Below are 72,089 nucleotides of genomic sequence, written 5' to 3'. Positions count from 1 at the left end.
TGGGTGGCAACTTTGAGGGATCTATGTACTTGCACACCCAGATCCCTCTGTTCCTCCACAATGCCATGAATCCTGTCTTTAATCCTATATTCAGCATTCAAACTCAACCTTCCAAAATGCATCACTTCACATTTATCCATCTGCCATTTCTCAGCCCAGCTCTGCATCCTGCCTATACCGCACTGCAGCCTGCAATAGCCCTTGATACTATCAACAGCACCTCCAACCTTTGTGTCATCGGCAAATTTACTATATCAACCCTCAACCTCCTCATCCAAGTCATTTTTTAAAACTGCAAAGAGCAGAGGCCCAAGAACAGAACCCTGCGGGACCCCACTCAACACTGACCTCCGGACAGAATACTTTCCATCTACAACCATTCTCTGCCTTCTGTCAGCCAACCAATTCTGAATCCAGATAGCCAAATCTCCCTGTATCCCATACTTCCTGACTTCATGAATAAGCCTACCGTGTGGAACCCTATCAAATACCTTGCTGAAATCCATATAAACGACATCCACTGCTCGACCCTTGTCAACCTGTCTTGTCACCTCCTCATAAAATTCAATAAGTTTTGTGAGGCATGACCTGCCCTTCCCAAAGCCATGCTGACTGCCTTTAACCACGTTAAAAATCACACACCAACAGGTTTAATTGGAAACACTAGCTTTCGGAGCACTGCTCCTTCATCAGGTGATTGTGGAGGACACAATTGTAAGACACAGAATTTATCGCAAAAGTTTACAGTGTAATGTAACTGAAATTATACATTGAAAAATATCTTGATTGTTGAGTCTTTCATCTATTAGAATACCATGATAGTTTCAAGTCTTTCATCTGTAAATTACAAAACATTTTTTAAAAGCTACATTCTCAGGTTAACTGTAACAATTGGTATCAGCTAGATAATATGTTGAAGGTGTTAGCCCCATGTTCCCTGTCTGTGCCATAATGTTTAGACTGATTCTAATCTAAAAAGTGAGTTAACAGTCTTACTTGGATTCATGCAGTTTTTGAGCAAAGTACAATGTAACTCTGCAAGTACAAATTCACCCCACAAACGTCTATGTGTATGTGTGCATGTGGGGTTTTTGTGTGTGTCTGCCTGGGGTGGGGGATTGTGAGTGTGAGAGAGAGTGTATATGTGTGTGTATGTGACTGTAAAGTGTCTAAGTCTGTGAGAGGATGCATGTATGTGTGTGTCTGTAGGAGCGTGTGTGTGTGTGTGGGGTGGGGGATTGTGAGTGTCTGTGAGAGAGATTGTATATGTGTGTGTGAGTGTAAAGTGGTCTAAGTCTGTGAGAGGGTGCATGTGTGAGTGTGGGAGTGTGTTCATGTCCACACTCTGACACGTCTTGCAGTGCCTACCGCAACAAGGTTACGGTACCATGTACCATGCCACCATGTACATTGTCTATCTTGTACGCTGTGAGTGCTTGTGTGCATATCTGTGTACACATGTATCCGTGTGTGTGTGTGTAGGAGTATCTGTGTGTGTGTATAGTGCAATGGTGATCACCTGTAATGTGACATGACCCCAAGGTCCCGTTGAGGACCTCCCTATGGGTACCGAACTTAGCTATCAGTCTCTGCTCGGCCACTTTTTGCTGCTGCCTGTCCCGAAGTCTGCCTTGGAGGATGGTCAACCGAAGGTCCGAGGTCGAATGTCCTGAACCACTGAAGTGTTCCCCAATTGGAAGGGAACCCTCCTGTCCGTTGATTGTTGTGCAGTGCCCATTCATCCGTTGTCGTAGCCTTTGCTTGGTTTCCCCAATGTACCATGCCTCCGGGCATCCCTGCCTGCTGCGTATAAGATAGATAACGTTGGCTGAGTCACACGACTACCTGCCACGTACATGGTGGGAGGTGTCCCCACGTGTAATGGTGGTATCCGTGTCCACACTCTGACACGTCTTGCAGCACCTACCATGACAGGGTTATGGTACCATGTACCATGCCACCATGTACTTGGTGGGTACTCATGTGACAGGCAGCATCGAAAAGTGGGGCTCCGAAAGCTAGTGCTTCCAATTAAACCTATTGGACTATAACCTGGTGTTGTGTGATTTTTAACTTTGTACACCCCAGTCCAACACCGGCTTCTCCAAATCATGCCTTTAATCACGCTATGCTTTGTCAAATAGTCATAAATCCTAGCCCTCAGACTTCTTTCCAAAACTTTGCTGACCACAGACTTAAGACTGACTGGTCTGTAATTGCCAGCGATTTCCCTATTCCCCTTCTTGAAAAGAGGAACAACATTCGCCTCCTTCCAATCCCCCGGTACGACTCCCGTGGAGAGTGAAGAAGTAAAGGTTCTCGCCAGCAGCTTAGCAACCTATTTTGTCACTTCCCGGAGCAGCCTACTTCCTAGTTTATTTCCACATATCTCCCCATGTGATAGTAATAACTCTTTTGGGTCATTTCGATTTTCATTGGGAAGGCAACTCAATACTTTATCCCAATTTTTGACAACCTCCTCATTGTCCAATTTGATTTAAGGAATGTCCAGTTCAGAACCCTCTGAACTTGGTCCTTCCTTCTGTGCTGTAATCAGTAACACCTTCTCCTCTTGCTTTCCTTCCCGATCAAAATACCTTTTGAGCAGATTCACGTGACACACTCTGTAAGGTTTCTTCCTGTCTGGAGTCCCTATAAAGTAGTTCACCTCACTCAATCTCTTCTCGATGTGATACGGTCCACTAAACCTTGCTTTTAAAGGCTCACCTCTTACCGTAAGAAACACCAATAACTTCTCCCCAATTGCAAAATTGTGAATTTGTGATTTCTTATCTGCTTCCTGTTTCGTTGTACGCTGTGATACTTTTAAATACTGTCTGGCCAACACTCCACCTCTAGTTAATCATTCTCTAAACTTTGACACATGGTCCAATGGGTGGTCTCTGAATTCTGAATATTAACTTCTCCTGAATCAGTTTTAACGGCCCTCTTACTTCATGGCCCAATTACAAAAAAACAAATGGAACTCCCTTACCCCAGTCAGCTGGATAATCCTGACCATACGCCATTAACGTGGTCTTCACTGTTTGATGCCATCTCTCTTGTGCTCCCTGCGATTCTGGATGGTACGCAGTAGATTTGAATTGCTTTATTCCCAAGTTATCCATAACCTCCTTAAATAGTTTGGATGTGAAGTTTAATCCTTGATCTGACTGGATCTATATTGGCAATCTGTATCAAGTCAACATTTAAGTAATTCTTTTACAACCCTTTATCTGTTATGTTGTGTAATGCGTTTGCCTCTGGAAATCTAGTTGACACATCCATTATTGTTAATAAATATTTATTCCCACCTTTTGTTTGAGTTAGAGGACTTATGCAATCAATCAAGACTCTTGTGAAAGGTTTCTCATATGCTGGAATAGGTATTAAAGGTACAGGTTTTATTACTGACTGTGGTTTTCAGATTAACTGACATGTGTGATACATACAACAGAGAACATAGAACAGTACAGCACAGAACAGGCCCTTCAGCCCACGATGTTGTGCTGACTACTGATCCTCATGTATGCGCCCTCAAATGTCTGTGACCATATGAATGTCCAGTAGTCTCTTAAATGTCTCCAATGACCTTGCTTCCACAACTGCTGCTGGCAACGCATTCCATGCTCTCACAACTCTCTGTGTAAAGAACCCGCCTCTGACATCCTCTCTATACTTTCCTCCAACCAGCTTAAAACTATGACCGGTCGTGTTAGTCATTTCTGCCCTGGGAAATAGTCTCTGGCTATCGACTCTATCTATGCCTCTCATTACCTTGTATACCTCAATTAGGTCCCCTCTTCTCCTCCTTTTCTCCAATGAAAAAGTCCGAGCTCAGTCAACCTCTCTTCATAAGATAAGCCTTCCAGTCCAGGCAGCATCCTGGTAAACCTCCTCTGAACCCAAAACACCATATGCTTTCTTAACAACCCTGTCCACTTGGGTGGCCATTTTAAGGGATCTATGTACCTGCACACCAAGATCCCTCTGTTCCTCCACACTGCCAAGAATCATATCCTTAATCCTGTACTCAGCTTTCAAATTCGACCTTCCAAAATGCATCACCTCGCATTTATCCAGGTTGAACTCCATCTGCCACCTCTCAGCCCATCACTGCATCCTGTCAATGTCCCACTGCAGCCTACAACAGCCCTCTGTACTGTCAATGATACTTCCAACCTTTATGTCGTCTGCAAACTTGCTGACCCATCCTTCAATCCCCTCATCTAAGTCATTAATAAAAATTACAAACAATAGAGGCCCAAGGACAGAGCCGTGTGGAACACCACTCACCACTCACTTCCAGGCAGAATATTTTCCTTCTACTACCACTCGCTGTCTTCTGTTGGCCAGCCAATTCTGTATCCAGACAGCTAAATTCCCCTGTATCCCATGCCTCCTGATCTTCTGAATGAGCCTATCATGGGGAACCTTATCAAATGCCTTGCTGAAGTCCATATACATCACATCCACAACTTGATCCTCATCAACGTTTCTAGTCACATCCTCAAAGAACTCGATCAGGTTTGTGAGGCATGACCTGCCCCTCACAAAGCCGTGTTGACTGCCTTTAATCAAGCCATGCTCTTCCAGATGGTTATAAATCCCATCCCTCAGAATCCTTTCTAACATCTTGCAGACGACAGAGTGAGACTTACTGGTCTGTAATTGACGGGGATTTCCCTATTTCCTTTCTTGAAGAGAGGAATTACATTTGCCTCTCTCCAGTCCTCAGGTACGACTCCAGTGGAGAGCGAGGATGCAAAGATCTTCGCAAGTGGCGAAGCAATTGCATTTCTCATTTCCCAAAGCAGCTGAGGACAAATCTGGTCAGGGCCTGGCGACTTGTCAATCTTAATGTTTGACAAAACTTTCAGCATGGTAAAAACAATGACTGCAGATGCTGGAAACCAGATTCTAGATTAGTGGTGCTGGAAGAGCACAACAATTCAGGCAAAATCCGAGGACAGGCAAAATCGAAGTTTCGGGCAAAAGCCCTTCATCAGGAATAAAGGCAGAGAGCCTGAAGCATGAAGAGATAAGCTAGAGGAGGGTGGGGGTGGGGAGAGAGTAGCATAGAGTACAATAGGTCAGTGGGGGAGGAAATGAAGGTGATAGGTCAGGGAAGAGAGGGTGGAGTGGATAGGTGGAAAAGGAGCTGGGCAGGTTGCAAAGTCCGGACAAGACAAGGGGACAGTGTTGAGCTGGAGGTTAGAAACTAGGATGAGGTGGGGGAAGGGGAAATGAGGAAACTGTTGAAGTCCACATTGATGCCCTGGGGTTGAAGTGTTCCGAGGCAGAAGATGAGGCGTTCTTCCTCCAGGCGTCTGGTGGTGAGGGAGCGGCGGTGAAGGAGGTCCAGCACCTCCATATCCTCAGCAGAGTGGGAGGGGGAGTTGAAATGTTGGGCCACGGGGGACATCAGCTTCCTCTATCTCTATCCATTCCAGCATGCACACCTGCTCGTCAAAGGTTTCATTCACTACAAAGTTTGTTTCTTTCGTAAAGACAGAAGCAAAAAACTCATTTAGGGCTTCCCCTCCCTCCTCAGACTCCACACACAAGTTCCCTATGCTATCCCTGATCGGCCATACTCTTTCCTTGACCATTCTCTTATTCCTCACATAAGTGTAAAATGCCTTTGTCAATTCTGCCAAGCCTTTCTCGTGCCCCCTCCTGGTTCTCCTTAGACCATTTTTGAGCTCCTTCCCCGCCTGCCTGTAATCCTCTAGAGCTGAGCTGGACCCTAGCTTCCTCCACCTTATGTAAGCTACCTTCTTCCTTTTGACAAGAAGCTCCACTGCTCTCGTCATCCAAGGTTCCTTTGTCTTACCCCTTCTTGCCGGTCTCAGAGGGACATATTTATTCATCACTTGCAACAACTGTTCCTTAAACAGTCTCCACATGTCTGTAGTCTGACAAAATTCAACTACATCTTTGTGTAATACAGGCAAGTAAAAATGCCTTTGTATTTTTACCTGTGCTTTTCTCACCCCTAAATGACCTCCAAATGGTAGCACATGCACCACTCGCTGTACCTCCTTTCTGTACCTTACTGGCAAAACAGTTTGATGAATCTCTGCTTATTTTTCATCTGATTGATTGTGTGATATTCTCCATTTCCTCATTAAGACATCATTTGCTAAATAACATGCAGGAGTGCATTCAATTTCTTTCTTTGTAAATGTCTTTTGAAATAACTGTTTTAACTCCTCATCATTCTGCTGTAATTCAATCAGTTTAATAGAGCTAAAGATGCTGGCAAGTTTACCTATTTGCTCCTTCTCTGTCCCACTTATCTGGTCAAAAAAGGTTTCGGATAACACTTCCTTATCTGTGCCTTTTGATCTCTCCTGCTTCAACTTGTGCCTCAGATCTTGTGATCACACAATCTGGGAAAATTCCTGGATAAATATACTACATGTCTTCAGTTGCCTGCGTCTCCACTGGCTTTTCAACTAGAGTAGGCAGCACACCTACCAGTGAATTAGCTATATTATTTACAAGGACAAATTGTATTCCTAGAGCTGAGAGTTTGTGCAGTACTCCAGTTTTCCACTCCTCTCTGGACTCTCTAGCCTCGCTTTAGATAACTGAGCACTTCGTCTCTCACCATGAATTCCTGTTACCTGTACCTTTTCTGGTAATAGTCCCTCAAGAGTACATAGTTCCTCATCATATTTATTGACAATAATGGATGTGTCGACTAGATTTCCAGAGGCATTCTCTCAGACTGAGAGGATCCTGTGTCCCTTAATATTGTAACTTTCTTACCTATTACTCCTGGCCTATGTGAATAAACTTTACTCTTGCATGTACATTTTTTAAGCAGATCTGGCACTTCCTCCTTAACCAACCTCTGATCATCTTGTACACTCTGAGGCAGTTGTCTAACTTCCCTTGTGCTTTTTGTTACTAGTCCAACAAAACTCCCAGGCATGTCTGGTTTTCCTACACCTGGCTTTCTCCTAGCCCACCAACACTGTGATTTCCTGTGGCCCACTTTATTACAATGAAAACACCGGAGCCTTTTAATTTCTTTGTCTCCCTCAAGAGTTTCTTTTTTATCCTGTGGTAAATTATCCTTATGATCTTCACTGAGATCTACCATTCCCTTTCCACGTGGGGATTTGTCTTTGCCCCAATTTCTCTCCCTCATGGACTGACATTGATTCTGGAAGCCAAAATGAGTTTTATGGACCAGCTCATAATCATCAGCCCCTTCAGCTGCTAACCTTGCTGTTTTAACTCCCTGCTCTTCCACATGAGTTTGCACTGCTTCAGGCAGTGAATTGTTGAATTTGTCCAAAATAATTACCTCTCTAAGGGCATCACAGGTTGCTCGATTTTTAAAGCTCTTATCCATCTATTGAAATTACTCTGTTTGATCTTTTCAAACTCAATATAGGTTTGACCAGGGCCCCTCCTTAGATTCCTGAAACGTTGTCTCTATGCTTCTGGTACAAGCTCATATGCACTTAAAATGGCTTTTCTCACCTCCTCATACTCCGCAGATATCTCCTCTGATAAGGATGCAAATACCTCAGTAGCCCTACCTGCAAGTTTCGTTTGGATCAACAAAACCCACATTGCCACTGGCCACTGCGTTTGTTTAGCCACCTTTTCAAATGAGATGAAAAAGACTGCCACATCCTTCTCATCAAATTTAGGCAATGCTTGAACATACTTAATCAGTTTCTCACTCGGCTTCTGATTACCAGGGGCTTGCTCATCCTCACTCTCTTCCTCACTAAGCCTACCCTCAGTCTTTATCTCCAGCCTTTTAAGCTGACATTCCTTTTTAAGTGTCAGTTTTTGAAGTCCAAAAACTCTCTTTTTTTCCCCTCTCTTCTGCTTCTAATCATAACTCAAACTGTTTCATTTCTGCTGCCCCTTTATAGAACATAGAACATAGAACATAGAAGAATACAGCGCAGTACAGGCCCTTGGGCCCTCGATGTTGCGCCGATCCAAGCCCACCTAAACTACACTAACCCACTATCCTCCATATACCTATCCAATGCCCTCTTAAATGCCCATAAAGAGGGAGAGTCCACCACTGTTACTGGCAGGGCATTCCATGAACTAACGACTCGCTGAGTGAAGAACCTTTCCTTATCTCTCACCTCTAACTCAAGCTGCTTCATTTACAATTGAATTCTTGCCTTCTCTATAGATTCTGATGATTTCTCCAGCAAGTGTAAATGCTGAGCTACTGCTGTAATCATCTCTCCTTTCCTCACAGAAGCAGGCAGTTCCAATTCCAGCTTCTCTGCTAATTCCTGCAATTTGGTCTTTGTCACTTTTGGCAAAACTTCCAAAGTCACTGCATCCACATCCAGAAAACTCTTGGTGACTGAAAGAGCCCATTCCTATCCCAAACTTTGTCTCCCCAACCAAACCAACACCTGAAATAAATACACGAGCACCTATCACTCCCTGTTTAAAATCTCGCAAAGAGCCCCCGATCTGTTATGGACCATTCCAGACCACTCAAAATATTCTTGAGCAGGCAGCCCTAGACCTAACTTTGCAATTTGCTTCAGTAAGTGTGCAGTGAAAATTATCCAGAGTAAGATAGCTAGGTTGACTACTATATTTTAAAACAGACAAATAATTTATTCACAAAATACAAAGAACAGAATAAAGAACACAACCGGTCCAAGTAGACTCAATAATGCTGTTCCGAATACACACAACAGCCCCAATAAGCAAACTCCCTTTAAAACCCAGTAGAAATGGAACACATCCAAACAGGTTGAAGTTGAAGAGCAGAAAAGAGAGAGTTTTCACACAGCTCCCTGTTGAACTTCCCAGTTCAAGACTCAACTAAAAACAGCTCAGCTCAGCTAGAGAGCTGACCACTCCCCTTTCATTATACAGGTCACTTCTAAAGCATGATCACTTTGGCCTGAAGTCTCATCTTGATTAGATTAGAATCCCTGCAGAGTGGAAATAGGCCCTTCGGCCGAACAAGTCCACACCGACCCTCCGTAGAGCAACCCACCCAGACCCAATCCCCTAACTAATGCTCCTAACACTATGGGGCAATTTAGCATGGCCAGTTCACCTAACCTGTACATCTTTGGACTGTGGGAGGTAGCCGGAGCACACGGAGGAAACCCACACAGACATGTGGAGAATGTGCAAACTCCACACAGACAGTCACCTGAGGCAGGAATAGAACCCGGGTCCCTGGCGCAGTGAGGCAGCAGTGCTAACCACTGAGCCATTGTGCCACCCTATATAAAGAAAAACCTCTCAAAATACTTTTCATCTCTGTACCAAACCAAACTGTTTGGAGCCCGGCCTGGTTTATTGCCCCTCTGAGAAAAATCATGGACAGAGTCTCCTTGAGCCAAGGAACAGCTTTTAGAAAAAAAGGGACCAGCTCTGTGACACCAGTAGAGTGCCACAAAGATCGATGCTGGGCCCACAACTTTTTGTCATTTATATTAATGCTTTGGATGTGAGCATAAGAGTACAGATGGTAAGTTTGCAGATGACACCAAAATTGGAGGTGGAGTGGATAGTGAAGAAGGTTACCTCAGATTACAACAGGATCTGGACCAGATAGGCCAATGGGCTGAGAAGTGGCAGATGGAGTTTAATTTAGATAAATGCGAGATGCTGCATTTTGGGAAAGTAAATCTTAGCAGGACTTACACACTTAATGGTAAGGTCCTAGGGAGTGTTGCTGAACAAGAAGACCTTGGAGTGCTGGTTCATAGCTCCTTGAAAGTGGAGTTGCAGGTAGATAGGATAGTGAAGAAGGCGTTTGGTATGCTTTCCTCTATTGGTCAGGGTATTGAGTAGAGGAGTTGGGAGGTCATGTTGGGCTGTACAGTACATTTGTTAGGTCACTGTTGGAATATTGCGTGCAATTCTGGTCTCCTTCCTATCTGAAAGATGTTGTGAAACTTGAAAGGGTTCAGAAAAGATTTACAAGGATGTTGCCAGGTTTGGAGGATCTGAGCTACAGGGAGAGGCTGAACAGGCTGGGGCTGTTTTCCCTGGAGCGCTAGAATCTGAAGGGTGACCTTATAGAGGTTTATAAAATCATGAGGGGCATGGATAGGGTAAATAGATAAAGTCTTTTCCCTGGGGTCGGGGAGTCCAGAACTAGAGAGCATCGGTTTAGGGTGAGAGGGGAAAGATATAAAAGAGACCTACGGGGCAATTTTTTCACGCAGAAGGTTGGACATGTATGGAATGAGCTGCCAGAGGATGTGGTGGAGGCTGGTAAAATTGCAACATTTAAAAGGCATCTGGATGGGTATATGAATAGGAAGGGTTTGGAGGGATATGGGCTGTGTGTTGGCAGGTGGGACTAGATTGGGATATCTGGGTTGGGATATCTGGTCGGCATGGACGGGTTGGACTAAAGGGTCTGTTTCCATGCTGTACATCTCTATGACTGTACATTATCATATCACTAGAGTGGATTGTGAGCAGGTAAATAAGCAGTTAAAAGGCTGCCTTGTCGCTGTCAGAGCAACAAAATGTGCTGTTGATTGAGACGGCTAAAACAGTGCAGCAAAGATCTTGAGAGAGCGGAACAAATCCCAGCTCAACTTGCCCGTCGCTTGACAGCAGTGCAACATAAAAATGAAAGTCAGGTGCAACAATGGCAGGTTGATTGCATGGAAGTGTTTGGGTTATCAACATTAGATTAAAACAAAAATTATTGGAATTGCACATATGGTATTCAGCGGACTGTGAAGATGAGTGGATTGAGGGGGAAGGACAGGGTGATGAGCTGGGCAAAGAATTAGCATCCAGCTCGTAATAAATAACAAAGCAAATCATCAGGGAAATCCTCCTGCACAGTACACACGTACTGTGTGAGACTATTCAATGATCAAGTTACACAACATGGGCAATAGAGATAGACAGCAGCTCAGCCAATCGTTAGTAACATGGGTATGTCATTGTGGGATCATGGAGCCGCTAACATCCAGATAACTGCAGAGAAATTGAAAAATATGAGGCAGCTGAGTACAGATCCTCAAATTAACAATGTCACTCAGAACACTCACAGTAGTGCAAATTTGTTATGAAATGTGCAGTGGCAATTCAATATCAGCATCAATCAAACATGGATTGGGAAAAGAGCTCTTTTTCCTGGATCGCTACACAGGAGAGTATAACTAAATTGAGGAAATTGGCTGCACAAACAGAGATATATAATCAAGACTTTCAGGGGCGCAATCAGGACGCACTTATAACAAGGATGAGAAGTTGGCTCGTAAGGTTCGGAACTCCACATTGGAACATTTCACAACGCTTTGTTGACATTGTTGCGACAGCCCAAGGTCGACTAGTGGGAGAGGTAGTTTTGTTACTTGGACAATTAGAGGATGTGGAAAAATGAAAGGTGCCTGAGGAAATGAGAAAGTTGGAACACAGAGGGGGAGAGCCCTGAGGTGGTACTGGGCTTGCAAAGTGATGAGCAGACAGGGTATGTTTCTTTTTTTCATTATTTATTCATTTGTGGGATGTGGGTGTCGCTGACTGGACAGCAGTTATTGCCTGCCCCTGTTGCCCTTGAGAATGTGATGGTGAGCTGCTTTCTTGAGCTGCTGCATTCCAACTCCTGTGCATTGACCCACAATTCCATTAGGGAGAGAATTCCAGGATTTTGACCCAGTAACAGAGAAGTAAAGTCAGGATGGTGAGTTGCTTAGCAGGGAACTAGAAGGTGGTATTCCCACATATCTGTTGCCCTTGTCTTTCTACATGGAAATGATGGTGGGTTTGGAAGGTGTTGCTTGTGGATCTTTGGTGATTTTTGCAGTGAATCTTGTAGATAATACATACTGCTGCTACTGAGTATCGGTGATGGAAGGAGTGGATTCTTGTGGATGTCATGCCAAGCAAACAGGCTGCTTTGTCCTGGATGGTGTCAAGCTTCTTGAATGTTGCTGGGGTTCCATTCATCCAGTCAAGTGGGGAGTATTCCATCACACTTTTGACTTGCGCCTTGTAGATGCTGGACAGGTTTTGGGTAGTCAGGAGGCATGTCATTCACCACAGTATTCCAGTGTCTCCAACCTTGTCTTGATATCATGTGCAGTGAATCAAATTGGCTGAAGACTAGTACCTGTAATCCTAGGGATCACTGGAGGAGACCGAGATGGATCATCTACTGAACACTTCTGGCTGAAGAGTGGTGCAAAGCTTCAGCCTCAGTTATTGCACTGATGTACTGGGCTCTTCCACCATTGATGGGAATATTTATGGAGCCAGTAAGCTGTTTAATCGTCCACCATTCACGACGGGATGTGGCATAATTGCATTGCTTTGACTTGATCTGTTGGTTGTGAGATTCCTTAGCTCTTTCTATCACTTGCTGCTTCTGCTCTTTGACATGCAAGTCATCCTGTTGGGTTGTTTCACCAGATTGACACCTCATCTTCAGGTGTGCCTGGTGCTGCTCCTGGCATGCCCTCCGTTGAACCAGGGTTGATCCCCTGGCTTGATGATAAGGTTTGAGTAGGGGATATGACTGGGGCCATGAGATGACAGATTGTGCTGGAGTGCAATTCTGTTGCTGTTGATGGTCGACAATGCCTCATGTCTGTCCAGATTTGAGCTGCTTAATCTGTTAGAAGTCTGACCCATTTAGCATGGCGATGTGACGACACAACATGATGGATGTTATTCTCAACATGAAGGCAGGACTTAGTCCTTGAGGAGACAATATGGTGGTCACTCTTACTGATACTGCCATGGGCAGATGCATCTGCAGCTGATAGATTGGGAAGGATGAAGCCAAATATGTTTTTCCCATTCATTGGTTCACTAACCACTTGCTGCAAACCCGGTCTGGCAACAATATGCTTTAGGACTGGACCAGTTCGATCAGTTGTACTGCTACAGAACCACTCTTGGTGGTGAACACTGAAATCTTCAACTCTTGCTATCTTCAAATCTTGCTATCCTCAGTGCTTCCTCTCAGTATTGTTCAAATGGAGAAGTACCGATTCATCGCTGAGGGAGGATGGTTTTTGATAATCAGTAGGGGTTTCCTTGTACCTGTACAAGCTGAAACCATAAGACTTCATTGGATTGAGTCAATGTTGAGGACTCCCAGGACAATGATACACCACTGTGCTGCCGCCTTTGCTGGGTCTGTGTAACTGATGGACAGGACAGATCTAGAGATGGTGATCGCAGTGTCTGAAACATTGTCTGTAAGATATAATTGCTATTGTAGGCTGTTGTTTGACTAGTCTGTGAGACAGCTCTCTCTATTTGGGTTCTAGCCCCCAGATGTTATTTGAACAGCACTTTGCAGGGTTGCTTCTGCTATGGTCTTTTCCATTGCCTGCGCTAATGCCATATGATCCATTTGATTTCATTTCTGTGAGACTTTGTAGCGATTGGTGCAACTGAATCGCTTGCCAGATGAAGGGCTTTTGCCTGAAACATCGATTTTCCTGTTCCTCGGATGCTGCCTGACCTGCTGGGCTTTTCCAACACCACTCTGATCTAAAGACTATTTCAGAGGGCAATTGATAGTCAACCACATTGCTGTGGATTGGGAGTCACATGTAGGCCAGACCAGGTAAGGATGGCAGATTTCAATCCTGGAATATATATTAATATTAATGATATAGAAGATGGTATTAGTAATAACATTAGCAAATTTGCTGATTATACTAAGCTGGGTGGCAGGGCGAAATGTGAGGAGGATGGAAGGAGATTACAGGGTGACCTGGACAGGTTAGGTGAGTGGTCAGATGCATGGCAGATGCAGTTTAATGTGGACAAATGTATGGTTATCCACTTTGGTGGCAAGAACAGGAAGGCAGATTACTACGTAAATTGAATCAATTTAGGTAAAGGGGCAATACAAAGAGGTCTGGGTGTTCTTGTACACCAGTCAATGAAGGTAAGCATGCAGGTACAGCAGGTAGTGAAGAAGGCTAATAGCATGCTGGCCTTCATAACAAGAGGGATTGAGTATAGAAGCAAAGAGGTTCTTCTGCAGTTGTACAGGGCCCTGGTGAGACCACACCTGGAGTATTGTGTGCAGTTCTGGTCTCCAAATTTGAGGAAAGACATTCTGGCTATCGAGGGAGTGCAGCGTAGGTTCACGAGGTCAATTCCTGGAATGGCAGGACTACCTTACACTGAAAGACTGAAGCGACTGGGCTTGTGTAGCCTTGAGTTTAGAAGACTGAGAGGGGATCTGATTGAGACATATAAGATTATTAAAGATTGGACACTCTGGAGGCAGGAAACATGTTTCCGCGGATGGGTGAGTGCCGAACCAGAGGACACAGCTTAAAAATACGGGGTAGACCATTTAGGACAGAGATGAGGAGAAACTTCTTCACCCAGAGAGTGGTGGCTGTGTGGAATGCTCTGCCCCAGAAGGCAGTGGAGGCCCAGTCTCTGGACTCATTTAAGAAAGAGTTGGATAGAGTTCTCAAGGATTGTGGAATCAAGGGTTATGGAGATAAGGCAGGAACAGGATACTGATTAAGGATGATCAGCCATGATCATATTGAATGGTGGTGCAGGCTCGAAGGGCTGAATGGCCTACTCCTGCACCTATTGTCTATTGTCATAATGATATTAGTGAACCAGATGGAGTTTTCAGATAACTAACAATGATTACATGCTTAATTCCAGATTTTTTTGTTGAATTTAAATTCCAGCATTTGCCTCAGTGGGAATCGAATGCAGGCTCCCAAAATATTACCTGGGTCTTGGGATTAATAGTTTAGCAATAATACTAATAATATCTCGGCCATCCCCTTTTCATGGTTTTCTGTGCTTTTATGAGCTGGGGTTGACAAGACAGATTTTGATTGAACTCCATTAATCATTTATATACTCTGGAAGAAATATTGTGCTCCAAATGGAGATGAGGTGACAGGGAAATCACAAGTGAGAGAATTACAGTCGGACACTGAAAAGACTGGGGAGGTTATAAGAAGTTTAACTTGCTTCCCCTGAAGCTAAACAGTATTCCCTATGCGAGTGGAGGGAAATACATAATGGCAAGTGCGTAATCCCATTGTCTTGGGGTGGGCCGCATCTCCAGAATCTTTATGTGGAAAGTCCCAAACGTGATTCCGAGAGACCTATGGGTACTCTGATAACAGTGGACTGGATGGGCGGTAATAGACAGCCAGAAATTACATTTTTGGATATTAATGTTGAAAGATATAATGTTATGGACATCTCCTCTGATATGGAAAAATCAAAAAGTGCCCAGCAGAAATCCATCAACACACAGTAGCTAGAACAGTTATCTCGCAAGACCTTGAGAATGTAGCTGACAGCATTTTCTCTTTTCCACCCCTGTGCAGTGAGACATAGCCAGTGTGTAATGCCTCCCAGGGGTTATAAGGGTGTAAAAGGAAGTATCCCTATGCTTAATTTAGGAAGCGACCCTCTCCCACAGTGACGTAAAAGATGCCTTTGTGAAAGTTGGAATAGATTCAGAGTTCCCATTACAGTTGTAAGGAGAACATCGCTGATATTCGCCTGAACTTAGTATGAAAACAACAAGTCACGCAAAAGCACAATGATTTGAAGACTTTCATATCTGATATGATTGCAATTTTTTAATATTTCTAAAGCTGTTGTAGAAATGATGTTGTGAAAAATAGTTTAGCTTATTCCTAAAACATGGATAAACTATTTTCGAAGACATCCAATTTAAACTCCAAACTTGGAATGAGAAATACTTTGTCAATATACTGTATAGTTCTATTTGATTGCGGCCTTAAACGTAAAAGCTAGCAAAGAGCTAATTCAGACAATACAGATTTAAAATGCCATTTGAGATGACCAGGAGATTTTTTGACAGTATTTTAAACTGAAAACATGAATGTATGACATGATGGTACATGGTGACTCAGATACTGTCCCTTCTGAAATCAGCAGAGTTAATTGTTCCTGCTGCGAATTTTAAATCTTCCCACACACCTTTGGTGTGGTGAAATGTGTGATCCTGGTTATAATTAAGCCACTGTGCTTCTTGCAGTGTTTTTTTTCTGATCACGTTTCAAGAACAAGATTTCCAGCAAGGGAGTTGGATGTCTTGTAAATACAAAGTTTTGAAGACAGAAGAAACCTGAACTGATGACAAGTATTTGAATCTCCAACATAAGGACATGAGAAAAACAAAAGCTACCAATCCTGAATAGAATTGATTTTGCAATAGTGATTGAGAAATAATTGATACAAAGTGGCTACTTCAAAAATGCAATAGGAAATTCAACTGCAATTTTATTCATGGAATTCCCACAGTGTGGATACAGGACATTCAGTCCAACAAGTCCACACCGACTCTCTGAACAGCATCCCACCCTGAATCACTGCCTATTCTATCCCTATAACCCTGCAGTCCTGTTGTCTGATGCACTTACTCTGCATATCCCCGGACACTAAATGACAATTTACTATTGAGCTTAAAAATGTGTTGCTGGAAAAGCGCAGCAGGTCAGGCAGCGTCCAAGGAACAGGAGAATCGACGTTCTGGGCATAAGCCCTTTGATTCTCCTGTTCCTTGGATGCTGCCTGACCTGCTGCGCTTTTCCAGCAACACATTTTTCAGCTCTGATCTCCAGCATCTGCAGTCCTCACTTTCTCCTAGACAATTTACTATCGCCAATCAACCTAACGTCCATATATTTGGGCTGTGGAAGTAAAATGGAATTGAACTCAGTTCCTTCACGTTGTGAAACAGTAGTATAAAGCACTGATTCACCACGTAATTCCATGTCGCTGTGTCAAATGTTAAAGGGCAAATAAATTTGGATCCTTAAATTTTAATCTAAAATAACAGCTGTTAGAACAAGGCTGCATGGTTTGAAAAAAAAGGGAAAAAACATCATCAGGAAGAACTAAGAGTCCCCTAATAACTGCCAGCCCCTCAACACCACAAGGGATGGATACAAAAGAAGCTTGAGCCAACTGTTTTCAATTTCAAATTTGGAACAATTTTAAAGAAGAAAGTCAGGTATAATTTTAATAGTTACATTTCAGAAAATTGTGTTCACTTTTTTTTGTAAGAAAGACCAACAAGCAATAATTGGTAATACTTGAAACCACACAATCATAAAGCTGGTTAATATATTATAACCTAAGATAAAATGAAATAACATAATAGTGAAATGAGGGCTGTATTTAGAATAACAGAATAGTGACAGGGAAAAAGTGACACAACATCAAATAGCAATGGGAACGATTGACCTTGGGTGCAATTAAATGGAATGTATCAAATGAAATCAAAGCAGTGATACTATAGATTATCATCATAGGATTCCTATCGTGCGGAAACAGGCCCTGCGGCCCAACAAGTCCACACTGACCCTCAGAGTATCCCAGCCCATTCCCCATTACTGTACATTTACCCCTATCTAATGCACCTAACCTACACATCCCTGAACACTACGGGCAATTTAGCATGGCCAATTCACCTAATCTGCACATCTTTGGATTGTGGGAGGAAATCCACACAGACATGGGGAGAATGTGAAAACTCCACACAGCCAGTCACCCAAGGCGTGAATCGAACCTGGGTCCCAGCACTGTGAGGCAGCAGTGCTAACCACTGAGCAACTGTGCTGCCACATTAACAGTTTTCACTTGCAGATATGTATGCCTTTGCCTGACAATTATTTTTTAAAGCAAACTGAATTGGCTAGTTTGGCCACCATCTAAATGTGTAAAAGTGATCCTCACATCTGAAGTAATTAACATGTAAGCCGGCATGGATCTTGGACATGTATACCTACTTGACAAAATGTTTATTTTGGCTACAAGCACACAAAAAAGTATCATCATTTGAATGATAAGGCATTCACACATAAACAGTCAGGAAATGGCTTTTAGTATGTGTGAAAAAAACATAACAAACAAAACAGAAAAAGGTGACTGGCTGTTCATTCAGGAAATTGACAATGTTGAATGGAAGTGAAGGAAGAGCTGGAGAAATCTTTTAAGTTCATGCAAACCCTGTGACCGATGAAGCATGAGCTAATGTTAAATACTATCGTATGCATAATCACCTTGCAACTATTGAACAACATGTATGTGCTTTCTCAAGGCTTTAATTAACTGTCATTTATTGCATCTGTTGCTCCCGATGCAATCTCCTCTACATTGGGGAGACTGGACGCCTTCTTGCAGAGTGCTTCAGAGAACATCTCCGGGACACCCACACCAATCAACCCCACCGCCTCGTGGCCCAACATTTCAACTCCCCCTCCCACTCTACCGAGGACAGGCAGGTTCTGGGCCTCCTCCACCGCCATTCCCTCACCACCTGACGCCTGGAGGAAGAACGCCTCATCTTCTGTCTCGGGACCCTTCAACCCCAGGGCATCAATGTGGACTTCACCAGTTTGCTCATTTCCCCTCCCCCATCTTACCCCAGATCCAACCTTCCAGCTCAGCACTGTCCCCATGACCTGTCCTACCTGCCTATCTCCCTTTCCACCTATCCGCTCCACCCTCCTCTCTGACCTATCACCTTCACCCCCACCTCCATCCACCAATTGCACTCTCAGCTACCTTCCTCACCCCCGTCTCATTTATCTCTCCACCCCCAAGGCTCTCAGCCTCATTCCTGATGAAGGGACCCTACCCGAAACATCGATCTTCCTGCTGCTCGGATGCTGCCTGACCTGCTGTACATTTCCCACACCACACTCTCGACTCTGATCTCCAGAATTTGCAGCCCTCCCTGTTATTTGGACATGTCTATAACCAATTGGAGGCAAGTGGAAATTTATTGATGCAAAACAGTTGATTGGGCTGCCTGGGAATCACGTGACACGTGGTGCATGGTTTTCCGGCCATTGGAATATCTACCAAAGTAGTGAAAGCAGCCAGAGCAGTGTAAATATCAGGAGCTGTGCAACACTTGCTGGATTCCACCTCGGACTGAGATCATGACTGGTGTGAGGAAACCCGAGTTCTCCAGACCAGCCATCGTGAAGTGTGATTCTGGTTGGTCAGAACGCAGTGAGACTCATTGTTCAATGTTTTGACTATGTCTAAAGTTTGTATATGTTTCCAAAATATCGAAACTAGAATATAGATTCTTACCAAATATATTGTTTATGCTGTTTATGTACATATGTATATTTATCTTCTGCTCTGCATGAATACTTCTCAATGTGTTAATTTATATATAATGAATTACTAAAAAAAACTTAAATAGAATAATTTGACTCATTGAGTGTCTTTTTACATCCAAAGGAATCCATTATTTAACCATAAAACCTACTGCTTTGTTTCTCGTTTATTATTGGATTAATCAGAAATAATAAAATGAAGAAACAGGTCTGGCTGGAACACGGCAGGGAGCAAGGAATGCCTGTTGGATTAACTTGCAGCTACTTCAATTCAAGAGGGCTGACAGGTAAGGCCGATGAACTCAGGACATGGATAGGTCGATGAGACTGCAATATAATCGCCATTACAGAAACAGTTGAGGGAGGGAGGGACAAGACCAGCAGTTTAATGCACCAGGGTACAGGTACTTTAGGCAGGACAGAGGTGATAGAAGGAGGGGAGGGGGAGTTGCACTTTTCGATGAAAGCAAGGATCGCCACAATAATCAGAGATGAAATAACTGGAGAAACATCCAGTTAGGCTTTGTGGGAGGGGTGAAGAAATAAGAAGGGGATGGTGATGTTATTCGGGCTATACTATATGCTCCAAATAGTCAATGGCAATTTGACCAATAAATATGCAGAGAGATTGAGGAGACTCGAAGGAGCAATAGAACACAGAACACAACAGCGCAGTACAGGCGCTTCGGCCCTCGATGTTGCGCCAACCCGTCATATCAATCTGAAGCCCATCTAACCTACACTATTCCATGTACGTCCATATGCTTGTCCAATGACACCTTAAATGTACTTGAAGTTGGCGAATCTACTACTATTGCAGGCAAAGCATTCCATACCCTTACTACTCTCTGAGTAAAGAAACTACCCCTGACATCTGTTCTATATCTATCACCCCTCAATTTAAAGTTATGCCCTCTTGTGCTCACCGTCACCATTCTTGGAAAAAGGCTCTCCCTGTCCACCCTATCTAACCCTCTGAAGATCTTATAGGTCTCGATGAAGTCCCCTCTCAACCTTCTTCTCTCTAGCGAAAACAGCCTCAAATCCCTCAGCCTTTCCTTGTAAGACCTTCCCTCCATACCAGGCAACATCCTAGTAAATCTCCTCTGCACCCTTTCCAAAGCTTCCACATCCTTCTTATAATGTAGTGACCAAAACTGTACACAGTACTCCAAATGCGGCCGTGCTAGAGTTTTGTACAGCTGTAGCATAACCTCATGGTTCTGGAACTCAATCCCTCTATTAACAAAAGCTAAAACATTGTATGTCTTCTTAACAACCCTGTCAACCTGGATGGCAACTTTCAAGGAGCTGTATACCTGGACACCGAGATCTCCCTGCTCATCTACACTACCAAGAATCTTACCATTAGCCCAGTACTTTGCATTCTGGTTACTCCGACCAAAGTGAATCACCTCACACTTGTCCACATTAAACTCCATTTGCCACCTCTCAGCCCAGCTCTGCAGCTTATCTAGGTCTCTCTATGACCTACAACATCCTTCATCACTATCCACAACTCCACCGACCTTTGTGTTATCTGCAAATTTACTAACCCATCTTTCTACAACCTCATCCAGGTCGTTTATAAAAATGACGAACGGCAGTGGACCCAACACCGACCCTTGCGGTACACCACTGGTATCTGGACTCCAGGATGAACATTTCCCATAAACCACCAACCTCTGTTTTCTTTCAGCAAGCCAATTACTGATCCAAACTGCTATATCTCCCACAATCCCATTCCTCCGCATTTTGTACAATAGCCTACTGTGGGGAACCTTATCGAATGCCTTGCTGAAATCCATATACACAACATCAACCGGTTTACCCTCATCTACCTGTTTGGTCACCTTCTCAAAGAATTCAATAAGGTTTGTGAGGCACAACCTACCCTTCACAAAATCGTGCTGACTATCCCTAATCAAATAATTCTTTTCTAGAAGATTATAAATCCTATCTCATAGCCTTTTCCAACACTTTACCAACAACTGAAGTAAGGCTCACTGGTCTATAATTACCAGGGTTGTCTCTACTCCCCTTCTTGAACATTTTTATAAATAACCTGGAGGAGGGGCTAGAAGATTGGGTGAGCAAGTTTGCGGATGATACGAAAGTCGGTGGAGTTGTTGACAGTGAGGAAGGATGTGGCAGGTTACAGTGGGATATAGATAAGCTGCAGAGCTGGGCAGAAAGGTGGCAAATAGAGTTCAATGTAGGTAAGTGTGAGGTGATTCACTTTGGTAAGAGTAACAAGAAGATGGGGTACTGGGCTAATGGTCGAATACTTGGTAGTGTGGATGAGCAGAGGGATCTTGGTGTCCATGTACACAGATCTCTGAAAGTTGCCACCCAGGTAAATAGTGCGGTGAAGAAGGCATATGACGTACTGGCTTTTATTGGTAGAAGAATTGAGTTCCGGAGCCCTGAGGTCATGTTGCAGTTGTATAAGACTCTGGTGCGGCCACATCTGTAGTATTGTGTGCAGTTTTGGTCGGCATACTATAGGAAGGATGTGGAGGCACTGGAACGGGTGCAGAAGAGGTTTACCAGGATGTTGCCTGGTATGGTAGGAAGATCGTATGAGGAAAGGCTGAGGCACTTGGGGTTGTTTTCATTGGAGAAAAGAACGTTTAGGGGTGGCTTGATAGAGGTGTACAAGATGATTAGGGGTTTAGATAGGGTTGACCGTGAGAACCTTTTTCCACGTATGGAGTCAGCTATTACGAGGGGGCATAGCTTTAAATTAAGGGGTGGTAGGTATAGAACAGATGTTAGGGGTAGGTTCTTTACTCAGCGAGTCGTGAGTTCATGGAATGCCCTGCCAGTAGCAGTGGTGGACTCTCCATCTTTATGGGCATTTAAACGGCATTGGATAGGCATATGGAGGATAGTGGGCTAGTGTAGGTTATGTGGGTTTGGATCGGTGCAACATTGAGGGCCAAAGGGCCTGTACTGCGCTGTATTTTTCTATGTTCTATGTTCTATGTTCTATGTTCTAATAGGGCAACCAGAACTGGACGCAGTATTTCAAGTGCGGTCTAACCAAAGTTTTATAGAGCTGCAACAAGGTCTTCTGAGCTCTCTCTTTAGGTCTTTCCTGGCTATCTTGTAATCCTCAAGCGCCCTAACTGAGCCTTCACACCTCATCCTAACATAAGCCTTCTTCTTCCTCTTGACCAGAGATTCCACTTCCTTCATAAACCAGGGCTCCTGCGCTCCACAGCTTCCTCCCTGTCTGACAGGTACATGCTTATTTAGGACACACAGGAGCTTTTCCTTGAATAAGCTCCACATTTCTAATGCGCCCATCCCCTGCTGTTTCCTTCCCCTTCTTATGCTTCCTAAATCTTGCCTAATTGCATCGTAATTGCTTTTCCCCAGTTGTAACTCTTGCCCAGTGGTATACATCTATCCCTATCACTAGAGTAAACATAACAGAATTGTGATCGCTATCACCAAAGTGCTCACCGACTTCCAAGTCTAACGCCTGGCCAGGTTCATTACCCAATACCAAATCTAATGTGGCTTCGTGGAGGAAGTGAGGACTGCAGATGCTGGAGATCAGAGCTGAAAAATGTGTTGCTGGAAAAGTGCAGCAGGTCAGGCAGCATCCAAGGAGCAGGAAAATCGACATTTCGGGCATAAGCCCTTTTTCTGGAATGAGGAAGGTGTGCCAAGCAGGCTAAGATAAAAGGTAGGGAGGAGGGACTTGGGGGAGGGGTGTTGGGAATGCGATAGGTGGAAGGAGGTTAAGGTGAGGGTGATAGGCCAGAGAGGGGGTACGGGCGGAGAGCTCCCCAAAACATCCTTTCTGCAACTGTAATACTGTCCTTGACCAACAATGCCACACCTCCCCCTCTTTTACCATCTTGTCTGTTCTTACTGAAACATCTAAAACCTGGAATCTGCAAAACCATTCCTGCCTCTGCTCTATCCATGTCTCCGTAATGGCCACAACATCGAAGTCCCAGGTACCAACACACGCTGCAAGTTCACCCACCTTATTCCGGATGCACCTGGCGTTGAAGTAGACAAACTTCAAACCAACTTCTTGCTTGCCGGTGCCATCTTGCGTCCCTGAAACTTGATTTTGGATCTCCCTGCTCTCAACCTTTTGTAGAACATAGAACAGTACAGCACAGAACAGGCCCTTCAGCCCACGATGTTGTGCCGACCATTGATCCTCATGTGAGGTAAATCTAATGTACGAACTCTCAAATTTCTGTGACCATATGCATGTCCAGTAGTCTCTTAAACATCCCCAATGACCTTGCTTCCACAACTGCTGCTGGCTACACATTCCATGCTCTCACAACGCTCTGCATAAAGAACCCGCCTCTGACATCCCCGCTATACTTTCCGCCAAACAGCTTAAAACTCTACCCCTCGAGTTAACAATTTCTGCCCTGGGAAATAGTCTCTGGCTATCAACTCTATCTGTGCCTCTCATTATCTTGTATACCTCAATTAGGTCCCCTCTCCTCCTCCTTTTCTCCAACGAGCTCAGTCAACATCTTTTCATAAGATAAGCCCTCCAGTCCAGGCAGCATCCTGGTAAACCTCCTCTGAACCCTCTCCAAAACATCCACATCCTTCCTATAATAGGGCGACCAGAACTGGACGCAGTATTCCAAGTGCGGTCTAACCAAAGTTTTATAGAGCTGCAACAAGATCTCACAACTCTTAAACTCAATCCCCCTGTTAATGAAAGCCAAAACACCATATGCTTTCTTAACAATCCTGTCCACTTGGGTGGCCATTTTAAGGGATCTATGTACCTGCACACCAAGATCCCTCTGTTCCTCCACACTGCCAAGAATCCTATCCTTAATCCTGTACTCAGCTTTCAAATTCGACCTTCCAAAATGCATCACCTCGCATTTATCCAGGTTGAATTCCATCTGCCACCTCTCAGCCCATCTCTGCATTCTGTCAATGTCATGCTGCAGCCTACAACAGTCCTCTATACTGTCAATGACACTTCCAACCTTTGTGTCGTCTGCAAACTTGCTAACCCATCCTTCAATCTCCTCATCCAAGTCATTAATAAAAATTACAAACAGTAGAGGCCCAAGAACAGAGCCCTGTGGAACACCACTCACCATAGACTTCCAGGCAGAATATTTTCCTTCCACTACCACTCGCTGTCTTCTGTTGGCCAGCCAATTCTGTATCCAGACAGCTAAGTTTCCCTGTATCCCATTCCTCCTGACCTTCTGAACGAGCCTACCATGGGGAACCTTATCAAATGCCTTACTAAAGTCCATATACACAACATCCACCGCTCGGCCCTCATCAACTTGTCTAGTAACATCCTCAAAGAACTCGATAAGGTTTGTGAGGCATGACCTGCCCCTCACAAAGCCGTGCTGACTGCCTTTAATCAAGCCATGCTCTTCCAGATGGTCACAAATCCTATCCCTCAGAATCCTTTCTAACACCTTGCAGACGACAGACATGAGACTTACTGGTCTGTAATTGCCGCGGATTTCCCTATTTCCTTTCTTGAAGAGAGGAATTACATTTGTTGTGGTTCTGTTCGCCGCGCTGGAAATTTTTGTTGCAAACGTTTCGTCCCCTGTCTAGGTGACATCCTCAGTGCTTGGGAGCCTCCTGTGAAGCGCTTCTGTGGTGTTTCCTCCGGCATTTATAGTGGCCTGTCCCTGCCGCTTCCGGTTGTCAGTTTCAGCTGTCCGCTGAAGTGGCCAGTATATTGGGTCCAGGTCGATGTGTTTGTTGATGGAGTTTGTGGATGAGTGCCATGCTTCTAGGAATTCCCTGGCTGTTCTTTGTTTGGCTTGCCCTATAATGGTAGTGTTGTCCCAGTCAAATTCATGTTGCTTGTCGTCTGCGTTTGTGGCTATTAGGGATAGCTGGTCGTGGCGTTTCGTGGCTAGTTGATGTTCGTGGATGCGGATCGTTAGCTGTCTTCCTGTTTGTCCTATATAGTGTTTTGTGCAGTCCTATCAAGGGGTTTTGTACACTACATTAGTTTTGTTCATGCTGGGTATCGGGTCCTTCATTCTGGTGAGTTGTTGTCGGAGAGTGGCTGTTGGTTTGTGTGCTGTTATAAGTCCTAGTGGTCGCAGTAGTCTGGCTGTCGGTTCTGGAATGTTCTTGATGTATGACCTTATACACCCGATCGGAGACGTCCCGGACCCTGGCACCAGGGAGGCAACATACCTTCCGAGAATCCCGATCCTGACCACAAAATCTCCTGTCGATTCCCCTAACTATCGAGTCTCCTACCACGAGCGCTTTTCTATTCTGCCCCCTTCCCTTCTTTGCCACAGTGTCAGGCTCAGTGCCAGAGAACTGACCACTATGGCTTTCCTCTGGTAGGTCATCCCCTCCAGCAGTATCCAAAACGGTATACTTATTGCTGAGGGGAATGTCCACAGGGGATCTCTGCATTGTCTGACTGTCCCCTTTCCTCCCCCTAACTGTAACCCATCTATCCTTATCCTGAGCCTTAGGAGTGACCAACTCCCGGTAACTCCTCTCAATTACCCCCTCAGCCTCCCGAATGATCCGTAGTTCCTCCACCTCCAGCTCCAATTCCCTAACACGGTTTCCAAGGAGCTGGAGTTGGGTGCACTTCCTGCAGATGTAGCCAGCGGAGAGTGTGCCATGTCTCCCACCTGCCACATTCTGCAGGAGGAGCAAACAACTGCCCTAGCATCCATACCCCACTTATCTGAACACCCACACAATACTAAACAAGAAAGCTTAATTCAATTGCTATAAAATCAAGCAATAAACTTATATTCAATAAAGGAAGTTTAGAAATGAACTGTACCTTATTAACTTGGTTAGAGGAGGAGGGCGGGTGGGAGACACTGCACTTGTAGTGCTTCGGGTTTAGCCGCCTTGTAATATATATGGTCAAAAGATCGCTGGCGTCGAAGGGTAAGTACTTATACTCACTCGTTTCCTTCCTGGCAACCCCTTTGGTCCGCGTCACCTCCGCAGCTGCTCCCACTCCTTCTGTGGAGGGAAAATACCTCTGGCCACTACCGGTAAGTACTTTTTAAAAATCCCCCTTACCTTAGCTGTCGCCTTCCTAGTTCACATTACCTCCACTGCTGCTCCCACTCAAAAAAATTTTTCTATACTCGAACAACAATTTTGGTTCCCATCCCTCTGCTGGATTAGTTTAAACCCACCCCAATAGCCTTAGTGAATTTCCCCTCCAGGATATTGGTACCCCTCTGGTTCAGATGAAGACCATCCTGCTTGTAGAGGTCGCACATACACCAGAAAGAGCCCCAATTATCCAAGAATCCAAAACCCTCCCCCCTGCACCATTCCTGTAGCCACGTGTTCAACTCCTCTCTCTCCCTATCTCTCGCCTCACCAGCACGTGGCATGGGCAACAAACCAGAGAAAACAACTCTGTTCGTCCTAGCTCTAAGCTTCCATCCTAGCTCCCTGAATTTCTGCCTTAAATCCCCATCTCTCTTCCTACCTATGTCGTTGATGCCAATGTGGACCATGACTTGGGATGCTCCCCCTCCCCCTTAAGGATCCCAAAAACACGATCAGAGATACCACGAACCTTGGCACCCGGGAGGCAACACACCAACCGTGAGTCTCTCTCATTCCCACAGAACCTCCTAACTGTCCCCCTAACTATGGAGTCCCCAATGACTACTGCTCTGCTCCTCTTCCCCCTTCCCTTCTGAACAGCAGGGACAGATTCTGTGCCAGAGCCCTGTGCCCCATTGCTTAACCCTGGTAAGTCCTCCCTCGCAAAATGGTATACTTATTGTTGAGGGGAATGGCCACCGGGGATCCCTGCACTGCCTGCCGGTTCCCTTTCTGTCCCCTGACTGTCACCTTTTTCTTGTACCTGAGGAGTGACTACCTCCCTGTAACTCCTCTCAATAACTCCCTCTGCCTTCCGAATGATCTGAAGTTCATCCAGCTCCAGCTCCAGTTCCCTAACGCGGTTTTTGAGGAGCTGGAGTTGGGTGCACTTCCCGCTGATGTAGTCAGCAGGGACACTAGTGGTGACCCTTACCTCCCACATTTTGCAGGAGGAACATTCAACTGCCCTAACTTCCATTCCCACTATACTAAATTCCCAAAGAGACTGTTGTAAAACAAAATAGGCTTGTCATAGTAGGGACATAAATATTCCTAACATAAACTGGACTGCCAGAGCATTAAGGGCTTAGATGGGGTGGAATTTAAGTCTGTTCAGGAAAGTTTACTCAAAAAATGTATGGACGGTGCTCCTGCGGAATGGGCAAAACTCGACCTGCTTTTGGGAAATAGGGCAGCAGATGTGGTGGAGGTGACAGTTCTGGGGCTGAGCTTTGGGACCAGTGATCATAGTTCTATTAATTTTAAAGTCTTTATGGAAAGAGACAAAAATGGTCCAGAGGTTCAAGTTCTAAAATGGGGCACGTCAAATTTTGATGTAATTGGGAGCTTGCAGCGGTTGACTGGAGTGATCTGTTTATAGACAAGGGATCTTCAGCAAGTGGAAGACTTTTAAAGTGTGAAAGCTCGACTTCAAAGTTTAGATGTTCCTGTGAGGGTGAAGGGCAAGGTGGGCACGAATAGGGAACACTAGATGACAAGAGATATTAAGGATTTGACCAGAAAATAAGGAGGTATGGCTCAGGTATGGACAGGCGGGATCAAGGGAATCCTGGAAGGTATAGAGGAGATACAGGAGTTTACTAAAGGAGGACATCAGGAGAGTGAAAATGGGGCATGAGATAGCCTTGGCAGAGAATATTAGCCTGAATCCAATGAGCTCATTTAAGTATGTTAAATGAAAAAGAATAACTCGAGAAAATTGGATCCGTCAAGGACCAAAGTGGGCATATACATGTCGAACCACAGAGGTGGGTGAGGTCCTAAATGAATATCTCTTCTGTGTTTACTGTGGAGAAAGACTTGAAGACATGGGAATTTGGGAAATTAGTGGTGATATGTTGGGCACAGTCTATATCACAGGAGAGGAGGTGTTGGATGTATTAGAATGTATGAAGGCGGATAAATCTCCTGGTCCTGACCAGATATATCCAAAAACCCTGCAAGAGGCTGAAGAGGAAATGGTGGGGACCCTTTTGCATCATTGTTAGCCACTGGTGAGGCCCTGGAAGACCGGAGGTTAATGAATGTTGTGTCATTATTCAAGAAGGGCTGCAAAGTAAAACCTGGGCACTATAGACCAGTCAGCCTAACATCTGTGGTGGGTAAGTTACTTGAGAAGATTCTGAGATAAGATTTACATGCATCTTGAAAGACAGGGTTTGATTAGGAATAGTGAGCATGGCTTTGCACATGGGAGATCATGTCTCACAAACCTTTTAGAGTTCTTTGATGAATTGACCACGATGGTTGACGAGGCCAGGGCAGTAGATACAATCTACAAGGATTTCATTAGGGCCTTTGATGATGTTCCACATGGTAAGGTTAGATCACGTTGAATCCAGTGGGATCTGGTAAATTGGATACAAGGTTGCCTTGATGGTAGCAAGCAGAGGGTAATAGTGGAAGAATGCTTGACAAACTGGAGGCCTGTGACTTGTGGTGTGCCTCAGGGTTCGGAGCTGGACTTGTTGTTGTTTGTTATCTATGCCAATGATTTGGATGGTAATATCCAAGGGCATGATAAATTTGCCCTAAAATAGGAGATATCGTGGACATTGAGGAAAGTTGTCAAAAATTGCAGCAAGGCCTTGGTCAGCTGGGAAGTGGGCCAAGAAATAGACAATCTCATTTTATTTCCCCAGGGCTTTAAAATCCTTCCTCAGATAAAGTTCTGAGCACAATACTCCAAATATAGCATCACCTCCTTGCTTTTATACTCTATACCACTACTTATAAACCCAAGGGTCTTCTGAGCCTTCTTAACTGCTGTTTTAACTGCCACGCATAATTTCCTATATTCTGCATTGCTTTCTACTTAAACAGGGGTGTAACATTTACCAGTCCTCTCGGCCTCCAGTGATCCCTGAAAGATCACCAGCATTGTCTCCACAATCTCTTCAACTAACTTTTAGTATTATTAGATGTGGGTGATTTAGCCAACATCAGACCTGTCAGCTTCTCCAGCACCTTCTCCTTAGTAATGGTAACCACACTCACCTCCTCCGCCTGACTCCTTTAATGTTCTAGCAGGTTTCTGGCATCTGCTACCATGATGACTGATGCAAAGTACCATTCAATTCCTCTGCCATTTCTTTGTTTCACATAATGACATCTTTCCAGCAGTGCAATGTTAGCTCTTGCCTCTTGTTTATCTTTTATATATCAAAAGTGTCTCACAGTCTTCTTTTTTACTATTAACTAGCTTACCATCATATTTCCCACCAAAAGAGAAAACACTGGAAAATCTCAGCAGGTCTGGCAGCATCTGTAAGGAGAGAAAAGAGCTGACGTTTCGAGTCTAACTGACCCTTTGTCAAAGCACCATCATTTTTTTACCATCATATTTCATCTTTTTTGTTTCAGCTGGTTTTTAAAGGTTTCCTAGTTCCTTACATTCCTAATAATCTTCACCACGTTGTATGTTTTCTTCATTTGCTTTTCTACTGTCCATGATTTCCCTTGTCATCTACGGTTGCCTTGTCCTCCTCTGAGAGGGATGAGTTTCAGCTGTGCCTCCTAATTACTACCAGATCGTCCTCCCATTACTGCCCCATCGTCTTCCCAACTAATCTTCCATTTCAATTAACACTTCCTCCCTCAAGTCTTTATAGTTTTTTGCTACTCAGTTATAACCGCATCACATCCAAAAGTGAACAATATTTCTAAACTGAAAGAGGGAGTTTTGAGAGATGGGACACGGAGAATGAGTGGAGTATTTATTAACTGTTGTATGTGTGTGTGTGTGTGCGTGTGAGTGAGAGAGAGAATATAGATAAGGAGATGTCAAAGTTGTGAAAACTAGATTATTGACAGAAATAGATGTACTTCTCTATTTGTTTTGTTGAAATAAGTTGAGACACTGGAACAAGGAATTTATAGCACACATACTGATAAGAATGATAAACTACAGCAGGGAAATCCAGAGAGGGGAATTCCTTGAGAAAAGAGGAATGTAACACCTCAGTTAAGGATCAAACATTTTTATAAAATTTCCACATCATATGCAGTATTTTCTTAACTGTATCTCTGTTGTTAAATCCGAATATCTTGTGCACATATGAACAATCTTACGTGCAGGCACAAACACACAAACTAAACATTGTATAAAATCACTTTCCCTCCATTCCATTTAAAATGTTTTGTTAACATTGTCACTCAATATTCCTTCCTCTTGATATATTCTGCTTCTTTTTCTGCATTTGTTCTATTCCGTCTATCAGGACAAATATTGGTGACGGGGTGGGGGGACATCATTTACTCCTCTTCTATTAATAAGAGAGTTCTTTCAATGTGTTATCCCACTGTATCAGCAGCAGCTCCATCCTCAACATGATTGGGATCAACAGTTCAAGAGAGAGGTAGGGGAGAGATCACAATCTGACAATAACAGACTGGAATGTCCCAACAATGGGCAGCACGGTGGCACAGTGGTTAGCACTGCTGCCTCACAGCGCCAGAGACCCGGGTTCAATTCCCGCCTCAGGCAACTGTCTGTGTGGAGTTTGCACATTCTCCCTGTGTCTGCGTGGGTTTCCTCCGGGTGCGCTGGTTTCCTCCCACAGTCCAAAAATGTGCAGGTCAGGTGAACTGGCCATGCTAAATTGCCTGTGGTGTTAGGGGAATGGGTCTGGGCGGGTTGCGGGTTGGTGTGGACTTGTTGGGCTGAAGGGCCTGTTTCCACACTGTAAGTAATCTAATCTAATGGATCAGAATTGGAGTACAATAGATTGGAAAGTTCCAACAATGGATAGGGGTTTATCCCACGGTCTTTACTGGCTTTTTCATGAAAATGCAACATTATCAAAGTGGATAGAATCCGTTTTGATGATTATTCAGGCAGGTTACTATCCCTTCCTCACTCTGGTTGGTGCTCCTGGTAAGTCTGCCTCTGACTCTTTATTAGTTCTGTAAACCATCGTGAACATCACTGTTATTTCTGTTTTTTATATTTGGCAAAGACGTCAACTATTTTTTTCTGTTTCTTTTTTTATTGTGTGATTGGTAAAATCTTTACTTTTTTATTTATCTAAGGTATCTAAGGTAAGACTAAGTTAAGCTTAATGCTAAAAATGGCAGGAGATTCCAGAGCCGTGTTATGCTCCTCTTGCTCAATGTGGGAGCTCAGGGACATGGCTGATGAGCCTGAATCCATCACATGTAGGAAGTGTGTCCAGCTGCAGCTCTTGTTAAACTGCATGACAGCTCTGGAGCTATGGATGGACTCACTTTGGAGCATCCATGATGCTGAGGGGGTCGTGGATAGTACGTTTAGTGAATTGGTCACACCGCAGATTAGGATTACTGAGGGAGAAAGGGAATGGGTGACCAAAAGGCAGAGAAAGGGTAGGAAGGCAGTGCAGGTGTCCCCCATGGTCATCTCCCTCCAAAACAGGCATACCGTTTTGGATACTGTTGGGGAGATGACTCACCAGGGGAAGGCAGCAGTAACCAGGTTAATGACACCGCGGTTGGCTCTGCTGTTCAGAAGGGCAGGAAAAAGTGTGGAAGGGTTATAGTGGTAGAGGATTCAGTTGCAAGGGGAGTAGATAGGTGGTTCTGTAGTTGAAAACGAGACTCTGGAATGGTAAGTCAGGGATGTCCCAGATCGGCTGAAGAGCATTCTCAAGGGGGAGGGTGAACAGCCAGTTGTCATGATGCATGTGGGCACAAATGATAATTGGTAAAAACAGGATGAGGTCCTACAAGCAGAATTTGGTGAGTTAGGAGCCAAGTTAAAACGTAAGCCCTCAGAGGTAGTAATCTCAGGATTGCTACCAGTGCAGCATGTGAATTAGAGTAAGAATGATAGAATAGGCAGGATGAATGCTTGGCTTGAGAGATGGTGCAGGAGGAAGGGGTTCAGATTTTTGGGTATTGGGACTGGCTCTGAGGGAGGTGGGACTATTACAAATTGGATGGTCTACACCTGGGCTGGACTAGAACCAATGTCTTCTGGGATGGCTTTTGCTAACGCTGTGGGGGAGGAGTTAAACTAATGTGGCAGGGGTTGGGAACCACCTGAGGTTAGTGGACAGTAAGGAAACAGTAACTAAAGCCTGTAAGGAACTAGATAGTGAAGTCAGTGTGATTAAGGGGAAGAGTAGGCAGGGAACAGATGATGAAGGCAAAGACACTGGTGGTCTGAGGTGCATTTGTTTTAATGCAACAAGTATAGTAGGTATGATAGATGAACTCAGGGCTTGGTTTAGTACCTGGGAGTATGATGTTATTGCTATAACTGAGACTTGGTTGAGAGAAGGGCATGATTGGCAACTAAATATCCCAGGATATCGATGCTTCTCGCAGGATAGAGAGGGAGGTAAAAGGGGTGGAGGAGTTGCATTACTGGTCAGAGAGGATATCCCAGCTGTGCTGAAGGAGGGCACTATGGAGGACTTGAACAGTGAGGCAATATGGGCAGAGCTCAGAAATAGGAAGGGTGTGGTAACAACGTTGGGGTTCCCAACAGCGAGTGTCAGATAGAGGTACAAATATGTAAACAGATTGTGGAAAGATGTAGGAGCAACAGGGTTGTGGCAATAGGAGATTTTAGTTTTCCCAACATTGACTGGGATTCACTTAGTGTTTGAGGTCCAGATGGAGCAGGTTTTTCAGGAGCATCCAGGAGGATTTTCTAGAGCAGTGTGTAAATAGTCCAACTCGTGAAGGGGCCATAATGTGTTGGGGCATGAGCCCAGCCAGGTGGCCTGGTGTTGGGCTTAGTCTGACCTGGCCTGGTTTCAGGTGGTTAAAGTTTCAGTAGGGGATTACTTTGGAAATAGTGATCACAAATCTGTAAGTTTTAGAATACTCACGGACAAAGATGAGAGTGGTCCTAAAGGAAGAGGGCTAAACTGAGGGAAATAGCAAAATTCGGCAGGAGCTGGGGGTTTTAGATTGGGAGCAGCTGTTTGAAGGTAAATCCACTTCTGATATGTGGGAGGCTTTCAAAGATAGGTTGATTACAGCTCCGGAGTGTCCCTGTGAAAATGAAGTCAAGGACTGATTCGGGATAGTCAACATGGCTTTGTGCGTGGGAAATCATGTCTCACAAACTTGATTGAGTTTTTTGAAGAAGTAACAAAGAAGATTGATGAGGGCAGAGCGGTAGATGTGATCTATATGGACTTCAGTAAGGCGTTCGACAAGGTTCCCCATGGGAGACTGATTAGCAAGGTTAGATCTCATGAAATACAAGGAGAACTAGCCATTTGGATACAGAACTGGCTCAAAGGTAGAAGACAGAGGGTGGTGGTGGAGGGTTGTTTTTCAGACTGGAGGTCTGTGACCAATGGAGTGCCACAAAGATTGGTGCTGGGTCCTCTACTTTTTGTCATTGACATAAATAATTTGGATGAGAGCATAAGAGGTACTGTTAGTAAGTTTACAGATGACACCAAAATTGGAGGTGGAGTGGACAGCGAAGAGGGTTACCTCAGATTACAATAGGATCTGGACCAGATGGGCCAATGGGCTGAGAAGTGGCAGATGGAGTTTAATTCAGATAAATGTCAGGTGCTGCATTTTGGGAAAGCAAATCTTAGCAGGACTTATACACTTAATGGTAAGTCCTAGGGAGTGTTGCTGAACAAAGAGACCTTGGAGTGCAGGTTCATAGCTCCTTGAAAGTGGAGTCACAGGTAGATAGGATAGTGAAGAAGGCATTTGGAATGCTTTCCTTTATTGGTCAGAGTATTGAGTTCGGGAGTTGGGAGGTCATGTTGCAGCTATACAGGACACTGGTTAGGCCACTGTTGGAATATTGTGTGCAATTCTCGTCTCCTTCCTATCGGAAAGATGTTGTGAAACTTGAAAGAGTTCAGAAAAGATTTACATGGATGTTGCCAGGGTTGGAGGATTTGAGCTACAGGGAGAGGCTGAACAGGCTGGGGCTGTTTTCCCTGGAGTGTCGGAGGATGAGGGGTGAACTTATAAAGGTTTACAAAATTATGAGGGGCATGGATAGGATAAATATGCAAAATCTTTTCCCAGCGGTGGGGGAGTCCAGAACTAGAGGGCATAGGTTTAGGGTGAGAGGGGAAAGATATAAAAGACATATAAGGGGCAATGTTTTCACACAGAGGGTGGTACGTGTGTGGAATGAGCTGCCAGAAGAAGTGGTGAAGACTGGTACAATTGCAACATTTAAGAGGCATTTGGATGGGTATATGAATAGGAAGGGTTTGGAGGGATATGGGCCAGGTGCTGGCAGGTGGGACTAGATTGGGTTGGGATATCTGGTCGGCATGGATGGATTGGAATGAAGAGTCTGTTTCCATGCTGTACATCTCTGTGACTCCATGACTCTAAATGGCCAGATTAGGGAACCATGGATGACAGGTAAAATTGTGAGACTAGCTCAGAGGTAAAAGGTAAGATGTAAAAAGAAGAATCGACTGGGACAACACATCCATCCTCGGACAAGCCAAACAAAGAAGTGCACGAAAATTCCTAGAAGCATGGCATTCCAACTGGAACTCTGTCAACAAACACATTGAGTTAGACCCCATCTCCCATCCCTTGAGAAAAATAACAGGAAATTACATCACCACAGGAAATGACATTGCCAACCCAAAGAAATCCAAACATATAACTAGAAAGCAGGAATCATGAACAATGCTTTGCCTGCAAGCTTACTAAAGATGTTACCTCATATGGTGATGAAACATCTGGAAATGAACCTTCCAGCTCAGCGAGCAAACCTATATCCAGGTAAAAGGAAGCATACGTAAGGACTAGGCAACTGAAGACAGATGAAGCTTTGGAAGCATATCGAGAATGTAGGACCAATCTAAAAAAAAGCAATTAAGAGGGCTGAAAGGGGTCATGAAAAATCTTTAGCAAACAGGCTTAAGAAAAATCCCAAAACCTTTTATTCATATATTAGGAGCAAGAGGGTAACTTGGGAAACAGTTGGTCTACTCAAGGACAAAGGAGGAAAGAAGTGCATGGAGTCAGAGAAAATGGTTGAGATTCTTAAGAAGTACTTCGCATCAGTATTCACCGAGGAGAGGGATGAGGTTAGGGATAGATGTTTGATTACTCCAGGTTAAATCAGCATAAGGAGGGAGGATGTGTTGCGTATTCTAAAAGGCATTAAGGCGGTCAGGTCCTCACGTCCGGATGGGATCTATCCCATGTTACTGAGGGATGTGAGAGAGAGGAAATAGTTGGGGTTTTAGCAGATATCTTTGCAGCATCCCTGAACACAGGGGAGATTCTGGAGGACCGGGAATTGCTAATGTTGTCCCCTTATTTCAGAAGGGTAGCAGGGATAATCCAGGTAATTATAGACCGGTGAGCCTGACGTCAGTGATAGGGAAACTGCTGGAGAAGATGCTGAGAGATAGGATATATACCCATTTGGAAGAAAATGGGGTTATCAGTGATAGAACATAGAACATAGAACAATACAGCACAGATCAGGTCCTTTTCAGCCCTCGATGTTGCGCCGACCTGTGGACTTTCCTCAGCTCGTCCCCCTACACTATCACAAAATCATCCATGAGCTTATCAAAGGATTGTTTAAATCTCCCTAATGTGGCTGAGTTGACCACATTAGCAGGTAGGGCATTCCACACCCTTACCACACCCTTACCACAACCTGCCTCTGACATCTGTCTTAAATCTATCACCCCTCAATTTGTAGTTATGCCCCCTCATACAAGCTGACGCCATCGTCCTAGGAAAACATCTTTCTCTGTCTACCCTATCTAATCCTCTGATCATCTTGTATGTCTCTATCAAATCCCCTCTTCGCCTTCTTCTTTCCAATGAGAACAGACCCAAGTCTCTCAGCCTTTCCTCATGAGACATTCCCTCCAGACCAGGCAACATCCTGGTAAGTTTTCCTATCTTTTCCAATGCTTCCATATCCTTTTCGTAATGGGGCGACGAGAACTGTACACAGTATTTCAAATGTGGCTGCACCAGCGTTTCGTCTATTTGCAGCATGATATTGCGGTTCCGGAACTCAATCTCTCTTCCAATGAAACCTAACACACCATATTCCTTCTTAACAGCACAATCCACCTGGGTGGCAACTTTCAGGGATCTATGCACATGAACTCCAAGATCCCTCTCGCACATCCACACAACCAAGAATTTTTCCATCGACCCAGTACTCTGCCTTCCTGATATTCCTCTCACAATGAATCACCTCACATTTAGCTGCATTGGACTCCATTTGCCACCTCTCAGCCCAATTCTGCAGTTTATCCAAGTCTTCCTGCAACCTGTAACATTCTTCCACACTGTCCACTACTCCACCGACTTTAGTGTCGTCTGCAAATTTACTAATCCATCCACCTATGCCTGCGTCTCAGTCATTTCTTAAAATGACAAATAGTAGCGGTCCCAAAACAGATCCTTGTGGCACACCACTAGTAACCGGACTCCAGACTGAATATTTTCCATCAACCACCACTCGCTGCCTTCTTTCAGAAAGCCAGTTTCTAATCCAAACTGCTAAATCACCCTCAATTCCATGCCTCTGCATTTTATCCATCAGCCTCCCATGTGGAACCTTATCAAAGGTTTTACTGAAGTCCATGTATACCACGTCAACTGCCCTACCATCATCTACATGCTTGGTCACCTTCTCAAAAAACTCAATGAGGTTTGTGAGACACGACCTACCCTTGACGAAACCAGGTTGTCTATCTGAAATCATATTGTTGCTTGCTACATGATTATAAATCTCATCTCTTATAATCCTTTCCAAACCTTTCCTACAACAGAAGCAAGGCTCACTGGTCTATAATTACCTGGGTAATCTCTGCTGCCCTTCTTGAACAAGGGCACAACATTTGCAATCCTCCAGTCCTCTGGTTCTAAACCGGTAGACAATGACAACTCAAATATCAAAGCCAAAGGCGCTTCTATCTCCTCCCTAGCTTCCCAGAGAATCCTCGGATAAATCCCATCTGGCCCAGGGGACTTGTCTACTTTCACTCCTTCTAGAATTGATAACACCTGTTCGTAACTAACCTCAATCCTTTCTAGTCTAATATCTTGTACCTCATTCTTCTCCTCTACAATATTCTCATTTGCCTGAGTGAACACCGATGAGAAATGTTCATTTAGCACCTCTCCGATCTACACAGGGTCCACACTCAACTTCCCACTTCTGTCTTTTATTGGCTGTATTCCTGCCTTAATTATCCTTTTATTCCTCACATATCTATAGAAAGCTTTAGGGTTCTCCTTTAATCTATTTGCTAAAGACTGCTCGTGTCCTCTCTTTGCCCTTTTTAAGTCTCTCTTTAAATCCTTCCTAGCTGATCTGTAACTCTCCATCACCTCATCTGTACCATCTTGCCTCATCAACACATAACCCTCCTTCTTCTTTGTACCAAGAGATGCAATTTCTGTCGTAAACCATGGTTCCCTTTCCTTATCACATCCTCTCTGCCTGACAGGGACATACCTATCAAGGACATGCAATATCTGTTCCTTAAACCAGCTCCACATTTCCATTGTCTGCATCCCCTGCATTTTGCTACCCCATTCTATGCATCCTAATTCTTGTCTAATCACATTATAATTGCCCTTGCCTCATCGATAACTCCTGACCTGTGGCATGTACCTAGCCCTTTCCATCACTAAACTAAACGTAACTGAATTATGGTCACTCTCTCCAAAGTGCTCACCTACAACTAAATCAAACACCTGGCCTGGTTCATTACCAAGCACCAGATCCAGTGTGGCCTCCCCTCGTGTCGGCCCTTCGACATACTGCGTCAGGAAACCCTCCTGTACACATTGGACAAAAACTGATCCATCTGACGTATAGAGTTATAGCATTTCCAATCAATGTTGGGGAAGTTAAAGTCCCCCATAATGACCACCCTGTTCCTTTCACTCCTACTCAGGATAATGTTGCTAATCCTCTCCTCCACCTCCCTGGAACTCTGTGGAGGCCTATAAAAAACTCCAAGAAGTGTGACTTTTCCTCTCCTGTTTCTAACCTCAGCCCACACTACCTCAGTAGACGAGTCCTCGTCAAAAGGTCTCTCAGCCAACGTTATGCTGTCCTTGACTGACAAGGCCAAGCCTCCCCCTCTTTTACCGCCTTGCCTGTTTTTAATGAAAGATCTAAACCCTGTAACCTGCAACATCCATCCCTCACCCTGCTCTATCCATGTCTTTGAAATGGCCGCAACATTGAAGTCAGCATGGTTTTGTGCAGGGAAGGTCATGTCTTACCAGCTTAATAGAAATCTTTGATGAAATTACAAAATTGATTGATGAGGGAAGGGCTGTAGATATCATATACATGGACTTCAGTAAGGCGTTTGATGGTTTCCCCATGGTAGACTGATGGAGAAAGTGAAGTCGCATGGGGTTCAGGTTGTACTAGCTAGATGGATAAAGAACTGACTGGGCAGCAGGAGACAGAGGAGTGTGGAAGGGAGATTCTCAAAATGGAGACCTGAGACCAGTGGTGTTCCACAGGGACCATGCTGGGACCACTGTTGCTTGTGATATATATTAATGATCTGGAGCAAGTTATACGTGGTCCAATTAGCAAGTTTGCAGATGACACTAAGATTGGTGGAGTGGCAGATGTTGAAGGGGACTGTCAGAGAATACAGCAGAAGATAGATAGATTGGAGAATTGTTCCGAGAAATGGCAGATGGAGTTCAATTCGGGAAAAATGCGAGGTGATGCCGTTTGGATGATCCAATTCAAGAGCGAACTATACAGTAAATGGAAAAGTCCTGGGGAAAATTGTTGTACAGAGAGATCTGGGTGTTCAGGTTCATTGTTCCCTGAAGGTGGCAACACAGGTCAATAGAGTGATCAAGAAGGCATACGGCATGCTTTCCTTCATCGGACGGGGTATTGAGTACAAGGGCTGGCAGGTCATGTTACAGTTGTATAAGACTTTCATTGTAAGTGAAGGATATGAAATTCATGGGATAGGGATGGAGTTTGTGATTGAAAGTGAATGCAATACAACAAAAGAATAGAGAAAATTACAGCACAGGAACCCGGCCCTTCGGCCCTCCAAGCCTGTGCCGGTCCAGATCCTCTCTCTAAACCTGTCACCTATTTTCTAAGGATCTGTATTCCTCTGCCCCCTGCCTATTCATGTATCTGTCCAGATACATCTTAAATGACGCTATCGTTCCCACTTCTAACACCTCCGAATACTCTGTACAGTTCTGGTCACCACATTACCACAAGGATGTGGATGCTTTGGAGAGGGTGCAGAGGAGGTTCACCAGGATGTTGCCTGGTATGGAGGGTGCTAGCTATGAGGAGAGGTTGAGTAGGTTAGATTTTTTTCACTAGAAAGATGCAGGTTGAGAGGGGATCTGACTGCGGTTTACAAAATCATGAGAGGTATAGACATGGTGGATATCAGGAAGCTTTTTTCCAGAGTGGGGGATACAGTTACCAGAGATCACGAGTTCAAGGTGAGAGGGGAAAAGTTTTTAGAGGAGAAATGCGTGGAAAGTTCTTTACGGCGAAGGTGATGGGTGCCTGGAACGCGTTGATAGCGGAGGTGTTAGAAGTGGGAACGATAGCGTCATTTAAGATGTATCTGGACAGATACATGAATAGGCAGGGGGCAGAGGAATACAGATCCTTAGAAAATAGGTGACAGGTTTAGAGAGAGGATCTGGACCGGCACAGGCTTGGAGGGCCGAAGGGCCGGGTTCCTGTGCTGTAATTTTCTCTATTCTTTTGTTGTATTGCATTCACTTTCAATCACAAACTCCATCCCTATCCCATGAATTTCATATCCTTCACTTACAAACCTGAGGGGGAACAAAAGTGTTCATAACCAAAAATACTCCATTTTGTCATGAGCTGATGTATATCTCAATATTCTCTCTATCACCAAACCTGTCCACTGCCTTCTCCATAATATCCCCAGTCTTTACTCCTGGCTCAGTGCTGTTTCTGAGTAAACCATCATCTACAAACTTTTGGTTTCAGTTCTCTTCCTGTCACTCTTCCAGTTACAAATATTTTGATAGCAAACTTACTCTTGTCTCAACCTGGACAAAAAGTGAAGCCGGACTGATGCTAAAACGAGGTGGTAACAGTTTTGTGTCACCTCTTTCAGCATAACCTGTAGCTTCACAAGAGGGAGAGGACTGTTCTGTCATTGACCATGAAGTATCATGTGCTCCAAGATGCAATCAAAATGTCATCATTTTACCATTTCAATACCTGTGATCACATCCTTCCATGATGCTGTCTCTCAATCTCTTCATCTGTATATGCCAAAACCCTCCCATTTGTTCGTATTTAAACTTGTAGCTCAAAATCTCCCTCTGGCAGTGATTTTGACATCCACAGCACCAGTTGTCCTGGCACAATGGAGATATGGAGCTGTAAATGGATGGGAGCTCTACATCCAGTCACTCCCAGCCCGGGCTGCAAGGTTCCCCACGCTGGGCAGTGATCTAATGCAGTGTTACTGAGCAATGAACTGAGGTGGTGTACACAGGTCTATGTGCTGGGGGAATAACTGATTTATAGATCAATGCATTGTTATCTTCTGCACAGTTTTCCACTCTGGACAGAGTGTCAGGTTGTAGATATCCGTACAGTGGCCTGGTCTGCACAGAGCACCGAGCTGCACTGCTATCTCAGCCAGATTTATGGTGGGTCTGGGATGGTTCTGGGGTGGACTGAGAATGTGAAATAACTAACAAGTTCAGCTGATCTGACAATGTCTTTATTTTATGCTCTCATTCATATGATTGAACCATCCAAAGTCTGATTCCTTTGGCTTGTTCCATTCCACTGAAGAAACCCATATTTCTGTAACTTGTTGCCCGGTTAGTAATGGCAACAGTTACGAAAACTGTTCTCTCTGACAGAGGTACTTGCCTGTAGCCTCTGAGTAAGCCCAACTTAGAAATGTAAGTTGCTTGTCCCACTTTTTGACACAGTCCTCTAACTGCGGAATTGGTTATGCATCAGTCTTTGTAACAGCGTTGACTTTGCAATAGTCTCCACATAACTGTTGGGTACCATCTGGCTTTGGCACCATGACTATGGGTGAGCTCCAGTCACTGTAACTCACTTCGATTATGCCATCTTGGAACATGCGGTAGAGGGATATGCCTTAATCGGAACAACATCTCCTCTATCTACATCATGTACAATTAGGTTCGTACTTCCCAGTTTATTTCTGCATATCTTCCCATGTGATAGTAATAACTCTTTCAGGTCATTTCGATTTTCTTGTGCAAGGTAACTCAATAATTTATCCCAATTTTTGACAACTTCCTCATTGTCCAATTTGATTTGAGGAATGTCCAGTTCAGAACCCTCTGAACATGGTTCTTCCTTTTGTGCTGTAATCATTAACACCTTCTCCTCTTGCTTTCCTTCCCCATCAAAATACCTTTTGAGCATATTCACATGACACACTCTGTGAGATTTCTTCCTGTCTGGAGTTCTTAGCGAGTAGTTTGCCTCACTCAATTTCCTCTCAAATTGATACGGTCCACTAAACCTTGCTTTTAAAGGCTCACCTGTTACTGTAAGTAACACCAATACCTTATCCCCAAGTTTAATATTGCAAATTTGTGATTTCTTATCCACTTCCTGTTTCATTGTATGCTGTGATACTTTTAAATGTTGTCTAGCCAACTCTCCAGCTCTGTTTAATCGTTCTCTAAAATTTGACACATCGTCCAAATGGGTGGTCACTGAGTTCTGACATATTATTCTTCCTTAATTAATTTTAACAGTCCTGTTACTTCATGCCCCCAAATTAATTCAAATTGACTAAACTTGGTTGATTCATTCGGTGCAACTCTAATCACAAAAGGGATAAACGGAACTCCCTTATCCCAGTCATCTGGATAATCCTGACCATAAGCCCTCAACATGGTCTTTAGTATATGCTGCCATCTCTCTAGCTCTTCCTGTGATTCCAGATGGTACGTGTTAAATTTGAATTGCTTTATTCCCAAGTTATCCATAACCTCCTTGAATAGTTTGGATGTGAAGTTTGATTCTGACTGGATTTCTATTGGTAATCCGTATCTAGTAAATATTTAAGTAATTCTTTTACAACCCTTTCAGCTGTGATGTTGCATAATGGGATTGTCTCTGGAAATCTAGTCAACACATCCATTAATGTTAATAAATACTTATTTCCAATTTTTGTTTGAGTTAGAGGACTTATGCAATCAATCAAGACTCTTGTGAAAGGTTCCCCAAATGCTGGAATAGGTATTAAAGGTGAAGATTTTATTGCTGCCTGTGGCTTTCCGATGTGCAGGTTAGGTGAATTGACCATGCTAAATTGCTCATCGTGTTAGATGCATTAATCAGAGGGAAATGGGTGTGGGTGGGTTACTCTTCGGTGGGTCAGTGTGGAGTGGTTGGGCCGAAGGGCCTGTTTCCACACTGTAGGGAATCTAATCTTACCGAAACAAATTGCAAACTTAAGGTCTGAGCTGCCTGCTTAAGAATGTTTTGAGTGGTCTGGCCTAGTCCATAACAGATTGGGGGCTTTTTGCGGGATTTTAAACAGCGAATGGTAGGTGCTAGTGTCTTTATTTTGGGTGTTGGTTTGGTTGGGTAGACAAAGCTTGGGATAGGAGTAACTCTTTTAGTTGCCAAATGTTTTCTGGATGTGGATGCGGTGACTTTGGAAGTTTTGCCAAAAGTGACTAAGACCAAGTTGCAAGAATTAGCAGAGAAGCTGGAATTGGAACTGTGTGAGGAGAAGAGAGATAATTACAGCAGTAGCTCAGCATTTACACTTACTGGAGAAATCATCAGAATCTATAGAGAAGGCAAGAATTCAATTGTAAATGAAGCAGCTTGAGTTAGAGGTGAGAGATAAGGAAAGGGCAGCAGAAATGAAACAGTTTGAGTTACAATTAAAAGCAGAAGAGGGGGAAAAAGAGAGAGCGTTTGAACTTCAAAAACTGATACTTAAAAAGGAAAGTCAACTTAAAAGGCTGGAGATAAAGGCTGAAGATAACCTTAGTGAGGAAGTATTGCAAACTCATGTGAAAGAGCAGAGGGTTAAAACAGCAAGGTTAGCAGCTAAAGGGGCTGATGATTATGAGCTGGTCCATGATGGATTGAAATTGGGGCAAAGAGAAATCCTCACGAGGAAAGGGAAAGGTGGATCTTAGTGAAGATCATAAGGATAATTTACCACAGGGTAAAAAAGAAACTCTTGAGGGAGACAAAGAAGTTAAAAAGTTCTGATGTTTTCATTGTAATAAAGTGGGCCACATGAAATCACAGTGTTGGTGGGCTAGGAGAAAGCCAGGTGTAGGAAAACCAGACACGCCTGGGAGTTTTGTTGGACTAGTAACAAAAAGCACAAGGGAAGTTAGACAACTGCCTCAGAGTGTACAAGATGATCAGAGGTTGGTTAAGAAGGAAGTGCCAGATCTGCTTAAAAAATATACCTGTAAGGGTAAAGTTTATTCATATAGGCCAGGAGTAATAGGTAAGGAGGTTACAATATTAAAAGACACAGGATCCACTTAGTCTGTGATGCTGAAGGATGAGGAGATATATACTCCTGAGGGACTATTGACAGAAAAGGTACTGGTCACACAAATTCACGGTTGGACAAAAAGTGCTCAGTTATGTAAAGTGAGGCTAGAGAGTCCAGAGAACAGTGGAGAATTTGTGGTAGGAGTACTGGACAAACTCTCAGCTCCAGGAATACAATTTACCCTTGTAAATAATATCGCTGATTCACTGGTAGGCGTGCTGCCTACTCTAGTTGAAAAGCCAGTGGAGACGCAGGCAACTGAAGACCTGGAGAATGTTTATCCAGGAAGTTTCCCAGATTGTGTGATCACAAGATCACAGAGGCACAAGTTGAAGCAGGAGAAACCAAAAGGCACAGAAAAGGAAGCTGATGTCGTGTAATCGAAAACTTTCTTTGATCAAATAGGTGAAACAACGAATGAGCAAAGAGGTTAACATGCCAGCATCTTTAGCTCTGCTAAGCTGGTTTAATTCTTCATCTTTCTGCTGTAATTCAAACAGTGATATCAAAAGGCATTTACTGATAAAGAAAGTGAATACATCCCTGTGTGTAATTACTTAACAAATGATGTTTTAATGAGGAAATGAGCTAATGTAGTCAACTCAGCCAAATTAGGGAGATTTAAAAAATCCTTAGATAAGCACATGGCTGATTTTGAGATAGCGTAGGGGACGAGCTGAGAATAGTTCACAGGTCGGCGTAACATCAAGGGCCCAAGGGCCTGTTCTGCGCTGTATTGTTCTATGTTCTCGCATATAATCAAGCAGATGAGAAATGGGCAGAGAGTCATCAAATTGTTTTGCTGCTTGTGGCTTTCCGATTAGCTGACATGTGCGACACGTCTGACAAAATTCAACTACACCTTTGTGACATCCAGGAGAGTAAAAATGTCTTTGTATTTTAGCCCATGTTTATCTCACCCCTAAATGACCTCCAAGTGTTAGCTCATGCGCCACTTGCTGCACCTCCTTTCCGGAGGAAACCCACGCAGACACAAGGAGAATGTGCAAACTGCCAATAGACAGTCACCCGAGGCTGGAATTGAATCTGGGACCCCAGTGCTTTGAGGTAGCAGTGTTAACCACTGAGCCACCATGCCACCCACAACCATAGAGTGAAAATCACCTGGATTAAGTTAACCAGGTTGACAACTAAATTTTAAAACAGACACAAATTTATTCACATAATTACGCAATGAAACACAAAGAACAGAATTAAGAACTCCTACAGAACTCAATGTTAAAATTAGAGTGGTGCTGGAAAAGCACAGCATGTCAGGCAGCATCCGAGGATCAGAAAAATCGTGCCTCAGGGAAAAGACTAACCAACGATACTTAATTATGCTGTCCCGAATATACACAATAGTCCCAATAGGCAAACTCCCTTTAAAACCCAGTATAAATGGAACACATGCTGACAGATAGACGTTGAAGAACAGAAAGAGAGAGAGAGAGTTTCCACACAGCTCCCTGTTGAACATCCAACCAGCTCAAGATTGAATTAAAAACTGCTCAGCTCAGCTAGAGAGCTGGCCACTCCCCTTTCATTATACAGGTCACTTCTAAAGCATGACCACTTTGGCCTGAAGTCTCATCTGTTTACACTTAAACAAAAGGCCTCTCAAAATCCTTTTCATCTCTGTACCAAACCAGACTGATCGAAGCCTGGTCCAGTGTATTACCCCTTTGAAAAAAATCAAGGACAGAGCCTCACTGAGCCATACAACAGCTTTTAGAAAAAAAATGGGAGTAGCTTTGTGACAGTAGTTACAGCACCTGGGTCTGCAACATGACCAACAAATGGAGCAGAGGCTGCAGAGTTGGGATTCTTTGTAAAATGGAGTGAGTGAAGTCACAGTCAGATCAGCCGCGGTCTTAGTGAATAGGAGCAGGATTGAATGGCCCACTCCTGCAAACTATTCATATGTTTCTGTTAGTAACAAGCCAATTCCCCTTCTCTCCCAGTGTATCATAGTGAGAGGGAATGAGTCACCTCCTCCTGCTACTGTCTAACAGGATCCTTGGGAGCTCACTGGCCTCCAGGTTTTCCGGTGTACCATAGAGTCATCGAGATGTACAGCACGGAAACAGACCCTTCGGTCCAACCTGTCCATGCCGACCAGATATCCCAACCCAATCTAGTCCCACCTGCCAGCAACCGGCCCATATTCCTCCAAACCCTTCCTATTCATATACCCATCCAAATGCCTCTTAAATGTTGCAATTGTACCAGCCTCTACCACTTCCTGTCTCTCAGGATTCCCTCTAACAACTTGCCCACCACCGATATCAGTCTCGCTGGTCTATAGTTCCCTGGCTTGTCCTTACCGCCCTTCTTAAACAGTGGCACCACGTTAGCCAACCTCCAGTCTTCTGGCACCTCACCTGTGACTATCGATGATACAAATATCTCAGCAAGAGGCCCAGCAATCACTTCTCTAGCTTCCCACAGAGTTCTCAGGTACACCTGATCAGGTCTTGGGAATTTATCCACTTTTATGCGTTTCAAGACATCCAGCACTTCCTCCTCTGTAATGTGGACATTTTGCAAGATATCACCATCTATTTCCCTACAGTCAATATCTTCCATATCCTTTTCCACAGTAAATACTGATGCAAAATACTCATTCAGTATCTCCCCCATTTTCTGTGGCTCCACACAAAGGCCACCTTGCTAATCTTTGAGGGGCTCTATTCTCTCCCTAGTTACCCTTTTGTCCTTAATGTATTTGTAAAAACTCTTTGGATTCTCCTTAATTCTATTTGCCAAGGCAATCTCATGTCCCCGTTTGCCCTCCTGATTTCCCTCTTAAGTATATTCCCACTTCCTTTATACTCTTCTAAGGATTCACTCGATTTATCCTGTCTGTCCCTGACATATGCTTCCTTCTTTTTCTTAACCAAACCCTCAATTTCTTTAGTCATCCAGCATTTCCTATACCTACCAGCCTTTCCTTTCCCCCTGACAGGAATATACTTTCTCTGGATTCTTGTTATCTGATTTCTGAAGGCTTCCCATTTTCTGGCCGTCCCTTTACCTGCGAACATCTGCCTCCAATCAGCTTTCAAAAGTTCTTGCCTAATACCGTCAAAATTGGCCTTTCTCCAATTTAGAACTTCAACTTTTAGATCTGGTCTATCCTTTTCCATCATTATTTTAAATCTAACAGAATTATGGTCACTGGCCCCTAAGTGCTCCCCCACTGACACCTCAGTCTCCTGCCCTGCCTTATTTTCCAAGAAGGTCAAGTTTTGCACCTTCTCTAATAGGTACATCCACATACTGAATCAGAAAATTTTCTTGTACACAGTGAACAAATTCATCTCCATCTAAAACCTTAACACTATGGAAGTCCCAGTCTAGATTAGATTAGATTCCTTATGGTGTGGAAACAGGCCCTTCAGCCCAACAAGTCCACACCGATCCTCCGAAGAGTAGCCCACCCAGACTCATTTCCCTCTGACTAATGAACCTAATACTATGGACAATTTAGCATGGCCAATTCACCTAACCTGCACATCTTTGGACAATGGGCGGAAACCGAAGCACCTGGAGGAAACCCACGCAGACACGGGGAGAATATGCAAACTCCACACAGACAATTGCCCGAGGCTGGAATCGAACCTGGGATCCTGGTGCTGTGAGGCAGCAGTGCTAACCACTGAACCACCGTGATGCCCCGTCTATGTTTGGAAAGTTAAAATCCCCGACCATAACCATCATATTTTTCTGACAGATAAATGAGATCTCCTTACAAGTTTTTTTCTCAATTTCCCTCTGACTATTAGGGGGTCTATAATACAATCCCAATAAGGTGATCATCCCTTTCTTATTTCTCAGTTCCACCCAAATAACTTCCATTTAATAATTAGAGGGCATAATTTTACGTTCAGAAGGGAAAGAGTAAAAGGGAACCTGAGGGGCAACTTCTTTACAGAGAGGTGTTATGAAATGAGCTGCCAATGGAAATGGTTGAGGCAGGTACATTAATAACAAATGGCCTATCATTGTGCTGTCGGACCCTATGACTCTGTGACTTTACAACTGTCCCAAAATAGTAACATCCTATAAACACATCCCTTGACAAAAAGGAACATTCAGACACGGATTCTCACATGCAATTCTCCAATCCAGGATGGGGGAAAGATCAAGAGGACATTCAGAGAGAGTGGAAGCCAAGAGACGTTCACTGAAGCTTTCAACTCTGCTGAGACCCCAATAGCTTCTGATGTCACTGAAAAACCCAGAACCCAGAAATCATAATCTGGGAGAGCCGGCCACCCCCATTCAGGCTGTAATTAAACAAAATGCAAGGCATCCCAAGCTGTTTACTCAAGTGGTCTGAACTATCCAGCTCGGTACCGCTCGTTCAATCCATCTCTTAAAAGAAAGCAGAGCAAAATAACCTCTTAAAGCTATAGTATTTTCATACTAGTTAACAGATCAAGCTGTTAAACAGGAACCAGGGCAATCCAATCAGGTTCTTAGCGCTGGCATTGCCGCTTAGCATGGGTGACAAGAGCAGGTTAGAAACACAGTGAAGTAACTCACCTCCTGGCCCCTAAGTATTTGTCCACAATCTACAAGACACAAGAAGGGATTGTGCTGGGATAATACTCACTTGCCTGGATGAGTGTGGCTTCAATAACAGTCAGGAAGCTCAGCACGATCCAGAACAAAGGAACGTGCTTGATTGACATCCCATACAACATGTGCCAAAAACTTTGCTTTGAACTCAACAGTTTTCTTTCAATTCAGACCAGATGGAAGCGTTTTCATGCTGAGTCTCACAACCCAGAAAAGTTTAAAACCACTGCATACTTTTATATGATCAGATTTTATTATTGGTTTTCCTTTAATTATCTATTTACGGATTGTAGAATTACTTTTGAATTTTAGTCACGATGCATATTTCTGGAGACATTGGGAATCTGAGGTAGTATGAGGTAGTAGCAGTTAATTTCAATTAAGCAGTTTTCATATTCAGGAGGAGGATGAAGAGCTTTTGGTCGAAACGTTGACTCTCCTGCTCCTCAGATGCTGCCTGACCAGCTGTGCTTTTCCAGCACCACACGTTTTGGCCAATCTCCAACATCTGTTACTACAGTTGCTATGGGGGATTTCAACATGCAGGTGGCCTGGGAGAATCAGGATGGTATTGGGCCTCAAGAAAGAGACTTTGTGGAGTGCCTCCGAGATGGATTCTTAGAGCAGCTGGTGCTGGAGCCGACCAGGGAGAAGGCAATTCTGGATCTGGTATTGTGCAACGAACCGGAATTGGTCAGAGACCTCGAAGTGAAGGAGCCATTGGGAAGTAGTGACCATAATACAATAAGCTTCAATCTGCAATTTGAGAGGGAGAGGGTACAATCGGAAGTGACAATTTTTCAGTTGAATAAATGGAACTATGGAGCTATGAGGGAGGAGCTGGCCAAAGTTCAATGGTGCAATACCTTAGCAGGGATGACCGTGGAGGAACAATGGCAGATATTTCTGTGTATAATGCAGAAGATGCAGGATCAGTTCATTCCAAAAAGGAAGAAAGATCCCAGGAGGAGGCATGGGCGGCCGTGGCTGACGAGGGAAGTAAAGAAACATACAAAGTTAAAAGAGAAAAAGTATAACATAGCAAAGATAAATGGGAAAACGGAGGACTGGGAAGCTTTTAAAGAACAACAGAGGATTACCAAGAAGGAAATACGCAGAGAAAAAAATGAGGTACGAAGGTAAACTGGCCAATAATATACAGGAGGATAGTAAAAGTTTTTTTTAGGTATGTGAAAGGCAAATACATGGTTAAAACTAAAATTGAGCCCATGAAGACAGAAACAGGGGAATATATTACGGGGAACAAAGAAATGGCAGAAGAATTGAATTGGCACTTCAGATCTGTGCTCACTGGGTAAAACACAAGCAATCTCCCTGAGGTAACAGTGGCTGAAGGACCTGAACTGAAGGGAATTTATATTAGACAGGAATTGGTGTTGGAGAGACTGTTAGGTCTGAAGGTTGATAAGTCCCTGGGGCTTGATGGTCTACATCCCAGGGTACTGAAGGAGGTGGCTCGAGAAATCGTGGATGCATTGGTGATTATTTTCCAGAGTTCGAGAGATTCGGGATCAGTTCCTGCGGATTGGAGGGTGGCTAATGTTGTGCCACTTTTTAAGAAAGGTGGGAGAGAGAAAGCAGGAAATTATAGTCTAGTTACTCTGACCTGAGTGGTGGGAAAGATGCTGGAGTCTATTATAAAGGATGAAATTATGACACATCTGGATAGTAGTAACAGGATAGGTCAGAGTCAGCATGGATTTATGAAGGGGAAATCATGCTTGACTAATCTTTTTTTAGATTAGATTACAGTGTGGAAACAGGCCCTTCGGCCCAACAAGTCCACACCGCCTCGCCGAAGCGAACCCACCCATACCCCTACATTTACCCCTTACCTAACACTACGGGCAATTTAGTATGGCCAATTCACCTGACCTGCACATCTTTGGACTGTGGGAGGATACCGGAGCACCCGGAGGAAACCCACGCAGACACGGGGAGAATGTGCAAATTCCACACAGTCAGTCGCCTGAGGCGGGAATTGAACCCGGGTCTCTGGCGCTGTGAGGCAGCAGTGCTAACCACTGTGCCACCGTGCCGCCCACCAATCTTCTGGAATTTTTTGAGGTGGTACCAGGGGACTGGAGAGTGGCGAATGTTGTGCCCCTGTTCAAAAAAGGGAATAGGGATAACCCCGGGAATTACAGGCCAGTTAGTCTTACTTCGGTGGTAGGCAAAGTAATGGAAAGGGTACTGAGGGATAGGATTTATGAGTATCTGGAAAGGCACTGCTTGATTAGGGACAGCCAGCACGGATTTGTGAAGGGTAGGTCTTGCCTTACAAGTCTTATTGAATTCTTTGAGGAGGTGACCAAGCATGTGGATGAGGGTAGAGCAGTGGATGTAGTGTACATGGATTTTAGTAAGGCATTTGATAAGGTTCCCCATGGTAGGCTTATGCGGAAAGTCAGGAGGCATGGGATAGAGAGAAATTTGGCCAATTGGATAGAAAACTGGCTAACCGGTCGAAGTCAGAGAGTGGTGGTAGATGGTAAATATTCAGCCTGGAGCCCAGTTACAAGTGGAGTTCCGCAGGGATCAGTTCTGGGTCCTCTGCAGTTTGTAATTTTTATTAATGACTTAGAAGAGGGAGTCGAAGGGTGGGTCAGTAAATTTGTAGATGATACGAAGATTGGTGGAGTTGTGGACAGTGAGGAGGGCAGTTGTTGGCTGCAAAGGGACTTAGATATGATGCAGAGCTGGGCTGAGGAGTGGCAGATGGAGTTCAACCCTGCCAAGTGTGAGGTTGTCCATTTTGGAAGGACAAATAAGAATGTGGAATACAGGGTTAACGGTAGGGTTCTTAGTAAGGTGGAGGAGCAGAGGGATCTTGGGGTCTATGTTCATAGATCTTTGAAAGTTGCCACTCAGGTGGATAGAGCTTGTAAGAAGGCCTGTGGTGTATTAGCGTTCATTAGCAGAGGGATTGAATTCAAGAGTCGTGAAGTGATATTGCAACTGTACAGGACTTTGGTTAGGCCACATTTGGAGTACTGTGTGCAGTTCTGGTCGCCTCACTTTAGGAAAGATGTGGAAGCTTTGGAGAGGGTGCAGAGAAGATTTACCAGGATGTTGCCTGGAATGGAGAATAGGTCGTACGAGGATAGGTTGAGAGTGCTAGGCCTTTTCTCATTGGAACGGCGAAGGATGATGGGTGACTTGATAGAGGTGTATAAGATGATCAGGGGAATAGATAGAGTAGACAATCAGAAACTTTTTCCCCGGTTACAACAGAGTGTTACAAGGGGACATAAATTTAAGGTGAAGGGTGGAAGGTATAGGGGAGATGTCAGGGGTGGGTTCTTTACCCAGAGAGTGGTGGGGGCATGGAATGCGCTGCCTGTGGGAGTGGAAGAGTCAGAATCATTGGCGAAATTTAAGTGGCAATTGGATAGGTACATGGATGGGTGCTTAAGCTAGGACAAATGTTCGGCACAACATCGTGGGCCGAAGGGCCTGTTCTGTGCTGTATTGTTCTATGTTCTATATATTCTATGTTCTATGTAACTCTGAAGATGGACAAGGGAGATCCAGTAGATGTAGTGTACCTGGAATTTCAGAAAGCTTTTGATAAAGTCCCACAGAGGAGGTTAGTGAGCAAAAGTAGGACGCATGGCATTGGGGGCAAAGTACTAGATTGGATTGAAAATTGGTTGGATGACAGGAAACAAAGGGTAGTGATAAACGGCTCCCTTTCAGAATGGCAGGCAGTGACCAGTGGGGTACCACAGGGATCAGTGCTGGGACGGCAGCTTTTTACAATATATGTTAATGATATAGAAGATGGTATTAATAATAACATTAGCAAATTTGCTGATGATACTAAGCTGGGTGGCAGGGTGAAATGTGATGAGGATGTTAGGAGATTACAGGGTGACCTGGACAGGTTAGGTGACTGGGCAGAGGCATGGCAGATGCAGTTTAATGTGGATAAATGTATGGTTATCCACTTTGGTGGCAAGAACAGGAAGGCAGATTACTACCTAAATGGAATCAATTTAGGTAAAGGGGCAGTACAGAAACATCTGGGTGTTCTTGTACACCAGTCAATGAAGGTAAGCATGCAGGTACAGCAGATAGTGAAGAAGGCTAATAGCATGCTGGCCTTCATAACAAGAGGGATTGAGTATAGAAGCAAAGAGGTTCTTCTGCAGCTGTACAGGGCCCTGGTGACACCTGTAATTGTGTGCCGTTCTGGTCTCCAAATTTGAGGAAAGACATTCTAGCTATTGAGGGAGTGCAGCGTAGGTTCATGAGGTCAATTCCTGGAATGGCAGGACTACCTTACACTGAAAGATTGGAGTGACTGGGCTTGTAAACCCTTGAGTTTAGAAGACTGAGAGGGGATCTGATTGAGACATATAAGATTATAAAAGGATTGGACACTCTGTAGGCAGGAAACATGTTTCCGCTGATGGGTGAGTCCCGAACCAGAGGACACAGCTTAAAAATACGGGTTAGACCATTTAGGACAGAGATGAGGAGAAACTTCTTCACCCAGAGAGTGGTGGCTGTGTGGAATGCTCTGCCCCAGAGGGCAGTGGAGGCCCAGTTTCTGGATTCATTTAAGAAAGAGTTGGATAGAGCTCTCAAGGATAGTGGAATCAAGGGTTATGGGGATAAGGCAGGAACAGGATACTGATTAAGGATGATCAGCCATGACCATATTGAATGGTGGTGCAGGCTCGAAGGGCAGAATGGCCTACTCCTGCACCAATTGTCTATTGTCTGTTGTCTATTGTCTAATATCTGTAGTCCTCACTCTCTCCCAGAGAAAAAAAAGATCGTTTGGCTTTTCAAATTGATGCCTATCAAAGACAACCACCTAACTATTCTGAGGCCAACATGAGCACTTTATCCATTGCTTTGTGTGATTTTACATTGTGTCCAAATACTTCTTAAATATTATGAAGGTTTTAGCCTCTACCAGCAGAGCGGGGTCAATCTGCTCTCCGCAGGGTCAGTGATACATACGCAATGGGGTCAGACTGCTTTCGTCGGGATCAGTGATAAAGACGCAGTGTGGTCTGTCTGCACTTCCCGGGGTCAGTGAGATGGCACAGTTGGAAATGTCTGTTCGCTACAGACACAGTGTGGTCAGTCTGCACTCCTGTTGTCAGTGATATACACACAGTGGGGTCAGACTGTTCTCTCCCCGGGCTGTTTGATACACACACAGTGGGGAAAGTCTGCTCACTCACTGGTTGTCAGTGAGACACACACATTGGGGTAGAGTGAAAAAGTGGAGAGAGATTGGGGTGTGAGAGAGAAAAGGAGAGGTGGGAGAGAGAGGGGGCAGTGTGACAGGGAGAGACAGAGAGGGGAAAAGAGAGATAGGACAGAGAGAGAGGATAGTTCTAAAGGGTGTCAGGGAAGGGGAAAGAGAAAGGGGGAGAGACAGACGTGGAGAGATGGGAACAGAGATGGCGAGTGAGAGGGATAGAGAGCATAAGGGGTAAGAAGGGAGAGAGGAGTGTTGAGTGAGAGCAAGAGAAAGGGTGGGAGAGAGAGGGTGAGATGGGGTATGAGAGGGAGAGCGTGAAGGAGGAGAGAGAGAGGGTTCGGATAGGAGAGTGGGATGGAGAGAGAGGATGAGATTATGGAAGAGTGAGAGGGGAGAAACAGAAAGGGAGAATGAGTGTGGGAGGGGAGGTGTGAGAGAGGGCAGAAGAGAGAGTGAGAAATCAGGATAGGGTGAGAGAGACTGCAAAAGCGGAGATAGAGTGACGGGGGAGAAATAGGGGGAATAGAGAAAGGATAGAAATAGAGAAAGGGTGTTGAGAGAACAGAATAAAGATGGGGGGGAAGATGATGAGTGAGTGAGATAGTGAGATGGATGTAGAAAGATGGAGGGAGAGAGAGAGGGAGAGATGGGAGAGTGAGAGAGGAGAAGAAGTTGGAGAGAGATGAGGAGGGACAGGGAGAGGGAAAGTGGTCAAGAAGAAAGAGACAATGAAAAGGATGAGAGTTGAGGAGGAGGGGAGACGGTCGAGAGAGGGAAGAGAGAGTGGAGGTGGAGGATGAGGTGGAGTATGGGAGAGTGAGGAGGAGAGAGGAGGGGGAAGAGGGGTGGGTGGATAGACACAGATGGAAGGGAGCAGTGACAACCTGAGAGAGATGGTTACAGAGAGCGCGAGGCAGGAGAGAGAGGGAGGAGAGGGGCAGAGAGGGAGGGTGGGGCTGGGGGGAAGCAAGAGCGAGGGAGGGGAGAAATAGAGTGGAAGAGAGGAATTGATGGAAAGAAAGAGAAGGGGACGGGGAGCATGGGGGTACGTGGGGACAAAGAGTTGTGAGGAGAGCAAATGGGTGTGGGGAGAGGGAAATGAAAAAGATGAATAGAGAAATGGAATGCGAGAATGAGAGGGAATGGGGAGGAAGAGGGAGAATGGAGAGATTGGGAGGGGGCTGATAGGGTGGAGAGAGATGAGTGAATCGAGAGATGGGGGAGAGGGAGATATGGGAGAGAGGGAAAGAGAAAGACGAAGACAGGAGGACAGCAATGGAGGTAGAGAGACACACGTGGAGAGAAAGAGAGTGCGAATAAAGAGACAGAAAGGGGGTGAGAGAGAGGGAGAAGAGAAAGGGAAAGAGGGAGAGAGAGTGAGGGGGAGAGAGAGAGAGAATGGGGAGAGAGAGTGGGGTGAGAGATGGAAAGGCAGAAGAGACAGAGGGGGTGTGAGATAGAGAGATGGAGAGAGACAGAATGGAAAGAGAGGAACTGAGAGAGAGTTTGGAGCGAGATACTGAGAGAATGTGGGAGAGACAGAGATGGAGGATGGACAGAGAGGGGCAAGAGAGGGAAATAAGAGGAAGAGAGCGCTGAGAGGGAGAGATGGTAAAGTAAGAAATACAGAGAGAGGGAGAGAGTAGATGAGATAGATTGGAGAGAGAAGGACAGAGAGAGGGCGGAGAGAGTGAGATTAGATTAGATTAGATTAGATTAGATTAGATTACTTACAGTGTGGAAACAGTCCCTTCGGCCCAGCAAGTCCACACCGACCCGCCGAACAGCAACCCACCCAGACCCAATCCTCTACATTTACCCCTTCACCTAACACTATGGGCAATTTAGCATGGCCATTTCACCTAACCTGCCCATTTTTGGATTGTGAGAGGAAACCGGAGCACCCAGAGGAAACCCACGCAGACACGGGGAGAATGTGCAAACTCCACACAGTCAGTCGCCTGAGGTGGGAATTGAACCCGGGTCTCAGGCGCTGTGAGGCAGCAGTGCTAACCACTGTGCCACCGTGCCACCCACATGGAGAGATGGGGAGGGCGCTGATCAGGTGGAGAGAGATGAGTGCATCGACAGATGGGGGAGAGGGAGATCTGGGAGAGAGGGAGAGGAAAAGATGAAGACAGGAGGACAGCAATGGAGGTAGAGAGACACAGGTGGAGAGAAAGAGAGAGCGAATAAAGAGACAGAAAGGGGGTGAGAGAGAAAGGGAAAGAGGGAGAGAGAGTGAGGGAGGGGAGAGACAGTGAGATTAGATTAGATTAGATTAGATTACTTACAGTGTAGAAACAGGCCCTTCGGCCGAGCAAGTCCACACCGACCCTCCAAAGCGCAACCCACCCAGACCCATTCTCCTACATTTACCCCTTCACCAAACACTACGGGCAATTTAGTGTGGCCAATTCATCTAACCTGCCCATTTTTGGATTGTGGGAGGAATCTGGAGCACCCAGAGGAAACCCACGCAGACACGGGGAGAATGTGCAAACTCCACACAGACAGTCGCCTGAGACGGGGGAGAGAAAGATAGAGAAAGAGTGATGTGAAGAGAAAGAGAGACAGTGGGACAGAGGAGAGGAGAGAGAGGACAGAAAGAGTGAGGGTGGAGTGAAAGAGAGAGAGAGTTCATGAAGGGCGAGAGAGAGGGGAAGAGAGAGGAGACGGAGGAGAGCAAGACAGAGAGACAGAGCGAAAGAGAGGGAGGCTGAAAAACAGAGAAAAAGAGACTGAGAAGATGGGAAGAGATTAAAAAATTGGGAAAGAGGGATGTGGGAGAGTGCGAGGCTGGAGAGAAGGAGAGAAAGCAAGAGAGGGTGAGACATAGAAAGAGGAGGAGAATGAGGTGGGAGAGAGAAGGGGCAGAGAGAAAATGGAGAGAGACAGCAAGAGGTTTGAGAGAATAAGAGGGTGAGGGGAAGGGAATATGAGAGAGAGGGTGAAGAGAGAGTGGAGGGGGAGAGAGGAGGGGCAAGAGAGATTTAGGAGAGAGGGAGAAAGAGAAAGGGAACGAAAGTTGGGGAGAAATGGAGGATGGTGAAGGAAAGAGGAGGAGAGAGCAAGGGGAAGAGAGAGGGAGAAAGGGATGGAGACAGAGAAGAGAAGAGAAAGAATGAGGGAAGAAAGAAATAGAGAGACAGTACTGGAGAGAAGAAGGGGAAGTGAGTGAAGGGAAGAGAGAGGTTGGTGAGAGAGAGATAGGGGAGAGAGTGGAAAGAAACTGGAAGAGAAAGAAAGAAAGAGGGTGGGGTGAGAGGGAGAGGAGTAAAGAGAGATGTGGGTGAAAGGGAAGAGAGAGAGAGAGAATGAGAGAGGGTGAGCAAGGATAGACAGAGATGTGGGAGAGAGGGAGTGAGAAAGAGATAGAGAGGAGGAGAGAAATAGATGGGGTGAGGAAAAGAAGGGAGAGGGAGAATTGGGGAGAGATTCACAGAGTGGGGGAGAAAGACAGAGGGACAGAGAAAGAGGGAGAGAATGTAAGGGCCAGAGAGATGGGGCCAAGGGAAAGGAGATGGAAAATGGAAAGAGTGAAAGAGAGAGGGAGAAAAAGACATCCAAGGCAGTGACAGGGAGGAGGAGAGACGGGAAGAAGGAGAGGAGGAGAGAGAAAATAAGGAAGAAAGAGCAAAGGGCGGAGGGAGTGAAGGGTAGAAAGAAAGAAGGGGGAGGCACTGAATGGTGGATGAAAACAGAGAGAGCGTGAGAAGAAGAGGTAGGGAGAGAGAGAGAGAGAGACAAAGTTGATGCAGAGAAAGAGGGGGGAGAGAAAGAGCAAGGAAGAGAGAGGGAGAGTGAAAGTGGTGGGCAGGGAGAGGGGGACAGAGAAATACATAAGAGAAAGAGAGAGAGAGAGCAAGAGGTGATGGCAACAGGGAGAGGGGGGAGACAGAAAAAGAAAGGGAGGAGAGGGAACCGGGAGAGAGTGAGAGTGGAAAGGGAAATAGGGGAGGCTAAGAGAGAGGATGAGTGGTGGTGGAGAACATAGAACATAGAACACAGAACATAGAACAATACAGCACACAACAGGCCCTTCGGCCCACGATGTTGTGCCGAACATTTGTCCTGGCTTAAGCACCCATCCATGTACCTATCCAATTGCCACTTAAATTTCGCCAATGATTCTGACTCTTCCACTCCCACAGGCAACGCATTCCATGCCCCCACCACTCTCTGGGTAAAGAACCTACCCCTGACATCCCCCTATACCTTCCACCCTTCACCTTAAATCTATGTCCCCTTGTAACACTCTGCTGTACCCGGGGAAAAAGTTTCTGACTGGAAAAGAGAGATTGGTGGAGAGAGAGAATTGGGGGAGAGAGATGTGGGAGAGAGAGATAGAGGAGAGAAGGAGAGAATTAGTAAGTGAGAGGGAGAGGGAGACAGAAAGAGAGTGTGGGAACAAACAAAGAGAAGGGAGAGAAAGTGGTGGAGAGAGAGATTGAGAGAGGGAAGGGGAGAGGGAGAGAGAGGATAGGGTAAAATGGAGGGAGAGAGAAGGTGAGAAAGAGAAGGTGGAATGGGAGAGAAAGCGAGGAGGGTAGAGAGAGGGAACAGAAATTGAGGAGTGAGAGATTGGTGAGAAAGAAAGAGGGTGAGATGGGGAGAGAGGAGAGTGGGAAGAGAGAAAAGAACATGGGGAGAGGAGAGGGTGAGAAAGAGAGAGACATGCAGAGAAGGGGAGGGAAAGAGAGAGTGAAAGAGGAGGATAGAGAGGGGTGGAGACTGAGAGATGGCGAGTGAGAGATATAGTGAGCAGGGAAAGAGATGAAGAAGGAGGGAGGAGGCAGAGAGGGCTGGGAAAGAGAGAGTGTGGGGTACAGAGGTAGGTGGTAGAGGGAGAGGATTGAGAGGGAAGAAGAAGAGGGGGCAGAAAGACTGTGATAGAGAGAAGGGATAAGGAGCAGAAGAGAGAGGGGGTCAGAGAAAGACCGGACACAGGGAGAGAGACATGCCTAGTGAGAGAAATAGTGAGGAAGAAGGATAGAGAGTGTGGGAGAGACAGTGTCAGGTGGGGGAGAGAGATTGGGGCAAAGAGAGAGAGGAGTTGGGAGTGCAAGAAATGGGGATAGTGGGAAATGGGAGAGAAGGAAATAGGGAAGCTAAAGCAAGGACTGAGAGTGAATGGGGGGATGGAGAGAGAGATGGGCGAGAGAGAGGAGTGTGAAGGGGGAGAGAAATGATGGTAGAGAGAGGAATAAAGAGAGGGGACAGTGGAGGCAGGATGGGGAGAGAGAGGAGGAGAGGGGTGGAGAGAGAGAGAGAGAGAGAGGGGAGGGGAGAGAGAGTGAGAGAGAGTGAGAAAACAAGAGGGGGAAGACAAAGAGTGACAGAGGTTAACAGAATTAGAGAGGGGGAGAGAGAGAGAGTGGTGAGGGCAAGAAAGAGTGAGAATGGGGAGAGAGTGAGGGAGAGAGAGAGAGAGAGAGGTGGAGGATAGAGAGAGGAGAGAGTGGGCAAGAGAGAATTAGAGAGAGACTTGAGAAGAAGAACAGAGAGTAACAACTCTGTTCAGTAAGAACAAAGAAAATGCTAAAAGAGGGTATGGTGTGACACCGTTAATCAAGGATGTTTGAGAAAGGACATTTGAGGACTCGTCAACTGAAGTAGTATGGGCTGAGGTTAGAAGCAGGAATGGAGTGGTTACCCTATTGGGGGTTTTCTACAGGCCTCCAAATAGTTCCAGAGATGTAGAGGAACAGATAGCAAACACGATCCTTGATAGGAGCGAGAGTGACAGGGTAGTTGTTATGGATAACTTTGACTTTCCAAGTATTGACTGGGAATACGAGAGTTCAAGCACTTTCGATGGGTCAGGTTTAGTCTAAGGAGGGTTTCCTGACACAGTATGTGCCAGTCTGACACACATAGAACATGATAGCACAGTACAGGCCCTTAGACCCTCGATGATGCACCGACCTGTGGAACCAATCTGAAGCCGATCTATCCTACAATATCCCATTCTCATCCATATATTTATCCAATGATCATTTAAATGCCCTTAAAGTTGGCGAGTCTACTACTGCTGCAGGCAGTGTGTTCCATGCCCCTACTACTCTGAGTAAAGAAACTACCTCTGACATCTATCCTATATCTATCATCCCTCAATTTAAAGCTATGCCCCCTCGTGCTAACTATCACCATCTGAAGAAAAAGGCTCTCCCTGTCCACCCTATCTAACCCTCTGATTATCTTATATGTCTCAATTAAGTCACCTCTCAACCTTCTTCTCTCTAACGAAAACAGCCTCAAGTCCCTCAGCCTTTCCTTGTAAGACCTTCCCTCCATACCAGGCAACATCCCAGTAAATCTTCGCTGAATCCTTTCCAAAGCTTCCACATCCTTCTCATAATGTGGTGACCAGAACTGTACACAATACTCCAAGTGTGGCTGCGCCAGAGTTTTGTAAAGCTGCAGCATGACCTCATGGTTCTGAAACTCAGTCCCTTTACCAATAAAACCTAACACACTATACGCCTTCTTAACAACCTTATCAACCTGGGTGCCAACTTTCAGAAATCTGTGTACCTGGACACCGAGGTCCTTCTGCTCATCTACGCTACCAAGAATCTAACCATTAGCCCAGTACTCTGCATTCCTGTTATCCCTTCCAAAGTGAAGCACCTCACATGTTTCCACACTAAACTCCATTCACCACATATCAGCCCAACACTGCACTTATCTATGTCCCTCTGTAACCTACAACATCTTTCAAAATTATCTACAACTCTACTGACCTAAGTGTCATCTGAAAATTTACTAACCCATCCTTCTATGCCCTCATCCAGGTCATTTATAAAAATGACAAAAGGCAGTGGACTCAAAACAGATCCTTACGGTACACCACAAGTAGCTAAACTCCGGGATGAACATTTTACATCAGTCACCACCCTCTGCCTTCTTTCAGATAGACAATTTCTGAATGTAGGTTTGCTCGCTGAGCTGAAAGGTTCATTACCAGATGTTTCATTACCCTGCTAGGTAACATCTTTAGTGGGCCTCAGGCGAAGCAATGCTGAAAATTCCAGCTTTCTATTTATATGTTTGGGTTTCTTTGGGTTGGTGATGTCATTTCCTGTGGTGATATTTATTTCCTGTGGTGAAGTCACTTCCTGTTCCTTTTCTCAGGGGGTGGTAGGTGGGGTCTAACTCGATGTGTTTGTTGATAGAGTTCCGGTTGGAATGTCATGTTTCCAGGGATTCTTCTGCCTGTCTTTGTTTGTCCGGTCCTAGGATGGATGTGTTGTCCCAGTCATAGAGTCGTGGAGTCATAGAGGTGTACAGCATGAAAACAGACTCTTCGGTCCAACCCGTCTATGCCGACCAGATATCCCAACCCAATCGAGTCCCACCTGCCAGCACCCAGACCATATCCCTCCAAACCCTTCCTTTTCATATACCCATCCAAATGCCTCTTAAATGTTGCAATTGTACCAGCCTCCACCACATCCTCTGGCAGCTCATTCCATACACGTACCATCCTCTGTGTGAAAACGTTGCCCCTTAGGTCTCATTCATATCTTTCCTCTCTCACCCTAAATCCATGTCCTCTAGTTCTGGACTCCCTGATCCCAGGGAAGAGACTTTGTCTATTTATCTTATCCATGCCCCTCATAATTTTGTAAACCTCTATAAGGTCACCCCTCAGCCTCCAAAACTCCAGGGAAAACAGCCCCAGCCTGTTCAACCTCTACCTATAGCTCAAAATCTCCAACCTTGGCAACATCCTTGTAAATCTTTTCTGAACTCTTTCATGTTTCACAACATCTTTCCAATAGGAAGGAGACGAGAATTGCACGCAATATTCCAACAGTGGCCTAACCAATGTCCTGTACAGCCGCAACATGACCTCCCAAGTCTTGTACACAATACTCTGATCAATAAAGGAAAGCATACCAAACGCCTTCTTCATTATCCTATCTACCTGCGACTCCACTTTATAGGAACTATGAACCTGCACTCCAAGGTCTCTTTGTTCAGCAACACTCCCTAGGATCTTACCATTAAGTGTATAAGTCCTGCTAAGATTTTCTTTCCCAAAATGCACAACCTTGCATTTATCTGAATAAAACTCCATGTGCCACTCCTCAGCCCATTGACCCATCTGGTCCAGATCCTGTTGTAATCTGAGGTAATCCTCTTCACTGTCTGCTACATCTCCAATTTTGGTGTTATCTGCAAACTTACTAACTGTACCACTTATGCTCGCATCCAAATCATTTATGTAAATGACAAAAAGTAGAGGACCCAGCACCGATCCTTGTGGCACTCCACTGGTCACAGGCCTTCAGTCTGAAAAACAATCCTCCACCACCACCACCCTCTGTCTTCTACCTTTGAGCCAGTTCTGTATCCAAATGGCTAGTTCTCCCTGTATTGCGTGAGATCTAACCTTGCTAATCAGTCTCCCATGGGGAACCTTGTCGAACCCTGAAGTCCATATAGATCACATCAACTGCACTGCCTTTATCAATTCTCTTTGTTACTCCTTCAAAAAACTCAATCAGGTTTGTGAGACATGATTTCCCACGCACAAAGCCATGTTGACTATCCCGAATAAGTCTTTGCCTTTCCAAATACATGTACATCCTGTCCCTCAGGATTGATTCCAACAACTTGCCCACCACCGAGGACAGGCTCACCGGTTTATAGTTCCCTGGATTGTCCTTGCCACCCTTCTTAAACAGTGGCACCACATTTGCCAACCTCCAGTCTTCCGGCACCTCACATGTAACTATCGATGATACAAATATCTCAGCAAGAGGCCCAGCAATTACTTCTCTAGCTTCCCACAGAGTTCTCGGGTACACCTGATCAAGTCCTGGGATTTATCCACCTTTACCCATTTCAAAACATCCAGCACTTCCTCCTCTGTAATCTGGACATTTTGCAAGATGTCACCATCAATTTCCCTACAGTCAATATATTCCATATCCTTTTCCACAGCAAATACTCATACAATATACTCATTTACTATCTCCCCCATTTTCTGTGGCTCCACAGAAAGGCCGCCTTACTGATCTTTGAAGAGCCCTACTCTCTCCCTAGTTACTCTTTTGTCCTTAATGTATTTGTAAAAACCCTTTGGATTCTCCTTAATTCTATTTGCCAAAGCTATCTCATATCCCCCTTTTGCCCTCCTGATTTCCCTCTTAAGTATTCTCCTACTCCCTTTAACTTCTTGCTTCCTTCTTTTTGTTAACCAAACCCTCAATTTCTTTCATCATCCAGCATTCCCTATACCCACCAGCCTTTCCTTTCACCCTGACAGGAATATACTTTCTCTGGATTCTCGTTATCTCATTTCTGAAGGCTTCCCATTTTCCAGCCGTCCCTTTACCTGTGAACATCTGCCTCCAATCAGCTTTCAAAAGTTCTTGCCTAATGCCGTCAAAATTGGCCTTCCTCCAATTTAGAATTTCAACTTTTAGATCTGGTCTATCCTTTTCCATCACTATTTTAAATCTAATAGAATTATGGTCGCTGGCCCCAATGTGCTCCCTCAGTCACTTGCCCTGCCTTATTTCCAAAGAGTAGATCATGTTTTGCACCTTCTCTAGGAGGCACATCCACATATTGAATCAGAAAGTTGTCTTGTATGCACCTAACAAATTCTTCTCCATCTAAACCCTTAACACTATGGCAGTCCCAGTCTATATTTGGAAAGTAAAAATCCCCGACCATAACCACCCTATTATTCTTACAGATAGCTGAGATCTCCTTGCAAATTTGTTTCTCAATTTCCCTCTGACTACTGGGGGGTCTATAATACAATCCCAATAAGGTGATCATCCCTTTCTTATTTCTCAGTTCCACCCAAATAACTTCCCTGGATGTATTTCCGGGAATATCCTCCCTCAGCACAGCTGTAATGCTATTCCTTATGAAAAATGCCAATCCCCCTCCTCCTCTCTTACCTCCCTTTCTATCCTTCCTGTAGCATTTGTATCCTGGAACATTAAGCTGCCAGTCCTGCCCATCCCTGAGCCATGTTTCTGTATTTGCTATGATATCCCAGTCCCATGTTTCTAACCATCGCCTGAGTTCATCTGCCTTCCCTGTTCGGCCCCTTGCATTGAAATAAATGCAGTTTAATTTATTAGTCCTACCTTGTCCCTGCCTGCACTGACCTTTTGACTCATTTCTGTTCCCAACTGTACCAGTCTCAGATTGATCTCTTTCCTCACTATTTCCCTTGGTCCCCCCCACCCCCACCTTACTAGTTTAAATCCTCCCGAGCAGCTCCAACAAATCTCCCTGCCAGTATATTAGTCTCCTTCCAATTCAGGTGCAATCCGTCCTTCTTGTACAGGTCACTTCTACCCCAAAAGAGATTCCAATGATCCAAAAATGTGAATCCTTCTCCCATACACCAGCTCCTCAGCCATGCATACATCTGCTCTATCCTCCTATTCCTGCCCTCACTAGCTCATAGCACTGGGAGTAATCCAGATACTACTACTCTCGAGGACCTCCTTTTTAAATTTCTGCCTAACTCCCTGTAATCTCCCTTCAGAATCTCAACCTTTTCCCTTCCAATGTCGTTGGTTCCAATGTGGACAATGACCTCCTGCTGGCCCCTCTCCCCCGTGAGAACATTCTGCACCCTCTCTGAGACATCCTTGATCCTGGCACCAGGGAAACAACGCACCATTCTGCTTTTTCTCTGCTGGCCACAGAAACATCTGTCTGTACCTTGGACTACAGAATTCCCAACACAATTGATTTCTTGGAAGCCGACGTATCCCTCATTGCATTAGAACCAGTCTCAATATCTGAAACTTGGCTGTTTACGCTACATTCCCTTGAGAATCCATCACCCCCTACATTTCCCAAAACAGCATAACTGTTTGAAATGGATATATCCACAAAAGACTCCTGCACCAGCTGCCTACTTCTCTTACCTTTTCTGGAGTTAACCCATCTATGTGACTGTATCTGAGACTTTCCCCCTCCTTTAACTGCCATCCATCACATGCTGTTGCTGTTGCAAATTCCTCATTGCTTCTATCTCTCTCTAACCGATCCATTCGATCGTATCCAACAGCATTTATGGCAGTAACCCTTAAACTCTCTTTAAACTCCCACGTCTGACAAGAAGTACATATCACTCTACCAAAGGCCATTTTTGCTCCTTCACAATCTACAGACCCAGAAAATAATACCGTCTTATTCCTCTACAAAACACTGCCCCAGGCTAAATTAATAGTTATTGCTTATATTTTAAGTTTAATCAAGAGGCATATCTCCAAAAACATATAATCAAGAAAGAACTCACTGTACTCACTACTGCAGCCTTTCTGTTGAACACATTTAATACAACAATTAACTTATCTGATTCTGTGCTGTGTACTTCACCCAAACAGGTTCCTCCAAGATTAGTTGTGAAATTCACTGTTTGTCAATTATTCCCAGATGCACTCCGATGTCCAGCGACACATGAATTCAAAAGCAGCAAAGGCAGTAACTGTGCTGGTCCTCTCTCTCTCTCTCTCTCTCTGTCTCTCCTGCACTGTCCACCAGTCAAAGTGGTGTCCTTCCTCATCTATATGTGAGGATACCAGTGAGAGAGGGTCATGTCTTTTTGTGGCGAGTTGGTGTTGATGTATCCTGGTGGCTAGTTTTCTGCCTGTTTGTCCAATGTAGTGTTTTGTAAATGACATTAGTTTTGCTCATTGTCTGCATAGGGTCTTTCAAGTTCATTAGCTGCTGTTTTAGTGTTAATTTTAGTTTTAGACTAAAAAAGATAAAAACATTGTTATCCTACCTGCAGACAAAGGATGTTTGACAGTCATTTTAAATCAAAGAGACTATATTGAGAAAGCAAATGCACTACTTACAGATACCAACACTTACCAACAAGTGGCGTCAGACCCGACCCCACAAATAGAGAACCGAATCACAGTCCTACTCAAAAAACTTCAGAAATCTGGAGAAATAAATAAGACCGACTTTCAAAAAATGAAACCAGACGGATCCAACACACCATGCTTCTACGGATTACCCAAAATTCACAAACCAGGAGCCCCCCTTAGACCTATAGTCTCGCCACCTGGAACACCAACTTACAGATTGGCCAAGGAACTGCACCAAAGACTAAAACACTTAGTAGAAGACTCACGCCACTCCATCCACTTCACCCAAGAATTCCTAAAGACCAAAGACACTAAAATAGAAGAGGATGAAATAATGGTGAACTTTGATGCAACAGCCCTGTTTACATCAATCATCATTAACCTGACCAAGGAAACACTGACTACACTATTAGACCCAAAGACACATACACCAAACACCACCAACTCCATCAGCAAGGACAGTATCATCAAGCTAGTGGATCTATGCCTTACCACCTACTTCACTTTCAACAACAAAAGCTACAGACAAACTAGTGGAACACCCATGGGATCTCCGATATCAGGGTTCTTAGCAGAGGCAGTAATGCAGAGAGTCGAACACACAGCTCTGCCAACTATCCAACCCAAACTCTGGGTCCGCTATGTGGATGACACCGTTGTCATTACTAAATGAAACAAATTAGAGGAAACCTTCAAGACCATCAATAATAACTTTACTGGCAAAAAGTTCATGAAACAGGAGGAAAACAACAACAAACCGCCATTCCTAGATGTCATAGTAGAGCGAACAGCCAATGGGTAACTTCAAACTAGTGTCTACAGGAAAACAACGCATACAGACCAAATATTGAACGACAGAAGCAATCATCCTAACACCCACAAACGAAGCTGCATTAGAACATTATTTCAATGAGCCAACACACTGCAGCACAGAGGAACTACACAGAGCAGAGAAAAATCACCTATACAGTGTATTCAAAAAGAATGTGTACCCAATGAACACAGTCCGCCGATTTCTCAGCAACAAACCAAAACAATCAGATAAAACATACCCAGAAAACGTAGCCACTCTCCCCTACATCAAAGACATGTCTGAAATGACTGCCAAACTACTCAGACCCCTTGACATCATGGTAGCCCACAAACCCACCAACACACTAAAACAGCAGCTAATGAACTTGAAACACCCTATACAGACAATGAGCAAAACTAATGTTATTTACAAAATATCGTGCAAGAACTGTAACAAACATTACATTGGAAAAACAGGCAGAAAACTAGGCACCAGGATTCATGAACACCAACTATCCACAAAAAGACATGACCCTCTCTCACTAGTATCCTCACATACGGATGAGGAAAGACACCACTTTGACTGGGACAACACATCCATCCTAGAACAAGCCAAACAAAGACACGCAAAGAATTCCTGGAGTCATGACATTCCAACTGGAACTCTATCAACAAACACATCAGATTAGACCCCACCTACCACCCCCTGAGAAAAGGAACAGGAAGTGACTGACAGGAAATGACATCACCAAAGGAAATGACATCACCAACCCAAAGAAACCCAAACACATAAATAGTAAGCAGGAATTTTCAGCATTGCTTCGTCTGAGGCCCACTGAAGATATTACCTAGTAGGGTAACAAAACATCTGGAAAAGAACCTTTCAGCTCCGTGAGGAAACCTACATCCAAAACCCCAACCTGAGCTACAAATCTTCTCAAAACTCGCTAAGACAATTTCTGATCCAACTGCTAAATCACTCGCAATCTCATGCCTCTATATTTTGTGCAATCACCTATAGTGAGAATCCTTATTAAATGCTTTACTGAAATCGATGTACACCACATGAACCATTTTATCCTCATCTACCTGTTTGGCCACTATCTCAAAGAACTCAATAAAGTTTGTGAGGCACAACGTACCCTTCACAAAGCTGTGCTGACTATCCTGAATTAACTTATTCCTTTCTAGATGATTAAAAATCCTATCTCTTAAAACCTTTTCCAACACTTTTCCCTCAACCGAAGTAAGGTTCAGAGGTCTACAATTTCCAGGGTTATCTCTACACCCTTTTTGGAACAAGGGAACAATATTTGCTATCCTCGAGTTATCTGGCACTATTCCTGTAGACAATGATGACATAAAGATCAAAGCCAAAGGCTCTGCAATCTCCTCCCTGGCTTCCCAGATAAATCCAAGGATATATCTGATCTGGCCCAGGGGACTTATCTATTTTCACACTCTCCAAACACCTCCTCCTTATGAACATCAATCTCATCTAGGATCAGTGGTGCTGGAAGAGCACAGCAATTCAGGCAGCATCCGACGAGCAGCAAAATGGGCGGCACGGTGGCCCAGTGGTTAGCACTGCTGCCTCACAGCGCCAGAGACCCGGGTTCAATTCCCGCCTCAGGCGACTGACTGTGTGGAGTTTGCACGTTCTCCCCGTGTCTGTGTGGGTTTCCTCCGGGTGCTCCGGTTTCCTCCCACGGTCCAAAGATGTGCAGGGTCAGGTGAATTGGCCATGCTAAATTGCCCATAGTGTTAGGTAAGGGGTAAATGTAGGGGTATGGGTAGGTTGCGCTTTGGCGGGTCGGTGTGGACTTGTTGGGCCGAAGGGCCTGTTTCCACACTGTAATCTAATCTAATCTAATCTAAAATCGACGTTTCGGGCAAAAGCCCTTCATCACTTGATCCAGAATCTGGTTTTCAGCATCTGCAGTCATTGTTTTTACCTCATCAATCTCATCTAGTCTAGTAGCCTGCATGTCAGTATTCTCCTTGACCACATTGTCATTTTTCAGTGTGAATGCTGATGAAAAATATTGATTTAGCACTTCCCCATCTCCTCTGACCCCATGCACAACTTACCACTACAATGCTTGATTGGCCTTAATCTTTCTCTAGTCATTCTTTTATTCCTGATATACCCTAGAAAGATTTAGGGTTTTCCTTGATCTAACCTGCTAATGACTTCTCATGTCCCCTCCTGGCTCTTCTTTGCTCTCTCTTTCGGTCTTTCCTGGCTAACACTATAACCAGAGGCCCAACGGGAAGATAAATGTTTAAAAGATATAAAGCTTACCTCGTGTACAGGCAGAGCACACACTGAGCGGAAGTGGACAAGGGGCTGCTGGGTAAGTGTGGCTTTATATTCGGGCGGTTGCTTTACCCAAAACACTGCTCGGGTAGTGTCTCCCACCCATCCTCCTCCTCTAACCAAAACAAATGTTCTGTGTGTCAGATTGGTAAGGTGACTCGTTTCTTTTTTTCTGAGTTTTTCAGTAGTTTCGTTGGGAATTTAGAATAGTGGGAATGGAGGTGAGGGCAGTTGAATGTTCCTCCTGCAGAATGTGGGAGGGAAAGGTCACCTCTAGTGTCCCTGCTGACTACATCTGTGGGAATTGCACCTAACTCCAGCTCCTCAAAAACCGCGTTAGGGAACTGGAGCGAGATGAACTTCGGATCATTCAGGAGGCAGAGGGGGTTATTGAGAGGAGTTACAGGGAGGTAGTCACTCCTCAGGTACAAGAAAAGGCAGATGGGTTACAGTCAGGGGATGGAAAGGGAACCGGCAGGCAGTGCAGGGATCCCCTGTGGCCATTCCCCTCAACAACAAGTATACCGTTTTGGATACTGTTGGGGGGGACAACTTACTAGGGGTAAGCAATGGGGCACAGGTGTCTGGCACAGACTTTGCCCCTATTGCTCAGGAGGGAAGGGGCAAGAACAGCAGAGAATTAGTTATTAGGGACTCCATAGTTAGGGAGACAGACAGGAGGTTCTGTGGGAACGAGAGAGACTCACGGTTGGTGTGTTCCTCCCAGGTGCCAGGCTTTGTGATGCCTCGGATCGTGTTTTTGGGATCCTTGAGGGGGAATGGGCGCAGCCCCAAGTTGTGGTCTACATAGGCACTAACTGTATAGGTAGGAAAAGGGATGGGGATTTAAGGCAGAAATTCAGGGATCTAGGGTGAAAGCAGAGTTGTTATCTCTGGTTTGTTCCCCGTGCCACACGCTAGCGAGGCGAGGAATAGGGAGAGAGAGGAGTTGAACACGTGGCTACAGGGATGGTGCACGAGGGAGGGATTTGGTTTCCTGGATAATTGGGCCTCTTTCTGGGGTAGGTGGGACCTCTACAAACAGGATGGTCTTCATCTGAACCAGAGGGAATTCAATATCCTGGGGGAATTTCCTAACACTCTTTGGGTGGGTTTAAACTAATTCAACAGAGAGGATGGGAACTAAAATTGTAGTTCGAGTATACGGGAGGATGAGATAAGTGAAGTCAGAACTCAGATTTCATGATGGCAAAAAGACATTGGCAAGCAAGAAGTTGGTTTGAAGTGTGTCTACTTCAACACCAGGAGCATCCGGAATAAGGTGGGTGAACTTGCAGCATGGGTTGATACCTGGGACTTCGATGTGTGGCCTTTTTGGAGACATGGATAGAGCAGGGACAGGATTGGTTATTGCAGATTCTGGGATTTAGATGTTTCAGGAAGAACAGAGAAAATGGTAAAAGAGGGGGTGGTATGGCATTGTTAGTCAAGGACAGTATTACAGTGGCAGAAAGGACGTTTGAGGACTTGTCTACTGAGGTAGTATGGGCTGAGGTTAGAAACAGGAAAGGAGAGGTTACCCTATTTGGGAGTTTTCTATAGGCCTCCAAATAGTTCCAAAGATGTAGAGGAAAGGATAGCAAAGAGGGTAGTTGTTATAGGGGACTTTAACTTTCCAAATATTGACTGGGAATACGAGAGTTCAAGTACTTTAGATGGGTCAGTTTTTGTTCAATGTGTGCAGGAGGGTTTCCTGACACAGTATGTAGATAGGCCAACAAGGGGTGAGGCCACATTAGATTTGGCACTGAGCAATGAACACGGCCAGGTGCTTGATTTGGAGGTCAGTGAGCACTTTGGTGATAGTGACCACAATTTGATTATGTTTACTTTAGTGATGGATAGGGATAGGTATATAACACAGGACAAGAGTTACAGCTGGGGGAAAGGCAATTACAATGTGATTAGGCAAGATTTAGGATGCATAGGATGGGGAAGGAAACTGCAAGGGATAGGCACAATTGAAATGTGGAGCTTGTTCAAGGAACAACTAATGCTTGTGCTTGATAAGTATGTACCAGCCAGGCAGGGGGAAGTGGTCGAGTGAGGGAGCTGTGGTTTACTAAAGATGCTGAATCTCTTGTCAAGGGGAAGAAGGTGGCTTACGTTAGGATGAGATGCGATGGCTCAGTTGTGGTGCTTGAGAGTTACAGGTCAGTCAGAAAAAATAGAAAGAGAGAACTAAGAAGAGCCCGGACGATCAAGGAAAATCCTGAGGCTTTCTATAGGTATATGAGGAATAAAAGAATGACTAGAGTAAGATTAGGGCCAATCAAGGAAAGAAGTGGGATGTTGTGCGTGGAGTCAGAGGAGATAGGGGAAGCACTAAATGAATACTTTTAGTCAGTATTCACACTGGAGAAAGACAATGTGTTTAAGGAGAATACTGAGATACAGGCTACTGGACTAGAAGGGATTGAGATGCATAAGGAGGAGATGTCAGCAATTCTGGAAAGTGTGAAAATAGATAAGTCGCTTGGGCCGGATGAGATTTATCCTTGGTTTCTCTACGAAGCCAGGGAGGAGATTGCAGAGCCTTTGATTTTGATCTTTATGTCGTCATTGTCGACAGGAACAGTGCCAGAAGACTGGAGGATAGCAAATGTTGTCCCCTTGTTCAAGAAGGGGAGGAGAGACAACCCTGGTAATTATAGACCAGTGAGCCTTACTCTGGTTGTGGGCAAATTGTTGTAAAAAGTCATAAGAGATAGGATTTATAATCATCTAGAAAATAATAATTTGATTAGGGATAGTCAGCACGGTATTGTGAAGGGTAGGTGATGCCTCACAAACCTTATTGAGTTCTTTGAGAAGATGACCAAACAGGTAGATGAGAGTAAACCGGTTGATGTGGGGTATATGGATTTCAGCAAGGCGTTCGATAAGGTTCCCCACAATAGGCTATTGTACAAAATACGGAGGCTTGGGATTGTGGGACATTTAGCAGTTTGGATCAGAAATTGGCTTACTGAAAGAAGACAGAGGGTGGTGGTTGGTGGGAAATGCTCATCCTGGAGTTCAGTTACTAGTTCCTGAAGAAGGGCTTATGCCCGAAACGTTGAATCTAGATGCTGCCTGATCTGCTGCGCTTTTCCAGCAACCATTTTTCAGTTCAGTTATTAGTGGTGTACGCAAGTATCTGTTTTGGGTCCACTGCTGTTCGTCATTTTTATAAATGACCTGGATGAGGGCGTAGAAGGGTGGGTTAGTAAATTTGCAGATGACACTAAGGTCAGTAGAGTTGTGGATAGTGATGACGGATGTTGCAGGTTACGGAGAGTCATAGATAAACTTCTGAGTTTGACTGAGAGGTGGCAAATGGCGTTTAATGCGGAAAAGTGTGAGGTGATTCACTTTGGAAGGAGTAACATGAATGCAGAATGCTGGGCTAATGGTAAGATACTTGGTAGTGTCGACGAGCAGAGAGATCTCGGTGTCCATGTACACAGATCCTTGAAAGTTGCCACCCAGGTTGATAGGCTATGTTAGCTTTTATTATAGGGACTGAGTTTTGGAACCAGGAGATCATACTGCAGC

General features: G+C 44.7%; 1 pseudogene; it reads left to right on the top strand.

Annotated features, from left to right (window-relative positions):
• Positions 1-28,465: 28,465 nt before the first annotated feature.
• LOC148146812 (uncharacterized) lies at positions 28,466-66,332 on the top strand (annotated as a pseudogene).
• Positions 66,333-72,089: the final 5,757 nt, after the last annotated feature.

This window comes from Chiloscyllium plagiosum, unplaced genomic scaffold (assembly GCF_037043375.1).
Source record: "Chiloscyllium plagiosum isolate Xiang-an unplaced genomic scaffold, Cpla_swu_hap1 HiC_scaffold_19, whole genome shotgun sequence".
Lineage (NCBI taxonomy): Eukaryota > Metazoa > Chordata > Chondrichthyes > Orectolobiformes > Hemiscylliidae > Chiloscyllium > Chiloscyllium plagiosum.
The sequence above is the reverse complement of the archived record's forward strand: the minus strand, read 5'-3'. Positions and strand labels throughout refer to the sequence as shown.